Here is a 72,089-nt window from a genome sequence, read left to right on the forward strand (position 1 = left end):
TACATATTTGTGGAGTCAATTCCTTTTGTTTTATAGTTGGGCTTTAGAATTTAAAAGAAAATTCCCTTGCTTCCTTCCCTAAGAGGAGATATTTTTAAGGGTCTATCTAAAGACCATATCTAGACATTATATTTTTGGGTGGTAGGAAACTCACACCTTCAGTTTTAACTAGATGTCACCAAATGTTTTCCAAAGGGTTGCATCAACTTCCACTCCAAAGAGAAGTTCATAAGGGGTCTCCTTTGACTGCATTCTTTTTTTTTTGGCCATGCCATGTGGCACGTAGGATCTTAGTTCCCTGACCAGGGATTGAATCCGAGCCCCCTGCGTTGGAAGCCTGGCCTTAACCACTGGACCACCAGGGAAGTCCCTTGTCCGCATTCTTTCTAGGATTGGGTATGATCAGACTTATGCTCTGCCAAAGATTTCTCTTGAAAGGGGAAAATGCAGATGAAGATGTTTTCAGACTATATCACACCTTTAAATGTTTTTTTAAGTACTGTTACTAGATTTTGACATTGTTCTCACCCCAGACCTCAGCTCAAATGTCCCCCCTCTCCCCTCCCCGCAGGCTGGTCCCAAATCCCTATAGAGGCTGGTCTCCTCTTCAGTCCCATCTCTCTGTTTATCTCCTGCATGAAGCACTGGAATCAGAAATAATCTTTTGAACAGTTCTTTTTGATTGCTTTCTCCTCAGTGTGTCTACAGGGGCTCTTATCTGTCATCACCAGATTTCCGAGCCTTGTCCAGAGCCTGAGTAAGAATGTAAGAAATACTTATAAAATAAAGGAAAGAATATACGACCTTTTACAAAGCTAAAGCCATTTAGACATTTATTAGACATCAGGTTTATTTTTTAAATCTTAACAGTGTTAGGCAAGTACTGTTATCAGATAATCTTCCTCCTCTGTTTCACCCTTACCACTTCTGAACCACAGATTTCATAATTCACTCAATAAGTGATTGATAGGTCACTTCTTTGCCAGTGACTGCGCCATGGAAGTACTCACGGGATGAAGACAGAATTATACATCTGCAGTTTTGCTGGAAGTGGGGGTTGGGTGACCGAGCCAGAGTGAAATGTGGAATCTGGCTTCAAGAATTTCTCAAAAGAAGGAACTTTTTTTCAGTAGAGAAGTAATAGTGGGAATAATAATGAGAGCTAAAATATTCTGGATGTTTACCATGTACGAGGCCCTGAACTAGCTGCTTTACGTGAATTGTATTTTTAATCATCAGAAAAGCCATACAGGGTAGTTATTGTTAAAGTGCAGTCACCTCTAGGTCCATTTAACTTCTCTGAATTCTACTATATGTGTGTAGGGAGAAAAGGGAGAGAGAGAGAGAAAAAAGAAGGATTTAAATTACCTGGTCAGGGACTTCCCTGGTGGTCCAGTGGCTAAGCCTCCGAGCTCTCAATGTAGAGGGCCTGGGTTCAATCCCCGGTCAGGGAACTAGGTCCCACATGCTAAGCAGGGAATGCACAGCAGGCCTCTAAGAGTTCACCTACCACAACTAAAGACCCCGCATGCCGCAGTGAAGACTGAAGATTCTGTGTGCTGCACCTAAGATCCGGTGCAGCCAAATAAATACTAAAACAACTGAACAAATTACCCAGGCAGTTGTGTGCCCTGTTACAGGGAACAGGTGGAGTGGGCGGTCCCTGGCCCTGAGTTTTGTCTGGTCTTTGCCAGCTCTACTATTATAACAGAAAGGATGGTCAAGGGCAATTTTTGATCATACTTGATTTTTTCCCCCTCTACACATTAGCTTTTAGAATGAATGCCTGTGCCAGTGGAGGCTCAGAAGAGCTGACTGTCTTCTGTAGCGAAGTTACAGGCTTGCATAAGCAGTTTCAACAACTGCTGGGACCAGTTTCTTTGACCCTAACACATCTCCTAAGTTTAATACGTCACCATGTTTCAGTCCTTGACACAGGTCCATGCTATGAGCACTTTGCATGTGTGCTAAGTCACTTTAGGCGTGTCTGACTCTTTGTGACCCCATGGACTGTAGACCACCAGGCTCCTCCGTCCACGGGATTCTCCAGGCAAAAATCCCATGGGTTGCTGTGCCTTCCTCCAGGGGATCTTTCTGACCCAGGGATCAAACCTGCTTCTCATATGTCTCCTTCACTGGCAGGCGGATTCTTTATCACCAGCGCCATCTGGGAAGCCCAAAATAAAAGTGTTAGTCGCTCAGTCGTGTTCGACTCTTTGGCAACCTGATGGACTGTAGTTCTCTAGGTTCCTCTGTCCATGGGATTCTCCAGGCAAGAATACTAAAGTGAGTAGCAATTTCCTTCTCCAGGGCATCTTCCCGACCCAGGGATTGAACCTGGGTCTCCCATATTGCAGGCAGATTCTTTACCAGTGAGCCACCAGGGCACTTTAGTGCATCAATCATGACTGTTACAGAGATCATTTCCTCCAAGAACACAGAACTGAGCAAGCTCTGGGAGAGCTGCTAAAGACTACCATGAAGTCGCTTTCGCTGGAGGTCTTTTTAACAAGAATAGACTCTAAACTGACTTGAATTTGTTAGATGCGCTGGAGACAGGGGGAAAGAAATCTGGAAGGTTATTCTAAACCCAGGATTCTGTGACCATCTCATTGTTTCCCAGATTTCCTTGATCACGAAATCATTTACTAAAAAACAAAAACAACAACAAAAAAGAAATGCACATTGAAGCAAACAAAATAAAACACGGTGCCTGGCACACAGGAAGTGCTCAATAAACATTTGCTGAATAAATGACGGAAGGAAAAAAATCACAAATTGAAAAACAAAATGTAGGACCCGATCCTTGCCAATAACCTTTCTGAAACCATATATGTTTCTATCTTATGTTGGTACGAAACACACACACCCCTACACCTCTTACATAAGTTTGTATCATCATAGCAAAAAACATCTTGATCTTGGTGTTTAACGAACTGTTTAAAGGAGGTCCTCTCTGGGGCTTCCCTGATGGTGCAGCAGGTAAAGAACCTGCCTGCCAATGCGGGAGACACAGGAGACAAGGGTTTGACCTCTGGGTTGGGAAGATCCCCTGGAGAAGGGAGTGGCAACCCACTCCAGTATTCTTGCCTCGAAAATTCCACGGACAGAGGAGCCTCTAGGGTTGCTGTCCATGGCGTCGCAAACAGCTGGACACGACTGAGCGCACGTTGTTTGCTTGTTGTTTGGGGAGAGAGAAACTGTCTCTGGTGCTAAAATGCTTGAATCTTAAGAAGAGGAAGAGACACCAGAGATCTCTCTCTCCTTCACATCCACACACAGTGAAAAGGCCACGCGAGGAGAGAGCCCCCACCAGAAACCAGTCTTGGACTTCCAGCCTCCAAAAGGGGGTGTGGTTCTCCACGATGGAAGCCCAGGCCGACTAACGACAGCTCTACACGAGGGAGGAGACCACCCCCCACACAGACGGCAGTGTGAAGGGCTCTTCCTCTGGGTGTTATTTCCATTTCACATGTAAAGGCACAGGTATGCAGCTGAGCGGGATTTTGAACCCGGCACAGGTCCTTTTTCCAAAGACTGTGTTCTTTGCCACCATGGTGGGGGCAGGGGGCGGGTGAAGCCCATAATTTTAGGATTTCTCTACGATATGCTTTATTTAAAGTTAAAGGCAGTTCCATTTCTCACTTTGTTAAGGGAGGCAGGAGAGGGGAAACCCTGTGAATTTCCCTTTATCAGGATTTTTTCATTACAAGTACCAATAGATGGATGAAATTTGGCTCAAAGTAGAAGTCCATCTCTTACTTCACACTTATCAAGAGCCCAGAGGTTGACCCAGAGGTTCCAAGACTGGTTGAGGAGATGACCAACGCCATCACGAAAGCAGACCTCTCCAGCCCTCCAGCGCATCATGCTCGTCATTCTCACTTTGCCCCCGAGTCTCCCCACAGTCACAGGATGGCGGCTGTAGCCCTGGCACCTCCTCCTACAACCGTGTCAAAGCCGGAAAAGGGGGGAGCGTCGCTCTTTTCGGAGGAGGAAAATCTTCCTTTAAAGTCCTCTAGCAGGTTTTCCGGTTCCCCCCTCTTGTCTGTGGCCAGAACTGGCTTACATGCCCACTTCTAGAACATTCTCTGGCAAAAAGCCTCAATGGATGGGTGAAAAGCTGTTGGGAACTCACTCTCCTTGAGCACCCACCTCCAGATCACCTGAAGAAAATTCAAGATCTGGACTGCAAGGAAGAAGAGGGAGGTGGCAGTTGCGTGTGTGACTGAGACCTTTGCTTGCAATCTTGTTTCAGGCAGAGCTCACTTGTGAAGCTGGGTAAGTGCGGTTCACTCCGGAAGTGCCTAGACCCTACTGCACTGCCTTGCGTCTTCATATTTCAGGCTTTCAAATCACCTTGCTGCTGCCACGCAGATAAAGTGAGTTACTAAACTGCAAGGCGGGATCGTTCCATTATAAACATACTGCTGGTAATTAAATCCTCCAATTACAGGTAGTCAGATTAGTGAGACGAGCAGGGTATATTGTAACTAGTAACTCAATTGGGGTTACTAAAGATGGAAAGAGATAAATTTAAACAGCCTTAAGCTGGACAAAGAAAAGGGCATGAAATCAATTTGTATGTAAATTTCTCCCAGTTAGAACTTCCCAGAAGAAGAGAGTTACACAGAACACATGTTCTTCTGGATTAAAATCCTTCCGAGACAGTCCTGTAGGAACTTCCCTGGTGGTCTAGTGCTGAGACTCCACACTGCCAACTTAGGGGGCCTGGGTTCAATCCCTGGTCAGGGAACTAGATCCTGCATTCTGCAGCTAAGACCTGGCACAGCAAGATAGTTTTTTTTTTTTTTTTTCCCAAAGAGGGGAACAGAAAAATATCTTTTTTTAAAAAAAGACCATCCTGTCAGTTTAAAAGTAACCAAACAATGATGTCAGGAGTTAAGAGTCTAACTGAAGAAAAGAAATGTCATCTTTCTTGACAGTTTACAGGGAACGAGAGAGAAAAGTACGCAGTGTACCTTCCTGACGTTATGTTACTTTTCTTTCCTTTCCAAGGTGGAAGCCTGTTCTACATCCTGCAGCAATTTTCATGTGGGGAAATAATAATATAGGACAAAGAATTATTGATGTCACCGTCTAGGTCGTAGCTTGAATCCATCTTTCCCTACAGATACTCTGTTGATTTAATTGAAGGGAAGCCCAAATGATAATAAAACAGATGATAATGAACACGCTAGCAATAGCGAACCTTCCCAGAGTACTTTCTCTAAACCAGACGCTGTGCTTTCATGACTAAAACCATGATCGCAAACTGGGTTACTGTGAACCCAGCTTCCGAAGGAGGTGGATCCCTCAGTTAGGCCCATTTTACAAAGAAGGAAATTGAAACCTGGAGAGGTTAAGGAACCATCCTGAGAGTCAGAATACTTCAGGGACCTCCCTGATGGTGCAGTGGCTGAGACTCCACGCTCCCAGTGCAGGGGACTGGCCTCAACCCCTGGTCAGGGAACTAGATCCCATGTGATGCAACCAAGAGTCCAAGCTGCGACAAAGACCTGGCCCAGCTAAACTAAACATATGAATATAGGACGATATCTAGTGTGCATGGGTGACGGTGTTAGCTGCTCAGTGGTGTCAGACTCTTTGTGACTTCATGGACTGCAGCCCGCTAGACTCCTCTATCCATGGAATTCTCCAGGCAAGAATACTCTAGTGGGTTGCCATTCCCTTCTCCAGGGAATCTTCCCCATCCAGGAATCGAACCCAGGTCTCCTGCACTGCAGGCAGATTCTTTTTTTTAATTTATTTTTTTATTGAAGGATAATTGCTTTACAGAATTTTGTTGTTTTCTGTCAAACCTTAACATGAATCAGCCATAGGTATACATATATCCCCTGCCTTTTGAACCTCCCTCCTGTCCCCCTCCCCATCCTTCCCCTCTAGGTTGATACAGAGCCCCTGTTTGAGTTTCCTGAGACATGCAGCAAATTCCTGGTGGCTGTCTATTTCACATATGGTGATGTAAGCTTCCATGTTTCTCTTTCCATACATCTCCCCCTCTCCTCTCCTCCCCTCTCCCCCATCTGTAAGTCTATTCTCTATGTCTGTTTCTCCATTGCTGCCCTGTAAATAAAGTCTTCGCCTATATATGTGTACATATATTTTTAAAAAAGGATAATTCAGTCTTAGTCCTAGCCCTACCACCAACAAGCCTTATAATTATAGTCCAAAATACAAATCCAAGTCCTAATCCTTGGTACCTTGAACATGACCTTATTTGGAAAAAAGGTCTTTGCAAATAATATTAAGTTGAAGAACTCGGGATGAGATAATTCTGGATCACTTGTGTAGATCTTAAATTCAGTGACAAAAGTTCTTGTAAGAAAAGGAGAAGACAGAGATGCAGAAAGGAAGTCCGTGTGAAGACAGAGGCAGAGACTGGAGTGATGTGGCCACAAGCCAAGAAATGCAAGGAGCACCCAGGAATTGGAGGAGGCAGGAAGAATTCGGCCCTAGAAGCCTTTGAGGGAGCATGGCCCTGCTGACACTTCAATTCAGGATTTTCGTCCTCCAAAACTCTGAGAAAAGAAGTTTCTGTTGTGTTAAGCCAGAACACAGCAGGTTCTAGGTTGTTGTCATGGCAACCCTAGAAACTAATGCTGTGACTACAGGTGGCTCCCTCTCAGGTTCTAGGTTGTTGTCATGGCAACCCTAGAAACTAATGCTGTGACTACAGGTGGCTCCCTCTGGGTCTTGGGTTCCTCATCGGTTACAGGCGAGGTTGGGAATATACCAGCCTCTGAATGTGAGGTGATGAACCTGGGCCAGTCACTGTGGGGGGAATATGTAAGCCAGTGGTTCTAGGACAGGGAACATCTGGGAATGTCCAGACCCTGAGGCTGGGAAAGACTGAGGCCAGGAGAAGGGGGCGACAGGGGATGAGAGGGTTGGATGGCATCACTGACTCGATGGACGTGAGTTTGAGCAAGCTCTGGGAGATAGTGGAGGGCAGGGACGCCTCATGTGCTGCAGTCCAAGGGTCACAAAGGGTTGGGTATGACTTGGCTACTGAACAACAACAATGAGAGACTGGTTTTCACGACTGGGTGAGAAGCGGTGGTGAGACTCCTCCTGGCGTCTGGTGAGTGGAGCCCAGGGAAGCTGCTCAGCACCCTCCAACACGCGGGACGGACCCCGCCCCAGAGGACAGCCTGGCTCAAGGTGTGAGCAGCGCGCAGGCTGCAAACCCTGGCGTACACCAGGCTAAGGTGCGGCCTACAAGCAACACCTTATGTGACTGAGAAGTTCACAGTCACTTCTCAGGGCAGGTGATAGTAGGAGTATTTTTCCTATTCTACAGATGAGTACACTGAGGCTAAGAAGTGATTTATTCAAGGTCACAGAGCTAGGAAGTGGTAGAGCTGGGAGTTGAGATTTTTTTCCTTCTGTTTGTTAATAATAGACCTAAATTTATTCAATGAAAAGAACACCCCTTTTTTGGAAATTATCCTTTTTACCCCTACTTTTGGTATTACACTATCCTTAAGAAGAATCATAGTGTGGGTAGATGCCACTCTTTGACTGTGGGTCCTTTTGGCTTGTATCATAAAAAGTTGGTAATCTTATATCTTGTCACACGTTTTGATCAGAGACATTCACTTCTGGGGGAAGCACGGGAAAAGGTCACCTGTAGAGCTTCTTCTAGTTCTAATAGTGGAAACATGTTTCTGTCCCGCTTGGGTTTCTACAAAATCCTCTAAGACATTAATTCACTGGGTGTGTATTAGTGAGCTGGGCAGGGCAAGGCCTGTGCTGACCATCAACTACATCGAGGCTGCAGTGAACGCTTTATAAAGAAGATCCCTGGTCTGGGAAGATTTGACTTGCTGCAGGGTAACCAAGCCCGTGCGCCACAAATACTGAGCCACCCTCTGGAGCCCATCGTCTGAAACAAGAGAGGCCACCACAGTGAGAAGCCTGTGCTCCCCAACTGGAAAGCGGCCCCTGCTGCTTGCAACTTGAGGAAGCGCCCACACAGCCACGGAGACCCAGCACAGCCAGAAAGTAATAAATAAACAATTACAATTAATGAGCAAAGAAGAAGAGATCAAGACGGCTTTCACGGCACCAGGTTCCAAGAGTGTACCACCACCCAGAGTTTGACTTTCGTTTTTTCACTTTTTTCATTTGTCTGTTCATCTGCACATTCATTCATTGTTCACTTATCATTCATTATACCTTCATTCATTCATTCCGTAGCTGTCTATGGGGTCGCGCAGAGTCAGACACGACTGAAGTGACTTAGCAGCAGCAGCAGCAACCATTTTTGGAGGTCACAGTGATGGGCCTGATGTGCGAGGGCTGCAAAGTCAGATGCCATGTTTATGAATTTATTCATAATTTTTATGAATTACAAATTATGCATAAAGTGCAGGAAGAGAAGATAGAATGATATTAGGTCAAACTGCTGCTGCTGCTGCTGCTGCTAAGTCACTTCAGTCGTGTCCGACTCTGTGTGACCCCTGAGATGGCAGCCTACCAGGCTCCCCTGTCCCTGGGATTCTCCAGGCAAGAACACTGGAGTGGGTTGCCATTTCCTTCTCCAGTGCATGAAAGTGAAAAGTGAAAGTGAAGTCACTCAGTTGTGTCCGACTCTGAGCGACCCCATAGACTGCAGCCTACCAGGCTCTTCCGTCCATGGGATTTTCCAGGCAAGAGTACTGGAGTGGGGTGCCATTGCCTTCTCCTAACTGAGCTCAAATTGATTGTGCCAGACCCCCCAAGCTCTTCACCTGCACTTACTCATGTAATCTCTTCATGACCTGTGAGGTGGGTGCTCTAGTTAGCATCCACTTTACAGATAAGAAACCAAGGCATGAGATTTTACATACACTGCTTAAGATCTTGGTAGGGAAAAGGATCTGAACCCAAACAGTTCTGCTCCAGACTCTGTTGTCAGTCATTACCTCTCTGTATAGAAGTCATCAAAAGACAAAGTAATACTTGGGTTGGTTACTTTTTTGCCCCTCCTGTTAGTACTGCAAAGAATAAGCTTTATTACACCAAATTCTCATTGCACTGCGATGTAAAGATACTTTTTCATGATTCCCATTTTATAGATGAGAAGACTGAGGTTTACAGAGGCCGCACGATTGATTCTAACCACCTGGCCTGAAGAGGCGTGAGAGCTTTGCCATAAGCAAGCTGGATGTAAATCCTGACCGTGGGACTTCCCTGGCAGTCCAGTGGCTAAGGCTCTGAGCCTCCAATGCAGCGGCCTGGGTTCAATCCCTGGTGAGGGAATTAGATCCCACACGCTGCAAGTAAGACCTGGCGCAGCAAAAAAAAAAAAAAAAAAAAATCCTGGCCCTGTCACTTTCTGGCTGCATAACCTTGGGGAAGTTATTTAAACTTTCTGAGCGGAGTAATTTCTATTCCTAGGTTGTGGAGACGATTAGGTTAGAGCAAGACTGCACAAACTGGCCCATGGGCCAGGGATGTTCCAGCGTCCATTTGGTATAGCTGTTACCTAAGAATGCTTTTTACATTTTTAAATGACTACAAAAAAATCAAAAGGAGAATAATATTTTGTAACATGTGGAAATGACATGAAATCCAAATTTCAGTGTCCACACCATCTTCCTGGCTCATAGCCATGCCCACCGCTTCACACTGCCTTTTACGCTCAGCAGGTTGAGTAGCTGCCACAGAGACCGCATGGCTTGCAAAACCGAAAATATTGACTCTCTGTCCTTTCATAGACAAAGTTGGCTGACCTCTGGATTAGGTGACAAATAGAAAATCTATGCTAGGTACTCAATAACTATTATTATAAATAACAATGAAAGCAATGATGTATCATTTGAAATGTCCAGTAGATCTGAAGTCAGTGTTCAAAATTATACTGAATCTTGTCTTTATTTGAAGTGAAAAGAAAAATCTTTTGTCCACTGAGGGACTCAGAGGAAGATATAGGGAATTAACATGTATTTATTAAGTATTATTATTTTTTTTTGATGTGGACTGTATGTAAAGACTTTACTGGATTCGTTACAACATTGCTCATGTTTTGGGTTTTTGGCCTTGAGGCATGTGAGGCAGCCCTCTGCACCCGCTGCATTTGAGGGTCAAGTCCCAGCCACTGGACTGCCAGGTAAGTCCCAACACTTTATTAAATAGAAAGCAAACAGGAACAAATAGCTTATATCCTCAAGGTCTGTTATCTCTACTTAATCCCAGTTGTCAGCTGTTCTTGCCTGCAAATATGTACAGTTTTCTTCTTGGCATAAGCACTTCTACAGACTTTACATTTTTTGAAGGCTATATATATATTTTTATAGTCTACCCTCAAATTAAAGGAGAGCTCAGAGTCCAATAATGGAGCAATAATGAAACGAGCTTGGGCACATTTACTATTCAATAAAGTCACACCTAGCCTGTACAAATGAGAAGTAAGACTTTGCAGCAATGTCGGAAACTCATTATAATAATTGATACAATATGATAGATATTTTGTAGAAACATGGAAAAATGTATTTGTGTGTGTATACAAAACATATATATAAAACATTTTTATACATACATATATATATATATAATTACAAAGAAATATGTCCTAAAATGTTGGTATAAATTATCTCTGCGTTATGGAGTAACTTTAATTTTCTTCATTATAAGTTTATAGGTTTCTGTATTTTTTGGTTTTTCTATAATGAGTATAAGCTATTTTTACATTATGGAAAAACATTAAGAGAAAAAGTCAGAACCATAATTGCAGGATTCCATGATTCTAATTGAGAAAAACCTACACTTAAGAAAAAAGACTATAAATGAACACAAAAAAACCCAGAATTGTTTCATAGAGGGTGAAATGCAATAGACCATGTTGTTAGCTTTCTAAGTAAAAAGGATAGAAAACGTTATCATTATTGATCCCACATCTTGTCATTTATTATTGTAAAATGGTAATTCTGTATATCTTATTCATACAAAGTTTGTTGAAGACAATATAGCTTTCAACAGAAATTTAAAATTATGCTTACATTCCACCACCTTCTGTTATTTTAAGAATGCATTTTCTTCCCCTTACACAATTACAATCAACTTAAACTTACTTATTGTGTATTTTTTTTTTTTTTAATTTAACTCATGTTACTAGTTTGGCAAGTATTACTCCCTATTGAAAGCAAGAGGAATGTTTTCTAAGTGACCAGTTGTCACATTTCTAAACTAAATCAAACCTGTTTTCCCAGCTTATAAGTAAGCTTTTAATTATGCAAATAGAAGTACAACCTAAAGAAACAGTCAGGAGAGGGACATATGACTAATTAATGCAGGTGAACATAATGCTTTCTTTCCATGTGAGCATATGTTTCACTAACCAGGTGATGTTAAAGTTAAAACTAGGCAGGTTTATCAGCACATGATTAAAGACCTTCGCATCTAGCTGAACTAAACCATAAAAGGATCTGCCCTTTGTGTTTCTCCACAGGCATCTTGAGTTGAGCTTATACACTCTAGAAGCTCAAGGTAAAAAGATTCATGCTCCTCAGTGTTCACAGAGGACTCATTTTCTGATGACTCTGTTCTGCATCATCACAGATTGCAGCTTAAAGAAACACTTAAATGCATGTGTATTAAGGTATTAGTTGCTACTGCTGAGTGGCAGGATTTCAGGTGATTTTTTTCCATTTTACTTCTCTATGTTTCCTCATTTTCTTCTATGACCACGGACTATATTCATAAGTGAAATAAATAAACAGCACAAAAATAAAATACTTAATGTATCATTTCATTCACTCAGCAGCCCAGCGTGGCTCATGCTGGGCACTCCTTCCCTGAAAGCCAGGCAGCACAGCCAACATGGTTTACCTCGATCATTGGATGGAGCTGTGGATAAATGGACTCATAAATGGGAAAAGCATTCTGCAAAGCACAAAGCCGTTAAAAAAAAAAAAAAAAAGACTCTCAGGCCTTTCCTGGTGGTCCAGTGGTTAAGACTCTCTGCCCCCAGTGCAGGGGGTGTGGTTCAATCCCTGGTCGGGGAACTATGATTCCACATGGGCTCAGCATGGCCAAAAACAAAAAAAACTTTTCAAATAAGACACTCATAATCGTATACGCCCAAGCGGGTCATTTCCTTCTCCTTGGGTGAACTCCAACAGGTGTGCGAAACCCAGCTTTGCCAATAGTTGGATGTCTTATTTTTCACTGTCTGCGTCTCAATTCTGCCCTGATGTTGAGGAAGCCACTGTAATGCATGAACAACAGATGTGGCTGTGTGCCCATAAACATTCATTTATGGACTCTGAAGATTACGTTTCATATGACTTTCATGGGTCTTAAAATATTTTTTCCAGTTATTTAAAAATGGAAAAACCGCTCTTCCCTTTTTTTGTCGTTCAAGGTAGATGGCAGGATGTCACGTGTGGATGATGCAGAGTTCTCTCCTGAAGGATGTGAAAAGGGTGGGGCTTCCCTGGTGGTCCGAGGGTAAAAAATCCACCTTGGAAGGCAGGGGACGAGGGTTCAATCCCTGGTCGGGGAACCAAGGTCCCACATGCTGTGGCTGCTGAGCCTGCGTGCTCTGGACCCTGTGTTCCACAATGAGAGATCCCGCATGCCACCACAACCGAGACACACACAGCCAAATAGAAAAACAAATAAATAAAAGGATGCAGAAGACAAAGAGGGAGAAAGGCCTCCTGTCCAGCTTCCCAGCGTTCATCATCCTGGCAGCACCATCCAGTTCTTGCCAAATCTGTGTATTCACTAGTTTACTTAATACGCACAAAACAGTCTAACTCATGCTTCGTTTTTTCGCTTCTTTGTGTCTATTTTAAAAGGGGATTTTATCCATCACTGTCATGAATGGAAAACTCAGTATCAGTTATCGTAATAGAAGGTAACAGAGCAAGTGAATTTTAAAAAATGAAATTTTAGTTAGGCACGCTCATCTACTGCAACGTTATTGCCTAAGCCCTGCTGTCTCTCTGTTAAACAGGAAATCAGTGAGTGTGGAAAGCCGCCAAGGATCCATCAGCACCAAACAGAGGCTTTCTCCTTAATGTCATCTGGCAGATGGAAGGTGCGTGCTTTGGTATCGTTGAATGGCACGCACACGTCCCACCAGGCCGTGCCCTTGAGCCCACTCCTTACTCTGGGGAAGCTGACCTTGCCAGAGTTTCCCGAAGTACATCCCACTTTGGTGCATGCATGTGTACACGCTCAGTTGTTCAGTCGTGTCTGACTCCGTGACCCCATGGACTGTAGCCCACTAGGCTCCTCTGTCCATGGAATATTCCCGGCAAGAATACTGGAGTGGGTTACCATTTACTCCTCCAGGAGATCTTCCTGACTCAGGGATCGAACCTGCGTCTCCTGCATCGAGGGGCCGATTCTTTAACTCTGAGCCACCTGGGAAGCCGTATTCCATGATGATGGGCATTTAACTGGTTCTCCAATCCAAGACTTGCTTCGGTGACTATGTCCTGAGTGAAGGGCAAGTTCACCTTCCTTACTAATAACTTAACCTACAATTAAAGCGTGGTTTGTGGGCATTAGAACAAACGACCGGGCTGTAAAACCCCACTGAGTGTGTCCCAGAGAACAAAGCTAGGGATTGTCTTTAATAAAGAAATGAGAATTTCTAATTAGCTTTCTCGTTTGTGTAGGGGAGGATCATATCTATCATCAGGCTTAGAAAGTTAATTTGCAACCTCATTCTTATAAGTTTTTGGGTCCCTTCCATATGTCGTCTCCACTTTAGGGCTTTTAGTATTGAATTCATTGTGGGAGTTTTCCTCTAGTTCAATTTTAGGGCCAAAGAATGCCTGTTGTTTTTTTTTTCCCTCTCCTAGGCAAATGAGATTAAATTCATATTCAAATTTTGTGTGAAGTTTACCAACATTTCCCGCTCTTTATTTTTGCTCTGGGTTTCAGAGTAAAATTTTGTCTTGTTCTTTTAACATTATAATTGCTACTCAGGATGCTAGGTTGTAATTTTGCTCTTATGTAAATTACATCACTTCAGTAGCAAAGCCCAGCAAACAGTATTTATTTCCTTCCTCCGTCTTGGAAACCGATTCCATTTGAAAAATGAAATGCAGAAACTAATGAAAGCGAGACCCACTATCTGCCTTGATCTGGCTGATCTGATTTTAAACCAGCCTGCAGAGGAAAGAACAGACAGAAATGATGCAATCTAGCTAGCATTCTTGGCTGTTTCTGACCATCCAGAAGCAACATGACTAATATGTCAAGTGAAAAAATGTTTCCTTGATTAAAATCATAACAACATATTATGTGTAATAACAGGGAGTATACATGACTCAGATTCCAGAAATGTTAGAAACGGGAGGCTCAGTAACAGACAGCAACCAGCGGGGACTGCTCTGCTGGAGAGGGTGTTTGGGAAAAGCTTGCCAATTGCACGTTGAAGTTAAACAGGAGCCTAACTTAATTCTTATTCCGAGTGAAGAGTAGTGTATTATATCCTTGCAGCTGAGAGGGATACTGAAAGCCCTAAAGAAAATAAGTGTCTTTAACAAGATAGAAGTTTATTTTCTTTCCACTGAAAGCTAGGTAGGTGGTCTAGGGCTGCTATGAACCCGTTGGACCCAAGCTGCTTCTCTCTCTCCTCTGCTTTGCAGATTCAACTGACCTCATGGCCCAAGATGGTAGCAGCCAAGTTCCAGAGAGCAAGACTGAGGAAGGGACAGGGACAGAGGGCAGCAAAGTCACTCGCCTGCCGTTTCTTTACACATCCTGCTGGTCAGAATGTAGTCACAGGACCGCAGCTAGACTAGAAAGGGGGGCCTTGCCAGGTGGCACAGTGGTGAAGACGGCCTGCCAACGCAGCCGACATAGACTCGATCCCGGGTCCGGAAGGAGATGGCAACCCACTCCTGTGTTCTTGGCCTGGAAAACTCCACAGACAGAGGGGTCTGGCAGGCTACAGCCCACGGGGTCGTAAAGAATCGGACACAGCTGAGCAACTAAGCACACAAACTTTAGAAAGCAGGCTTGGAAATGTAGTCTCTTTTCTTTTCTTGGTGAAAATTTTCATCCCAGCTGAAAATTCTACTATGTGGAAGAAAGATAAGATCTTGAGGAACAACTTAAAAGTTTCTAGCAAAACAAAATTATCTTTCTGGATTTAGCCTAAATGTTAATAGGCATAAAGAAAACCATTCATTTATTCATTCACCTGCTTAACTCAACAAATATCGGTCGAGCACATACTATGTGCTAGGCACTGTTTTATGGAGAAGGCAATGGCCCCCACTCCAGTACTCTTGCCTGGAAAATCCCATGGATGGAGGAGCCTGGTGGGCTGCAGTCCATGGGGTCGCTAAGAGTCGGACAGGACTGAGCGACTTGACTTTCACTTTTCACTTTCATGCATTGGAGAAGGAAACGGCAACCCACTCCAGTGTTCTTGCCTGGAGAATCCCAGGGATGGGGGAGCCTGGTGGGCTGCCGTCTATGGGGTCGCACAGAGTTGGACACGACTGAAGTGACTTAGCAGCAGCAGCAGGCACTGTTTTGTGGGCCAAGTTATCCCGGTGAGTAAAGCATGATTCCCTGCCCTCAGGGAGCTTACATCCTAGCAGGGAGGGAAAGACCAAAAATAGTAAATGTAAGCGGTTACACTACATCCTATATTAAGAGATACAGATTATTATAGCCGAAAAGAGGGACATCCCTGGTGGTCCAGGGGCTAACATTCTGCGCTCCCAGTGCAGGGGGCTGGAGTTCAATCCCGGTTCTATTTATTTATAAATAGGGGATTTATTCATAAATAAATAATGGAACAGCTAACCTCCCTCCTAGCATGTAAACTCCCTGAGGGCAAGGAGTTGTGTTTTATTCACCAGGATGACTTAACCCTTGAAACTGCCAAACACATAGTCTGTGCTCAACCAGTATTTGTTAAGCAACTGAATGAATAAATTAGTGGTTTTCTTTATGCATATGAATCTTTAGGCTAAATCCAGAAAGATTTAGCCTAAAATTGTTTAAAACAAAAATTGTCTCGTTATAAACTTTGGACCCTCAAGATCCCATCTCTCTTCCAGGGACCGAACTAGACCCCACGTGCTGCAACTAGAGACCCCGAGAGCCACAATCAAAAGCCGGCACGGTCAAATAAATAAGAAAATTAAAATAAATATTTAAAAAATAATTATAGCAGAAAATAATAACGGGTGCTGGAGTCAGTGGGAGTGGCTACGATATTATGTAGGTGGTCAGGAATGGGTCTCCTTGAGAAGGCGACCCTGTGCAAAGACTTGAAGGAGGAGAGGGAGTGAGTCTTGCAGAAATTGGGGGGAAAAGGCTTCCAGGCGCCCGAAACAGCCAATGCAAACATTCAAAGTTGGGAGCATGCATGATTGAGTGCTATGCGCAAAAGGAGCAGGAGACCAGAGCTGGCTGGAGCAGAATGAATTTTAAGATGAAATCAGAGAAATAATAGGAAGCTAATTCATTTGGGGTGGGCTCTTACAACTTCTGGGCTTCCCAGGTGGCTCAGTGGGTAAAGAACCTGCCTGCAATGCAGGAGACGCAGGAGTTACGGGCTCGAGTCCCAGATCAGGGAGATCCCCTGGAGGAGGGCATGGCAACTCACTCCAGTATTCTTGTCTGGAGAAGCCCATGGACAGAGGAGCCTGAAGGGCTATAGTCTATAGGGTTGCAAAGAGTCGGAACGACCAAAGCGACTGAGCACACACTTACAGCTGTTACAAGTGCTTTGACTTTTCCTCAGAGTGAAATGAGAGCTGTTACAGTGTTTGAACTGGTAGAGTTCTACATACATAGAATTTATAAATAAATAGACGCACCCACATTCAGGGTGTCGACTAAAAATGTCATCGCTACTGGGGTGCATGAATTAAACTGGAGATCACTGGTGAAACCTATTTTCTGCACCTATGTAAGAAACGCTGAGACACAGTGGTATTCTACCAGATGAAATTTCTGATCAGAAAATTTTATTTATGAGCAATATTGGGCCATCATGGGTGGTAACAACCATTCACTAACAGGACGAGATGGTTGGATGGCCTCACCGATTCAAAGGACATCAGTTTGAGCAAGCTCCAGGAGATAGCGATGGACAGGGAGGCCTGGTGGCTGCAGTCCATGGGGTTGCCAAGAGTCGGACACGACTGAGTGACTAAACAGCAAAAGCAGTTACTCAGAACTCACTATGGCTGGACTGATCTAAGTCCTTTATCCAGGTTAACCTGTTACATCCTCACAACCAGAGTATTACTGTCCCTTATTTTATAGGTGAGGAAACAGAGAAGTCAAGTGACTTGTCCAAGGTCACACAGCTATCAAGTCATAAAGCTGAGACTGGACCCCAGGCTTGTGCAGAGCCCCTGCTCTTAACACTACACCCAACCACGCAGCTGAGATGATTCAGAGGCCTGGTGTGTCCTGTAGGATAAAGCCCTGCTTTAAGAGCAAAGTGGGCTCCCTGCCTTTCCAGGTCTGTGAATCTTGATGTGAGTATGATTTGCTGATCTAACGTCTGAGAGCCTGTGTGCAGGACGGTGCCCAGTTTGGGGCCACGACTGCAGGGTCATGACGATGGCCTGGTCGGGTGGTATTTCTGGCACGCTGTCCGCCGCGTTCAAGCCAAGCCTCCGGAAGCTACATCGTTCTTTATCTTTTGTGATGCGACTCCTCTAGTTTGCTATGTAAACGCTGCTACTGGCACCATGCTCATCTCAGATGTCACACAGAACACTGGGTAAGGCAGGATCGTGTGTCAGGGAAGACCTGGGTTTGAATCGCAGCCCTGGCCCTTGACCACTGTGTGACCTTGGGCAACCGCTTGACCTCTCTGTGTCTCAGGCTCTTCCATGTGGCCCCCACCTCGAGGGTTCGGGGAGGGTTAAATCAGATCATGCAAGTAAAAAGTGAGTAGTGGGTGCCTGCCCGCAGTTGTTATTACCGCTTTGAAAGCTTTGTAACCTGTCTGCTATTCACCTGTAAAGCCTGAGTAATCAGTCAGAAAAGTCAAGGGATAATCCACAAGTTCTTGTACTTCAGTGACTTGAAATTCTTTCCTTCCTCACACAGTCAGTTCTGCTCTAACCCCTGTTTTGAAAACACAGGGGGCTTGGGTTACATTCCTGGTCAGGGAGCTAGATCCTACATGCCTCAACTAAAAGTCTTGCATGTTGCAGCTAAAAATCCCACATGCCACGATGAAGGCTGAGGACCCCAAGTGCAGTGACCCAGGCCAGGCGCAGCCAAAAAGTCAGGTAACTCTTCTCCCTTCACATCACAGTTCCTCACAACCTTCCAACGCCACTTCTGCAAGCAGAGTTGAGGTCTTTTTCAAAGTAAAGCATTATTTATTACAGTATTTATATACTTCTTAACAATTTAATGATGATACATTTATAATTAGGTTCCTGTCCCGATGAGGTTTTTCAAGGCTGTACCCACTCCCATTTTTTTCCAGCAGCTGTATGGTTTTTATTGGGCAGTTCTGCAGAGCACAGTGATTTTTTAGGAACACAGAACTGGCTGCATTACCAAATGAATTGCATGCTTATTGCAGAAAATCTAGGAAAAGGTTAAGAAGAAGGAAAAAGAGAGAAAAGAGAGCAAAAATCGCCCGTAGTTCCTCCCTGCCAAAAGAAATCACATCTCCTAATTTGTTTTCTGTGCCTTTACACACACACACAACCATACATACATCAGCCACACACACAACTACACACATTCAGTCAACATCACTTTTCTAGTCCTCTCCCTCTTTAAATGCAACAAAATGCATCCCATTCACTAAATCTTTATCTGCAACTTTACTATTAGCAAATATTGTGCCATATTCCATTGCATAGATGGACCATATTTTCGTTTAAAAACATAAGCAATATTTTTTCTTCTCTAAAAGAAGACATTTGAAGTAAATAACTTAAAACATTACAAGGTTCTATCATGTACGAAGGAAGAGGTTCTCATAATCTCACCTCAACCAGCCATCTGGCAAATCATGGGATTTAACAGAGGGGAAAACCAGGCACTGAAGGTGCTCTCAAGAAAGTGATGCTGTAGTGAGGGAGAAAGATATCAGTCAAGGAAGCTCACAAGGCAATATAAAATTATAGGATCTAGTGACTGCTATGATGCTGGGGAGGGCTTCCCTTGTGGCTCAGCTGGTATCCACCTGCAATGCAGGAGACCTGGGTTCAATCCCTGCGTTGGGAAGATCCCCTGGAGAAGGGAGAGGCTATCCATTCCAGTATTCTGGCCTGAAGAATTCCATGGACTGTATAGTCCATGGGATTGCAAAGAGTTGGACACGACTGAGCGACTTTCACTTTCATGATGCTGGGGAAGCGTGAGGGCGGGAAGAGAAGGGGGCAATAGAGGATGAGATGGTTGGATGGCATCATTGACTCAATGGATATGAATTTGAGCAAACTCTGGGAGACAGTGAAGGACAGGGAAGTCTGGCATGCTGCAGTCTTTAAGATCACAATGAATCGGATATGAGTGACTGAACAACATGTAGGAAATGTGCAGTTTGCAACTAGGGGCTACCACAGGAGACCAAGTGTGTGTGTGTGTGTGTGTGAGAGAGAGAGAGAGAGAGAGAGAGAGAGAGAGAGAGAGAGAGAGAGAGGGAGGGAGAGGGAGAGAACACCTCCCTGGAGCCAGTACTGCCCGAGAGAACTATCAGCCAAAGTATAATGCGTTCTCTTCCAGTTTGATTTTTCTGTAATACACATAGTAATTTTTTTTTCTTTTCTAGAAATGGACCATGCTTATTAATTTGCCTTTTTGTCCAACAGTATCCTTAAGGCAGCTTTTCAAGGTCACATAACACGCTAGGTAAGACCCTGGCTCCTGGATTCAAATCTTGGCTCTGCCATTCACTGACTGTCCACTTGGGCAGGACGTGTAGTCTTGCCCCAGTGTCTTAACCTACAAGCTGGCAAGGATGGAAGGGTTGTTAAAAGGATTGAAAAAGGAGATGACGTATGTAAAACTCTCAGCACTCAGCAAATGTTAGGTATTAGTTTGATGGTTGCGTGCTTTTCATCTGTTTAAATCAGGATTTCTCAGTCTCGGGAGTATTGACATTTGGGGTCAGATACTTCTTTGTGGTGGAGGCTGTGTTGAGAATATTTAGCAGAATAATTGGTCTTTTTCCCACTAGATTCCAGTAGAAGGACCCTAGTCATCACCATCAGAAATGTCCCCAGATGTTGACAAATGTCTCTGGGGGTGGAGAGGACAAAAATTGCCCCTGGTTGAGAACCACTGGTTTATACATGCTTAACTTTAAAAATATACATATAATATATATAATATAATATAGAATATGCAATATATATGTAGTATAGAATGTATATGTTATATATTATAAATCATTATTTAATAACATTATTAACATAAGATAGTATTTACTGTAAATACATCTGTTTATAAATAACATACACATAAGTATGCATATGTAATATATAAATACAAGTGAAATCTAAAATATATATAAACGGGGGCTTCCCTGATAGCTCAATTGGTAAAGAACCCGCCTGAAATGCAGGAGACCCTGGTTCGATCCCTGGGTTGGGAAGATCTACTAGAGAAGGGATAGGCTACCCACTCCAGTATTCTGGCCTGGAGAATTTCCTCCATGGAGTCACAAAGAGTTGGACATGACATAACTTAGTTTAGTAGCTAAGATTCCGTGCTCCCAATGCAGAAGGCCTGGGTTTGATCCCTGGTCAGGGAACTAGAACCCACATGCCACAACTAAGAATTTGTATGCCGCAACTGAAAAAAAAACCCCGTGTGCAGCAACAAAGATTGAAGATTCCGTGTGCCGTAACTAAGACGTGGCCCAGCCAAATAAGTAAATAATTTAAAAATAATACATATAAACATATGTAAAAATATACTTAAATTTATTTTTAATCAAGGAAAGTATGGATGAGAACAGTTGAAAGTTTGAAAAACAAACAAAAACTCGCGGATACAGAAAAGAAAAATCTAAAGAAATAAAGGCAGTCCAAAACGTGAGCAAAGGTGGTTTCTGATTTCTACCAAAGCGAAATGTGGACCAGATGGAGGCAGGGGATGAGTCGGGCTCATAGAGGAATGCAGTTTGCTTTGGGGAAAATAAGCTATTATGTGTGTGTCTGAGTGAGTGTGTGTGTGTGTGTGTGTGTGTGTGTGTGTGTGTGTGTGTGTGTGTCCCGAGTAGGGGGAGGGGGAAGGGTGGCCAACGTGATTTCTTGGTCAACGACCTCTTGGTAAAGACAGACAGGCAGGCTTGGAAGCACTTCTGGGAAGAAAAACCACATTTGCAGCTACACAACCCACTTTCAGTTAAAATAAATCTCACTTTCCACTTTAAAGCAAAAGACGCAGGAAGCATTTAATAACGGTGATTCCCCAAACTGAACAATGAGTCTGAGCCACTCTCTTCCTGCCCTTGCTCCAGTTTGAGTTTTCTCTCCTGGGACAGTGCCAGACTCAGGATGAAACTGGCTGCTGGGCGGGGGCATGAAGAAGGCTCTGCTCTGTCTTGTTGAAGGAGTCTTGGACGGTGGGGGGCACCGGAAACATCAGTAATAACACTTACCCCGTGTTTTCATGTGTCACACCCTGTCCTAAGCTCGTCATATGAACTGGCTCCTTCCTTCCACATGCAAAGCCCAGAAGACAACCTGATTACGTCCATTTCACAGACGAGGACACTGAGGCACAGAGGGGAGACACAGCAGGTGCTGCAGCTTGCAGGTGGCAGTGCTGGGATTGGAAGCCCAGCAGACTGCCTCCAGAGCCCGACACTTCCCCAGCAGACTGCCTCCAGAGCCCGACACTTCCCCAGCAGACTGCCTCCAGAGCCCGACACTTCCCCACAACAGTAGGTCTCCAAGGTGGCGGGCGGTCCGTGGGTATTTCTACCCCCAGAGGACACCTGGCAATATTTGCAGGCGTTTTCAGTTGTCACAGCTTGAGGAGTGCTACAGGATTCTAGAAGGTAAAGCCAAGGATGCTGTTAACCTCCTACCAGGCTCCAGGCAGGTTCCTGCCTTGAATCATTCAGCCCCAAATGTCAGTGATGGGGCTTCCCAGGTGCTGCAATGGTATAAACCCGCCTGCCAGTGCAGGAGGCTCTAGAGACATGAGTTCAATCTCTGAGTTGGGAAGATCCCCTGGAGAAGGGAATGGCTACCACTCCAGTATTATTCCCTGGAAAATTCTATGGACAGAAGGAACCTGGCAGGCTAAGTCCATGGGGTCCCAAAGAGTCGGGTACGACTGAATGAGTGAGCTCACACACACAAATGTCAATGGTATGGCTATGAAACCCCATTCTATACTCTTTCAAGAAAAGATAAGACCATTATTCTTCTAGAATTCTTGAAACTTAGTTTGCACGTCTTCTACATTACAAATAACAATTGGATAATAATTGTGCTCATTGGAAAAACAAAAGACATTCATAAAGGAAAAGATGATTATAAAGAAAAGTTTATAAATGAAAGATTTTCTCCTCAGTCCCATGGCCTGGGATAAACACTGTTAACAGATTGGCATATTCTCATTTTTTCTACTCATGACATCTTTCAGTCTATCTTCTTATCTACATATCTCTGTCCCCCACCCTTGGTCAAAAATAGAAGCCATTGGTATGCATACCTCTATGCATATCTTTTCTTGCCTGTCTTTTACTCAGAACTCCAGACCACAAGCCTCTGCATCTGCTGTTTGATGGAACGTTCTTCCTCCAGGTAGGTATCTGTTGGCCTGTATCCAACAGACACTGAGATCAGAGCTCATCTCCGTAGGAGGGTGGTCCTGGACTTCCCCACGAAACTAGTGCCCTCTTCCACCTCCATTCTTCACCTCCTTGACTTCGTTGGCTTTACTTCTCACCTCTGACATCTGGCTGGACACTCACTTGTTAATTTCTTCACTGGTTGTTCCTCCCCAGAACACTGGTTAGATGGTGGCAGAGACCGTGTGTCTTTCAGAGTACTGTGTCCCAGCCCAGAGCAGAGCCTAGCACACAACAGTCACCTAATAAATACTTAGTATAATCAATAAATGGATGAAAGGACAATGAATTTATCATGTTTATCCTTCAACATCTGTACATGCAAATAAAGCTCTGTCTTGTTCTCCTCTGTGGCCGGAGAAGAGGTCATCTCGCTGTTCCCAAGGTGACGGAAACTTCGGTGTCTCCATTTTCTCATTTTGTTGTGTGTGGGGGGGTGTAGGTGAGTGAAGCATGCCATGAGCATCTTATTCATATATCAGCATGCACTTGGGTAGGCATTTCTATAGGCTAGATTCCCAGAAATGGAATTGTGTGATCAAATGTAAACTTTTGATCAGAGTTGCTATAAATTTGAACTCCAAAGGCAGAACGCCCTCTTCATCAACACTGGATAATTAGAACTCACATTAGTTTGACACTACGATCTAAGGCTTTTACATGTGCTGAGTTAATCCTTAGAAAAACCCTTCCAAATAATAGTATTTATATAGGATTTGTATGCTACCCCCAGTTTTAAGTATTTTATAAAATATCTCATTTTGATCCTGTAGCAACTCTCTTGGGTAGATACTATTGTTATAATCGTTTTACGGATGAGAAACTGAGGCCTCAGACTCAGGAAATTTCTCCAGGATCAGACAGTCAGAAAGTGGGACAGCCCAGACGGATCCAGAAAGTCCAATCCCAGGGTCCACACTCTAGGCTACTTGGCTATCCTGCTTCTCCATGGCGGAACAACGATCGTCCCATTTTACACGGAGAGAGACTGAGATGCCCAGAGGCTAAGAAACCTAACTGAAAGTATTATTACTCTTTATGGTGGTGGTGGTTTAGTCGCTAAGTCATGTCCAACTCTTGGGACCCCATGGACTGTGGCCTGCCAGGCTCCTCTGTCCGTGGGATTCTCCAGGCAAGAACTGGGGTGGGTTGCCATTTCTTTCTCCAGGGGATCTTCCCGACCCAGGAATTGAACCTGGGTCTCCTACATTGCAGGCAGGTTCTTTACCAACTGGGCGACAGGAGAAGTCTTTTAATCTTTTTAGTTGATGCAAATGTGACTGGTGAGAAATGGTACCTTGTGGTTTTAACTTTTCAGAGTATCTCTTCTGTTTTTAAAATTTGTAACAATATATTTTATTACTAGGGTAAGAGGATTTCTCAACTGAGAAAACACTATCCTGTTTAATAATAAATCTCTATGAAACATGAGTTCTTTTGCCTGATCTGATTAAAACAAATCCAGACTCTTTTTACTCCTAAAATGTCTTTTAAATTTAATTAATTTCCAAATAAATTATTTTTGAGAGGTAAACCACAAAAAATATTTGAATCTACAAGTTGATAAACACCTCAATGCAATGTGACTTTTTGATTGGGTCACCAACAAGGATCAGTGGGAAAACCGGTGAAATCCACACAGTCTAGTTACCAGTATTGTTAATTTCTTAGTTTTGACAAATGTATGTGGGTATGTAAGATGTTACCAACAGAGGAAGTGGGGTGACAGGCACTCTTTATTATCAACTTTGTAACTTCTCTGTCAATCTAACATTATTCCAGATAAAAAGTTTTTAAAAGTGTTTAATGCTATTTTTTTCAGATCTGTAAAGATACTCATGATGTGGGTTGTCAGACATGGGAAACACCTGGCTATGGCTACATTTTGGTAAAAAGGAAAAAAAAAAATCGCTGTTATCCTTCTGCTGGACAAAAGGGTATATTTAGCCTCAGATCTTCTTGTGGTGACCTTTGTATTCTGAAATGAATTAGAGGTTTATGTGTAAGAATGTAAAGCACAGGAAATCAGGAAGTGGACGGGCGACCCCTTTCCTGCCATATTTCATTCGTTTTCGTGGAGCAGCGTCATCAAGAGGAAAGCTTGCCAGGTTTTTCCTTCATGACGTATCTCTTGAGTTCTGAAGGCAAGTGCATGGGGATACACAGCCACCTCAACCAGAACCCTCGAAATTCCTGCGTGGAATTTCTTCGTGGGATAGCTGAATAACAAAAATAATGATAGCAATTTTAGTTGAATTATTATTTTAATGTGTTCTTTGTCTCTGCCTGTTTTGATTTAGAATAAATTACTTATCTTTTATTTTTTGGACAGTGAAAACCTCTTCTTTCATCTTAAATAAAATCAGAGAGGAATTCTGGAAAATAAACCAGGTTTACCAACCCATAACTTCCTATTCACTTCTTTCCGTGATAAAATTCGAAAATGTAAATGTATGTTTGCTTTTGTTTGTGCTCTAAGGAATGAAGCATTTTCAAGTCAGATAAGAAAAAGGCCAATTTTCAGAGAATTCTGACTTCTTTCTCCTCATATATCCCAAGACCTAACATGGTGTCTGGCACATAGTGGATGAAGGAAGAGAAGAAAAATGACATAATATTTTTACACTTAAGACCTTTAGCAAAGATAAAAGTACATTCTCTGCAGGAATGCTGGCATATTTGACAATGTGACTGAAGGAGAATACTTGCTGCCTTTGATATTTATTTTTAAAAAGTAGTCTTTAAACAATTTCCAAGTTAATAATGAGAGGACGGTAGGTTATTTTCCCATAATTCCTCAGATTTGGCAATGTTTGACTTCCCAGAAATATTCAGTGCTTACATTTTGCTTTCGTTCATGAAATGAACATAGAGCTTCTGGTTGGGCTTTTATTTCAATGACATTTTAAAACGGGAGCATATGTTTCAAGAAGTAATTAGTGATTGTTTAATATAACCACCCCGCAGGCTGAAAGGCTGTAGGTCAGAATTGTTAACAGGCAGAGCAATGAAAAATAGTAAAGCATTAGCAGATAGCATAAATAGTCAAATCTGACCTCCAAAGGTCAGAAGAGAACTAAATAATTTGGTCACAGCCTTGGCTGATTTAAATCAATGCAATCCCAATTTCCTTTTTTGCTGGTTTGCCTTTGGTATTCCACGGTCTGGTACTTGCCAGAAGTCAGAGGAGAGAGAGAGCAGGGCGGGTCCGCTCAGCGATATAATTTTACTACATGTGGGTGGTTTCAAAAAAACAATAGCCAGAAGTATTTCAGGAATCAAATGAAATTACTTAAACAGAAGCCACTGTGGTTCTGCTACTTGGTCTTGTTTCTCTAAGAATGATTTATGACGGTAACACCTATAGAAATACATAATTAACTATGGAAGCATTTTGTATCTTAGGTTTCCCACATTTTTCTCATTGTAGGCGTCTTAGATTGAAAATGATATCCTTATCCCATAAAATGGAAAAACAATAAAATCTGCAAATTGCTGGACCAAATGATGTTTTTAATCTTTAAAAAAAAGTAAAAAAAAAAAAAGCCTGATTTCTATCAGATTTCTATCCAAAAAAATTTTTAATTGAATTATTCCCTCCCTTCTGACTATGCCTGCCTGCTAGTTTTTCATGCAGGATCACATTTTTGTATATCTCCGACGAAGATAAAACACAGCTGTTCAAATGTATTTCTTAAAGTAATAAATTGATATCCAGTTTCGATTAGGAAAAGGACATTTAAAGGAAAAAAAAAAATTCCTTTTTGTGATTACAAAAATCACTTTAAGACCCGGGGGGACTATGCCTCAGTGACAAAACAAATTTGCCACAAATCATTGTACAAAAGAACAGCAGGACCTGAGCCTAAACTCCGGACCGCTCCTATTCATCGTTCATTTGTTTTGGAAACTCCACCCTCCTCCTGCCATGTTCAATATCTAATTGGCATTCTGACCCTTCAGATAACTCAACATCTGCTACTCAGATGCATCTTGGAAACCCTTTGTTCCCCGCAGGCGGAGTTCAAGGGGCTCTCTCTACTGATACACAAGATTCACGCATGCCATTGTGTTCGCAACTCCTGGTGCAGAGTGGAGACAAAACTTCTGCAAGCCAATGTGAAAAATTGAGCCACCTCCATATTCTAACCAAATCGCATTCAACAGATTTAAAATTACGAATGGCTGGAGCAGGGGGTAGTGAAAGAACCAACAATCCAGCTTGACTTCTTTAATAAGCAACTGGGGGCTGCAAGCCACACATCTATTTTTACTCCACTCGTTTAAATACGATTTGGCTCCTTAACCTCTGTTTTTCACGATTATGAGCCAATGTCTATACTAAAGTCTGGGATTTTGTGGATCACACACGTGTGAGTGCTCTGTTGCTTCAGTCGTGTCTGACTCTCTGCGACCCCATGGACTGTAGCCCGCCAGGCTCCTCTGTCCGTGGGATTCTCCAGGCAAGAATACTGGAGTGGGTTGCCTTGCCCTCCTCCAGGGCATCTTCCCGACCCAGGGATAGAACCCAGGTCTCCTGCGTTGCAGGCAGATTCTTTACCAGCTGAGCTCCCGGGAAGCCCCAGTGTGTGAATAGCCTAGTACAACTGGGTGGGAGAGATTATGACATTTGTTTCTGTAATTTACTAGGAAATGAATTGTCCTTTTCAGCTGTTTTTTTTCCTCCCTTGGTGTCGGTGTTCTGTTAAGGGGTGTCCAATAGGTGTCCCTTACTCAGTTTTGATACTGATCTAAGGAAAGTCTTCTCAGAAACTATCCCTAGCTGCCCCACCCCCTCGCCCCTGTGCCACTGCTAGGATGGCTTTCATTGACCACAAGTCACAGCCACCTGTCCAGGCAACTGACTTCTTCTTTTTTTTTTTTAAATTGACAGTTAGGTTTAGGGTCAGTACAATAAGGTTTAATTTTCTTCCGGGAGGAACGAACTCACAATCAGTAGAAAAAGGTTTAGTCCTTTTGAATACTGAAAGTTAAAGTTTGGACCAGGCTGAAAGATTGTACTGTTTAAAGCTCAGAATTGGCCAACACAAGGGCGTGAGCTCCAGGCAAATAATCAGGAATTTGGGACATGTTTAAAAAGTTAAATAACTGATTTTTCTTTTCCTGGCTTAAATGGTTAGGCCGGGCACTGCGATATTTTGGTTCAAATCTCTGCTCTGCCCGATTCTAACTAGGAGTCTTTTAAGCAAACATTTAAGCAAATGTTTGTATTTATGAAATGTGGGTGATTCTCACTTCACAGGATTACTTGCGTTAAGTCACATAAAGTGTTTAGCTCCCTGTCTTGTTTAGCTCAGTGTCTTATTAATCGTGCAGTAAATTATAATTATTGTTGTTAGAGTCTTTTTGATCCAAAGTGGAAAGAAATTTCAGGCCAGCTCCCCAAAAATGTAGTGTTCTCTTGCAATAGCATGGAATTTCTCTAGTTTTGACAAGGGCAAACTGTCACTCTTATAAAAATGATTATGAATGATGTGCTTTGCTTTCATGGTTTCTGCCGGTTCTTCCTTCAAAACTTTCAGCTAGCATTTTCCTACCTTCAATTACGACAGCTGACACTTGCTAGGCAAAATGTCTACACGAGGTTCCTTTCCTGTTTCTAAGACTTACTTAGGAATAGTATTTTCTAGAGCTCTGAGCGCTCACCTGCTAGTTTTCCTTTCCTAACGAGTGGACATAGCTGCACGAGCGATGGCTTTTTGTCTGTTTTTCAAGCATCATTGCCATCTTTAGACTCATTATTTGCCAGAGCTCCTGAAGAGGAGGTAACGCCCCAATGCCCAGAGACTTGCTTTAACAAGACACTTACACTGCACCTTTTCCCGGGCCGACAACTGAGGGCACAAAATGAGTGAGATGTGCTCTCTGCTCAGGAGAAACGTACAGTAGCGAGGGCCAAAGCCCCAAACTAGGTATTGAATTTCTTTCCTTATAAAGACCTTTAAAAGATGTCATTAGCTACCAAGCAAAAGGGTCTGGTACTAAGGTGAGGCAGAAAATTTAAGAAGACACCAAAAAACTCTATCTCAAGGTGAGTGATATTTTAATGCAATGCTTTTTAAAAAATGTAATGTTTTGATCTGCCTCTTTCTAGCTATGAGGCTTTAGGCAAATGCTCATCTTCTGTATCACTGTTTCTTCCTTTGTGAAGTGGGAGTAATATTTACCTTGCAGGGTTGTGGAAGATTAAACAACACATACGAAATTCGGTGCCTTTAAAAAAAAACCCACAGTGAATAAAATGTCAAAATTCTGGATAAAGACTGGATCTATGAGCAAGATTGCACTGAGGAGGTTTTGGAAAAAAAGCTAAATGGGTCATTTGAAGCTAAATAATTACTTTTTTAATAATAATTATGATTTCAAAGAAGGACAGGGCAGCAAACCTTGTGAATCTCCTCTTTCCCTTCTCCTCTTTTCTGCTCTCTCTTGTCAGAAAGTAGGTACGAGCCAGGGCACAGAATCTAAAACTTGATTGCCTCGAGTTTGACCTCTGCATCTACCCCTCATTGGCTGGATGACCTTGGGAAAGTTACTTAACCTCTCTGAGCCATGTGAGGATGAGATGAGATGCATGCAGAGCCGGAGAAGGCGATGGCACCCCACTCCAGTACTCTTGCCTGGAAAACCCCATGGACGGAGGAGCCTGGTGGGCTGCAGTCCGTGGGGTCGAGAAGAATCGGACATGACTGAAAGACTTCACTTTCACTTTTCACTTTCATGCACTGGAGAAGGAAATGGCAACCCACTCCAGTGTTCTTGCCTGGAGGATCCCAGGGACGGGGGAGCCTGGTGGGCTGCCGTCTATGGGGTCGCACAGAGTCAGACATGACTGAAGCGACTTAGCAGCAGCAGCAGCAGCAGAGCCGGCGCCCAGCAAGAGGGAGCAGGTATTCCTGATGAGAGGCAGTGCAACTCAGAGGTTATTTTCGTTTACTCCATGTTTGCCTGTCATCATCAGTTCAAGTCATCACTTTCAGAAGGTTTTCTTGACGTCACCAACCCAGTTGAGAACGTGTCCATGATTCAGACAGCTTAACAGACCAAGTGCCACATGACTTGGTAAACATTCACACGATCACGACCATCCTTAGAACATCTTAAAAAGATTATCATCATCATCACCATTATTAATTTGGATAAAATTGTTCAAACTCTACCCAATGAGTAGAATGACAAGCACAGTAAATGCTCTAGGCTACAGACTATAGGTGACAAGCCAGATTTAATAATTATTAAGATTTTGTTGCACTTGCTCAGCTAGCTTGTCTCCTTCCCCCTCCCATTCCTACCTATAGAACCTTAAAGGGCGACCTAGGGGCTTCCCTGGCGCCTCCAGTGGTTAAGACTGCGTTTGCAATGCAGTGGGTGCAGGTTTCACCCCTGGTCCAGGAACTAAGATCCCACATGGCACGCAGGCAAAAAAAATTAATTAAAAGTAAAATTTAAAAAAAAGCATGTCATAGAATTCATGACCTTTCACCCTACATATGTTAGTATTCAGATAGAAAAAACCCAGTTTATTCAGGGGAAAAACCACGCAAGGCTATTGTCACTTCTAATAACAAAAGGGACAATAATTCCTTGGCACCACCTGGTCCATTTTAGAGTGGTCCATGTCATCTCAAAAACGTCTCCCTCGTTTGGGGTCCGAAAGGAGGCCCAGCCCCTGCATTCACCGGAAACCCTTTCTTTTAGGAGATCCCAGCAGGAGACTGTTGAATCCCTGGCATCTTCTGCTTCCCTGGCCCCCTGTGCACAGAACCAAAACAAAAAAATCCCGACCTATTTTTCAAACATGTTTATCCAAGAGAAAGGGTGGCGAGCGGGCGCCCGAGGCCTGGAGGCTGGGGGAGGGGGGCGCGTGCGGGCCTGCGGGCGCAGTCCACCTCACATCCAGGTGTTGGGCCCCAGACCCGCTTCTGCCATTGTTCACCGCCCCCCTGGGGATTAATCCCCTGTCAGTCAGGCCAGAGATGCTCTCGGGGAGACAGGCCTGCGTAGCATCCCATGTGTCAAGGCTCCTTTGATACACTTTATCTCCCCTTATCCTTTCGGACGCACCATGACGCCTCCGCCCTTCTCAGCCCGGGGACTAACGCCCCTCGTTTGCAGGGGAGGCGGGGGGCTTTCTCTCTCTTTTTGACGGACATCACTGTTGATCTGATAAGACATTTCTTCAGGGGAATCAAGGGACCAACTGGGAGAGCCGCGAGTCAGGGATTCAGTAGCAGTTACAAGGCGCTAAATGGCTTTGCCTTTCACTTTGACTTCAGAGATCCTGTTGATCTCGTCAAAACTGGAGACTTCCTTTTTCAGGGGGCTGGGGGCGGGGTCGTTCAGGAGGAGTGAAGCCTGAATAGAGTTTCAAATGCATGTCAGCTAAATGTTATCGTGTGCTAAAATTTCGTTTCTAAAATATTACAACTATTTATAGAAGGAAGGACACACAGATTACATATGCTGTTCTACAATAAATATAAACGTAGTAATATTAATATTGAACCCACGTATTTGGTTGATTTTTTTTTTCTTTGTGGCTACTGCTGCTTTTATTGGGCTTCCCAGGAGGCTCACTGGTAAAGAATCTACCTGCAATGCAGGAGACTCAGGTATGATACTTGGGTCAGGAAAATACCCTGGAGAAGGAAATGGCAACCAACTTTGGTATCCTTGCGGGAAATCTCCTGGACAGAAGAGCCTGGTGGACTGCAGTCCATGGGGTCACAAAAGTTGGACACGACTGAGCGACTGAACTGACTGATTGATACTTACAGCATGATTGTCTTACAATTTAAAAATCAAATTTAAATTACATAAGCAATGCATAAATCCAATTCATACCTAAAAACATTCATGTTTCAGAGAGAAAGCTAAAAGTTCTTGGTAACTGCTTCCAAGTCCCCACCTCCACAAAAGGTAGCTGTTGTTGTCGATTTGGTGTGTACAATCGCAGTCTTTATTTCCATGCATGGACATCCACATACATGTCCTCGACTTAGTTTTTAGCTCTTTCTTGTGACTCCATTCCTGACTCCACAGCTTATGGGCACTTAATGGCTGCCCAGTGGAGACGATGGTAATGCACTGTTAGGAGCTACCAAAAAGTATTAATATACTGATTTATGGATGGTTGTTATATAGAATCTAGACAACTGCACAGATCTTCTTGGTAGAGAAACTTCTATTTCCTTTGCTAGACACAATGCCGAAATGATACTGAATAGCAGTGGGTTGTAGGACAATGTTGAAAATGATAATTCTCACCTCTGACCTCAAATCTTTCTAGAAGTGCCTACTGGATGAAAAGTTGAATGAAAATTCCTAAAACAGAGATTCCCCATCACCTCTTCTCCCTTCTCTCATGTATAACATTTTGTATCATTTTCCTGCCATTTCTCCTCATAGTAAACATTATGAAGAGAAGATGGTATTGGAATAAGATAGTTCTCAACCAACAGAACTGTCCTAGTAGAAAATAAAAAACTGTTTCATTTAACATATGACTTTTTTCTGGTACATTCCTTGAGGTTTCCCTAGTTTTTTTTTTCTGACTATATAGAGATTCTGCTGGTTTTAAGAAATGGTTACCACTGGTTAAACTCCTGATGTCATCTGTCCTGGCCATGCAAACAGGATCAGGGACTTAAAACAGTCAACACAGATATTTTTTTATCCCTTCCTAATTTAAATCAAAGCATCAAAAATCTGAGGGCTTTCCAAGTGGCATTAGTGGTAAAGAACACACTTGCCAAAGCAGGAGACAGATGTAAGGGACTCAGGTTCAATCCCTGGGTAGGGGAGACCCTTTGGAGAAGGAAATGGCAACCTGCTCCATTATTCTTGCCCGGGAAATCCCATGGACAGAGGAGCCTGGTGGGCTGTAGTCCAGGTAGGGAGTGCCGTAGGGAGTCAGACATGACTGAGCGACTGGCCGTGCATGCGTGGGACAGACACACACAGAGTTCACGGTGTGGTGGGAATGTGGGTCGCAAAGCTGAGCACAGATCAATCAAGCAGCAGATGACAGGATGGTACTGACAGCAGTGTCCGTGCTGAACTAAAACCGGTACTTGGGTAGGAAATGATTGAGGGGCGACGACTAACGTGGATCTCAGGGATGGGGGCCCTGGAGGGCTCTCCAAGGATGGGAATTCTGAGTTGAAACCTGAATGATGAGATTAAGTAAATGTGGGGGGAAGGGCATTCGGGGAGGTGGGGGGAGCATATACACAGCCCCTGCTCCGGGAGCCTGCTTGGCATGTTCGTGGGTAGCAAAGGAGGGAGGTGGGGGCAGAGCCCGTGATGGAGGCCACTCTGCATCCTATGGAGCTTGTTCTAAGCCCTTGGGAAGCCGAGGGTAGGATGTAAGCCAAGGGACAGAAATCCCACTGCAGCTCGTTGCTGTGTGTGGGCATCTGGTGAAAGACCTCGGGAGGGAGGAGCTGGGCACAAGAGCTGTTTGACTCCCAGTGTCCTGAAAAGAATCACCTTGCAGGGTCTCCTCCAAAGCCCCTTCCGCAGGGCTCCCACGCGGGTCTCCTACACACCGCATCATAGCAGAGGGCGGTGCGTTTGAAGACATCACGCAAATTTAAGTTCTGAAGGTAGGGCCGAAGCCCTGGTAATGCGTTCACTACCTTATTTAGAATTCAGCTTTCAGCTTTTCTTGGCCAAAGGATACTTACTACCTTAGGTTGAATAGGTCCTAATAAAATTAGCATTTCAAAACAGCAGAATTGAGAAGACAGAAACCTCACTTATAGGAATAAGAGCCTTTGAGGGAGCATGTCAACATGGTATTATGCCTAGGATGGCCGGCTCTTTGATAAAACCCCCCCACATAACAGGGACTCATCTGAAGACTGGCTCCTTTTTTTTCTTGTTTTTTTTTTTTTTTCCCATCTTTTGGCCTTGAGCACAGCATGTGGGAATCTTGGTTCCCTGATCAGGGATGGAACCCACGCCTCTGGGATTGGCAGAGTGGAGCCTGAACCCCTGGTCTACCGGGAACACTGGCTCATTTGGTGGCTTTTGAGGAGGGACCCTGGGAAGCTGGCGACTGAGAGGGGACTTCTTGCTGTCGACCCTTTTGTGCCTTTCCCACCAATAACATGAAATATGCGGTGGTCTTAGTCCTAAATCGGGTCCAACTCACGAGGCCCCGTGGATCGTAACCCGCCCGGTTCCTCCCTCCATGGGATTTTCTCGGCAAGAATACTGGAGTGGGTTGCCATTTCCTCCTCCAGGGGATCTTCCGACCCACAGATGGAGCCTGCGTCTCCTGTGTCTCCTGCTTGGCAGATGGATTCTTTACCACTGAGCCACCAGGAAAGTCCAAAATGAGACTATACTACCCCCATTATAAAAAAAAAAAAAAAAAAACAACTTAGGAACTTCCCCGGTGTTCCGGTGGATAAGAATCCAGTGCAGGGATTGGATCAACCCAATCCCTGGTGGGTCTGACCCCTGGTGAGGGAACTAAGACCCCACTGCTGCAGGCAACTAAGCCTTTGCGCTATCACTAAAAGATCCCGCGTGCCCAAACTAAGACCCGATGCGGGCAAACAGAAATATTTTTTAAAAGCTAGAGTTATATACGTAAATTTTCTACTCATTTTTATCAGTTAAAGGGCCAAACTTCTAATTGGGACATCGTCTCTGATAGATCTCAAGCTGGTTAATTTTTTTAAGTTGCAAGAATGCTTTTCATGATTGTAACACCACTGAATGCCTACTAAGTACAGATCCTTTGCTACATTCTTTCGTACAGCAAAAGCTTTCTTAATCAAAAGCAGGATGAATTGCAAATAACACACAAATTAAACCCTTTGTTGATTACATGCCACATTTCATCTACCAGGTTCCTTCATGGGTGCTTCTGTTGTTATTTAGAGAGAATTCTATGAAATCATCACTAAGACTTCATTGACTTGGAGTGATTTATTTTGGGGGGGAAACCAGATGTTTGGGATGGCTGATAATGCATGAAAAGCTGCTTTCTTTGCTGTTTGTTTTCTCAGGGTGAGTTAGGCGATGATGACAAATATTAAGGTACCACCTTGCTCCATCCTACTGACAGGCCTGTGACTGATCCTTTTTTATCAGTTAGTTGAAAACGCACACCAAATCCCAGGGACGGGGGAGCCTGGTGGGCTGCCGTCTATGAGGTCGCACAGAGTCGGACACGACTGAAGCGACTTAGCCGCAGCACCAGCAGACGTATGTGTAGTTCAAGAAGTTAATTGAAATTTAGATTGCTGACTTATCCTCTGTGCCTTTAAATTTTTTAAACAAAAACCCCTCATGCCCACACTACACACACCCACACCCACACTTATACAATCTGTTGGAAATTTGTTTCTGAAGGGCTAGTGGCTCAGGGAGAAAAGAAAAGGCAGTGTGCTTTGGCCGTTTGGTTTGAATAAATGGTACAATTGCTATTTGTATATTTTAAAAATTCCAAATCTTATTGAATTAGATAAGTGGACTCTGAAGAAGGTGAGTGAAACAACTGAACCACTTGTGTGGCTAATTTCAGAAATTTAAAGAAAATACAAAGTGGGGAATGTCGCATTACATGGTTCTAAGGGACGAAGCAGAAGGGGGATGGCCTTGGCCATCGGCTCGATTTCTCACCTCATCTAGGACCATCCCACGGGATTCCATGGCAGTGTGATGCTACTCCAGGAACCGAGCTAGGAGCCCCCAAACCCCAGCACTGCGGGGAGGGCGTGTTTCTTAGCCAATGAACAATGCCCCTTCAGCCTGCCCCTGTGGTTGGAGATTGGGGGACCCAGCCCTCACTGAGCCTCCCTTGACAGTTTCCTATTTTCTTTTTTTACAGTTTCAGGTTAATTTCTGCTTTGGTGGTACCCCCAGCCCCTTGTCGGAGAAGGCAATGGCACCCCATTCCAGTACTCTTGCCTGGAAAATCCCGTGGACAGAGGAGCCTGGTAGGCTCCAGTCCATGCGGTCGCTAAGAGTCAGACATGACTAGGCGACTTCACTTTCACTTTTCACTTTCATGCATTGGAGAAGGAAATGGCAACCCACTCCAGTGTTCTTGCCTGGAGAATCCCAGGGATGGGGGAGCCTGGTGGGCTGCCGTCTATGGGGTCGCACAGAGTCGGACACGACTGAAGCGACTTAGCAGCAGCAGCAGCAGCCGGCCCTTTGTGAGTTTTCAGATGACCTGCTCCTCACGTACCAACCCCAGACGCCGAATCGGTGGGGCGCACAGGTACCTCTTTGCCCTCCACTGAAAACGAAATCTGGGGATAACTTCTTTCATGTTCTAGTGAGCTAACATGTCTTTCAGCATTCAGAGAGAGGAGGCTTCCAGGCTTCTGAGCTGCACTTTACTTTTGATTTCAGAAACAGACAACGGTGGGCAGATCGTCTGGCCTGACAGAAGGTCAGCTCTCTGGCTCTACTTCTTTAGGTGGAAGACTGTAGCAAGAGAAAAGGGAGATATTTATACGCGCCGTGTGGCACCTCAGGTAGCATTATCAGTGAGAGGACTCTGTGGCAGAGCTCATCATTTTTTTTGAAACACCATGAGCCTCCATACCCGCTGAGGAACGTCCCTGGGGGTGGGAAGGCTTTTTTCCTCTTTGCGTCTTTTAATGTGAATGGACGCCTTTGATGGGTCCGGCCACATGGCTGTGGGGTGAGGCCCCACTGAGCTCCGATGCAGGCCCTGAGGCTGTGTCAACATGGCTAAAAATAGTGGAAAGTTGAAAGATTCCCTCAGTCAACACGGACGGGTTTGCAGGGGGAAGGTGGTGCAATCGATGGCACGGCTTGAACAGGTTTCTCCTGCTGGTTCATTTATTATTAACATCTGAACATCCACAACAAGGCACACAGCTTCTGCGTGGTGCCCGGTAGGGTTCCAAATTGCTTTATAAGTATGAACAGGCTTGATTTTCATCGTAACTCTTCCTTTCTTCTTTTTAAAAAATATTTTTTACTTGTTGGCCCCGGTCTTAGCTGTGGCAGGTGGGAACTACTTCCCTGATCAGGGGTCGGAGCTGGTTCCCCGCACTGTGAGTGCTGACTCCTAACCACTGGACCGCCAGAGGCGACCCAGGGGAACTTCCCTTCTTACATTCTAATGAGGAAGGAATTGCCAACTGGTGGTCTCTAGGCCCCCTCTGACCCACAGATGGATTTTTGTCTCCCAAAGAGTTTGAAAGCTTGGCAAGATGCATATAAAATTTCAGCCTCTGCCTATTCTTGAAGATGGGAAAGAGTTCGTGACTTGGGGCCTGCACTTCTGCTTGGAGAGCACTGGCGAAAGTGAGACGGGCCACCGACAGACGGGCCAAGAGACGCACGCAGACGCGCCCTGGATGTGGGCTGGCTTTCGGGGCCATCGGAGTTCCCACAGTTCGGATCTGTGCCTGGGCCCTGTGATCGTTGATTGGCGATGCTGGTGTTTCAGAGTTCTTTGAGTTCGTTGAAGGGGGCAGATCATTGATGGTGGTGGTGGGGAGGGGTTGGGGAAGTGGAGGAACAAAAAGTATGTATTAAGTGAACAAATGAATGGGGTCTCCGGGCTTGAGTGGAGTTCTCCGGATGGTGAGAGGGACAGAATGAGAACGGTTTCCCCAGGAGAAGGGATGAGCAACGTCCTAATGTGGTGTCTGAGGGGAGGGCTCTGGAGTCTGGTTGCCTGGGTCTAAGCTCCATCTGAATAAGCTTGTGGTCTCTGCGCGTCAGTGTCACCATCTGCACAATAGGGCTAAGCGAACCGGCTGGCCCACCAGGGAGCTCCACAGATGAACAAGAGGTAAAGGACCCGCACACAGCAGGTGCTCAGAATGCTAGCTACGAAGATCCCTTTTAAAACGCTCTTTTGATGAAGTTTAAATAATAGTCTGGAGTTTAGTTAATACTCATGTACCAACGTAGGTTCCTTAACGGTTACCGTGAGGTTTCTGTATAGTAGCTTATATATATATATATATGCTGTGCTGGGCTTAGTCGCTCAGCTGTGTCCAACTGTTTGTGACTCCATGGACTGTAGCCCTCCAGGCTCCACCGTCCACGGGGATTCTCCAGGCAAGAATACTGGAGGGGGTTGCCATGCCCTCCTCCAGGGGATCTTCCCAACCCAGGGATCGAACCCAGGTCTCCCTCATTGCAGGCAGATTCTTTACTGTCTGAGCTACCAGGGAAGCCCATATATATATATGTATGCGTATATATATAGATATATTTTATGATTAAATTAAGTTGATCTCTTAATTTCAAATGCATTTTTAAAATCTTGCATTTAGACACTTTCTTGGTGGTTCAATGATTAGGACTCAGGGCTTTCACTGCTGTGGTCCAGGGTTCAATCCCTGGTTGGGGAACTAAGATTCTATAAGCTGCAGGAAAAAAAAAAGCAAAAACAAAAACAAAAACCCCAAACCCTGCATTTATATTCTCCTCTACTTAAAATTACCAACGACGGTTTTTGATATCATATTTTATGCTTCACTGTCTGCTTCTCACCGGTGACAAATGCATCCCTGGTGAGGGTGAGCAGGGCGAGGGGCAAATGGGAGCCTCTGTGTGGTCCCTGCAACTTTTCTGTTAATCTATCAATAAAGTGATGAGACAATAAAAAGCATATTTAAAAATCACATTTGTCTATAGACAATACATGTCCCTTTCATCAGTGGCAATTCCAAATATTTACAGAAATTAAGAAAATCCTCAAACACACCCTCAGGTTTTCACACACCGAGGCCACAAAACCTGCATATGCCATAATTTCCCAAATGGCTTTTTAAAACATGTGGCGATTTTGGGAAACAGCGCGTTCCAGATCATTGGCTGCCGCAGCGTCATGATGTCATCAGGTGTAGTGAGCCAGGGGTTTTGTCTATTCAACAATTTATTTTGTTATGATCCCCCAAACTAAATGAGAAAGCATGATTTTAAAGAGGTCTACACGGACGGATGTGCTAGGCACGTGAGACTTAAGTTTCAAAGGCCCCTTTTGTGGCCAAGTAGATTTGGGATGGGGCCCAAGAACTTGCATTTCTATGGGACCCCGGCAGTCCAGTGGTTAAGACTCGCCCAAGAACTTGCATTTCTATGGGAACCCCGGCAGCCCAGTGGTTAAGACTCAGCGCCTTCCCTGCTGGGGCCCAGGTTTAGTCCCTGGGTGGGAACTGCGATCCTGCAAGCGGCTCTGTGCAGCCAGAAAAACAAACAGAAAAAGTAGATGAGGTTGTGCATATGGAGTGCTTATCAAGATGACTAGTGCTTGATAAATGTAAACCATCATTACTATCTTCATGCCTCAGTCTTATCAGCCTCGAAAATGGGTCTATGGAAGGATTAAATGAGATATTTTGTGTAAGTCCTTGGTTCATGCATGTCACTTGTGATGAGTATTATTCCATATTATTCCATAGGTGTACAACATACTTGTCATCAATGATAGCTGCTCTGATGGTGCTCAGGGTGAGCAAGAGCCCTGGCTTCCTTTCCCAGGAGCAGCTACAGGATTGGCAGGACCCAGTGTGAAATGCAAGTAGTGGGGCCTCTTGTTATTTCTCTGGTGGTCCAGTGGCTAAGACTCTGGGCTTCCAATGCAGGGGGCACGAGTTCAATCCCTGGCCAGGGAACTAGGAGCCCACATGCCACAGCCAATACATAAAAACAACAAAAACAAAAATTTTTAAGAATTTCAAAGAGGCCTTCCCAGTGGCTTAGTGGTAAAGAATTGGCCTGATAATGCAAGAGACATGGGTTCAATCCTTGGGTTGGGAAGATCCTCTGGAGAAGGAAATGGCAACCCACTCCAGTGTTCTTGCCTGGGAACTCCCATGGACAGAGGAGTCTGGTGGGCTACGGTCTATGGGGTCACAAAAACATTGGACACGACTTAGCGACTGAACAACAAGAATTTCAAGATGGTAACAGCAGAGCCTTAAGTCAAGCATGGGGCCCTTCTGAGCATGAGAGCAGCTGGGATGACCCTGAAGTTGGCCCTGTCCCCTCCCAAGGTCATCTGGGCAGAGAGCTGGTGTGCGGTCTTGGAGAAGGATGGTTATAAAAGCCTCGTCAGTCCCTTCACGCATTCGCGTGCTCCCTCCTCCTAACTGATTCCAGGACCTTGGAATTCCGTCTGACCCCTAAGGCTGCTCCTAATGCAATCAGGGAGACACTAGATCCCGAGTCAGCCCCCAAATCAAAGGCCAGGACGAAATCTTGGATAAATTACAGCTGTTATAAAGAAGCCACCTTTCACCTCGCTCCCCTATTCCTTCTGTTTATAGTCGTAACTCAGTGAAGCCTGCAACATTTGCCATTGATAAACCTGGCTGGGTGAGCAAGCCTGATGGGTTAAGAAGGACAAATAGAGCAGCTTCAAAAAGCGGCAAAAGAGAGGCCAAATCATACTTTTAAATATGCAAATCTGTTTTTTAAAGGAATGTGGGGTGATACAGAGAGACGCGGCTCGGAAGAACATTTGTCCATAAGAAACTGTTGAATGACTTTGCAAGATGAAGCCAGCTTGTGCGCTGCGTGTGAGCCGGCAGGCCTCTCCGAAATGCTCGTTCTTTCTCTGCTGCAAACGCCGGTCCTGTCCTGCACGAACAGGAAGCACAGCACCTCCCACGCCAGGGCCTTCACTGGCAGTCTGTGTTCCCGAGCGCTAGCGTCAGGCGGGGCCCTGGCCAGGGGCTCGACGAGGGTGACCTCCTTCCGCTCGCTCAAGTACCCTCTGGTTACCAAGTGACCCAAGTTCCCTAGAAGTGGGTAAGTAGGTTTCCAGCCTGCCTATTTGATGAACCTGTATTCTTTTTTTAAAAAATTTATTTTTTATTTTAATTGGAGAGTAATTACTTTACAATATTGTGTCGCTTTCTGCCATACATCACCATGAATCAGCCACAGGTATACATATGTCCCTGCCCTCCTGAACCTCCCTCCCACCTCCTCCTCCATCCCACCTCTCTAGGTTGTTACAGAGCACAAGATTTGAGTTCCCTGCGCCAGACAGCAAATTTCCACTGGCTATCTTAATTTAACATATGGTAATGTATACCAAACCTGTGTTCTTAGCCACCATCCAATAGAGTCATCTGGTCATATAAATGTGAGTGACAAAAAAAAAAAAAGATACAAGAATAACCAACATAAATATGCAAATTGTGCCAAGGCTTTGTGCATATTGCGTTTGTACCTCACAGGTTTTGTGAGGGAGATAATGATTATTATTATCCCCACGAGACAGGTGAGGAAACCAAGGCTTGGGGAAAGTGAGTGCTAAGGGCCACACAGCTTTGTGGATCAGCAGTTATCTTAGCTCGAGCTGCTGTCATGAGCTACTACAGGCGGGGTGGCATAGTGACCGACTTTGACTTCTCACAGTTCTGGAGGCTGTGGTGTCCAAAATCAAGGTGCCAGCAGATCTTTGACCGACTTTGAGTTCTCACAGTTCTGGAGGCTGCGGTGTCCAAAATCAAGGTGCCAGCAGATCTTTGACCGACTTTGACTTCTCACAGTTCTGGAGGCTGCGGTGTCCAAAATCAAGGTGCCAGCAGATCTTTGACCGACTTTGACTTCTCACAGTTCTGGAGGCTGCGGTGTCTAAAATCAAGGTGCCAGCAGATCTTTGACCGACTTTGACTTCTCACAGTTCTGGAGGCTGCGGTGTCCAAAATCAAGGTGCCAGCAGATCTTTCCTGGTTTGCAGATGGCAGAGAGGAGAGAGAGAGAGGAGGCAATCTTCCTAGTTTTTCTTCTTGTTAGGGCATGAATTCTGTCATGGGGGCTTCACCCTCATGACTTAATCAGTTCCCAAAGGCCCTACGACCAAATGCCATCATACTGGGGATTAGGGTTCCCGCATATCACGTTGGGAAGGGCGCAGGCATCAGTCCATAACAGAAGTCACAGCTTAATGGACTTCCCTGGTGGTCCAGTGGCTAAGAATCTGCCGGCCAATGCAGGGGACACAGGTTTGAGTCCTGGTCTGAGAAGATGCCACATGGCAGAGGGGTGCTAAACCCGTGAGCCACAACCACTGAGATCATGCACCCTAGAGGCCACGCTCTGCAACAAGAAGCCAGAGCAGTGAGAAGCCCGCACATCACAAATAGAGAGCAGCCCCTGCTCGCGACAACTAGCAAAAGTCCGTACGCAGGAATAAAGACCCATGGCAACCAAAATTAAATTAATTTTTAAAAGTTATAACTTGAGAAATCAGAAAAGAGGAATTTATTTACTTTCTTTGCAGCAAGGGAGAATCGTGCTGCCAACTGTTGAATTTCCACTTAATTGTTTTGTTCAACATGGAACACGTTTGGTCTTCAGTGCTCCAGACACAAACAGCGAGAGGCACAGGGACACGCAAGTCTTCAAAGTCCTGAAGCCACAGGGGGGCAAAAATAGGCAGCTTGATGTCAGCGATGAAAGAGTTAAAAATCCTCTTGATTGTTAGCCTCAGACATTGCAAAACCAGGCCAGCAACTTTTTTTTTTTTTCCAGAAAACGTTATAAGTAAACACAGTATGTAATAGATCTGTACTGTCTAATGCTAAGCCGTGGTCAGCGTCGGAAGGTAACAGAAAATGCAAGACAGGTAGCATATGAAGACTCAGGGTGACAAAGGCTTTCTTTTTCTTTTCTTATGATGGATTTTTCTTTTTAGTTTGGAGACTATTCAAATCAGCTGAAAAGTACAGAACACAGTGTAACAAACACTTACAGTCCCACTGCCCCCAATCAGCAAATACGATCATTCTGTTGTAATCTTGGCTATTTTTAAAACAAAAAATAAAACATTACTGATTAAGCCAAGCCCACTGAACTTTTTCTCAAGGCCTCCCCCAGAAGCGATTGCGATCATGAAATTTATGTTTCCTTTTGACCTATGCTATGTTACAATAATTTTAATATTCTACATGTATACCTCTATCTATATATCTGTATATTTAAATAAGTGAATTTATAGAAAGAGTTTCTTGTTCTTGAGATGAGTCATGTTGATACATATGATTCTTTTCAACCGCGGGATCATATTTCCTCTCAGAAACATATCACGTTCTATTTATCCTTTCTCAGACTGTTGGATATTCAGGCTGTTTGCGATATTTTGCTTTTCCAGCAGTGCTATGAGCCTTGCGATGACCTTGTGACATTTGTTGGTGTGTGTTCCTAGCTTGTCTCGGGTGAACATATGCAGTGTTCCCTCCTCTCCAAAGTGTCACAGTGAAACTTAGTCCTACTCTGAGTCCCTGCCTTCGATGCGCAGACAAGTCAGCTTACAGTACTCACAGAGCCCAGCGCTCTGCCCAGCCTGAGACCCGGCAGACCGGCTGGAGCCCACCCTTGCCTCCGCTCCCCGCTGCGGTCACCGTCCCCGCTCCTGGAAGCCGCAGGCCTCCAGCCCCGGACCCCCACTACCTGGCCCCTCTGAGCCGCCCTCCAGGGGCTCCGGGCCTCCCCCCAGAGCTGAGCTGGCCCATCATCACCATGGGTCTCGGGGACACTCATGCAATGTGGCTGCTGCATCCACCGGAAACTGGACTTCTAGCTTCCCTTCCTTTTAAATTAAAACTTCAGAACCGGTACTTCACTCAGCTATTAGATCACTCGCAAGTATCTTTAGGACAATTTGGGTATGTGAATCTACCTTTTCAATCGTAAACTTGATGAAATCGAAATTCAGATCAAATCTTTCCCATGGAAATTTAGTGTCCAAATAGATATGCTGCTGCTACAAAATCTGTACCAGACTGCAAAGACTTAGTGTGAAAAAAGAAAAAAAAAATGTAAAAAATCTCATTTGTTAGTTTTTCCAAAACATTTTTGAAAGGATCATGTTTCGGAGACACTGAGTTTAGTAAAAATAAAGTATGTTATTAAAACGAGTCTCAGTTGTTTCTGTGTCACCCTTTTTAGCTTGGCTACTAGAAAATTTAACCCTACATATGAAGTTGTTTTGGAGAAGGCAATGGCACCCCACTCCAGTACTCTTGCCTGGAAAATCCCATGCATGGACGGAGGAGCCTGGTAGGCTGCAGTCCATGGGGTTGATAGGAGTCAGACACGGCTGAGCGGCTTCACTTTCACTTTTCACTTTCATGCGTTGGAGAAGGCAATGGCAACCCACTCCAGTGTTCTTGCCTGGAGAATCCCAGGGACAGGGGGAGCCTAGTGGGCTGCCGTCTACGGGGTCGCACAGAGTCGGACACGACTGAAGCGACTTAGCAGCAGCACCAGCATGAAGTTGTTTATAACAAAAGGTATTATTCAACACGTGTAAAAACAAGTAAAATGAAAAGAAATTTAAAAACAGAGCTTTGAAAACTCAAAGAAAATAAAAATGATAATACAAGTGAAATCAAAGATATAATTAAAATAAAATATAACTTTTAAAATATTTAAGCATTAATGAGTATAATTAATATTTTAGAATATTTATTCAAATAAAAATAACTTTCAGTTATTTCCACCCATTTCTTTTTCCCTCTTTAAAGCTGGCCACTAGAAAGTTAGGCACTGCTTATATGGCTTGCAGTATATTTAGAAGGCAGAGCTCTGGAGAATATCTTCCTGAGGCTGGCTCCTCACTCAGATCTTTACTGTACCATCAACTCCTCAACGACGTTTCTCCTAACCGTGCAAACTTGAGGCCCCAGCCCACGGCCTTGTCCATTCTCATCACAGCACTTATCGCCACCTGCCCTTCTGAGGTGTTTCTGTGGTGCTTTTCTCAGCATGGGACATAAATGAACATCTCGATAGGAGTCCTCCGACTCTGGCTCAAGCAATCTGCTGGGCGCTAGAATTGTGTCTGCCTCGTGGATTATGTGCATAAATATTTGTTGAGTCAACTCACCTCCATCATTTCCGAGGAACATTTCCAAGAATTTGCAAAACAAACTATCCGTGTACACACACCACCCACCCAAGGTCTCAGGACGAGGTAACTGAAATCTAACGCCTGGAGGAGACATTTTCCATTCTGGACCCCAGGTGCCATCGGATCTAATGACTTTTCGTCACCTAGTCTTCCTGAAAGGTGGAACCACGGGATGGGGAGAGAGAGAAAGCGAGCAGTTTGGATTTATGTAGGAAGCATGCTTGCCTGCAGCTTGATAAAAGATCATGGCTGGAAGCAAAAAAAAAAAAATCAATCAATCATTCCTTTCTTGATGGCTATTTTAAATATTTAGCTGAAATTGTCCTCATCTGGGTGTCAGCTGTTTTCTCTGCAAACACCCGCAGCCCTTGTGCTCACACACAACGCAGGGGGGCTGGAGGCCCAGCTGCAGGACACCTTTTGTGTTTCCAATTTAAAGCTTCTGGGTTGATAGTTCACATTAACATGGAAAGAAATATACAACTTGTGGGTCGGGAAAGCAGTTTTCACTCATAAAATCCTTTGATAGTTTAGCCATCTGGTCAGAGTGCAGCCCCGCATAAAGGAGGCCCGAATAAGGTTAAAGGGCACACTCTCTTGGGGTCAAGGGGCCCCACCAGAGTTTGCGCTAGCGGACGCCACTAAAAGGACGCCTGACAAATTATTGCGCATTCCATAGCTTTTTGCGTGAGTATTTCATTACAGTGGACAGGAATGTTGTTGATATTTTCAAACTCGAGGCTGGGCGAAGGGGAGACGCAGCTCTGCTCAGGAAGCCTTTTTGGACCACACCTCCCACCCCTCCACTGCCTGCTCCCCGTAGACGAGCTCTAAGCGTTTTATTCAATGGTTCTTTGCGGCCGCGTCGGTGCATTCAGAAGCCTTCTGGCTTTGGCAGCGGTGTGAGGAGCTATGTCCCTCCCTCTCAAAGGAAACACACTGCCTTACCCTGAATTGCCAGGAAAGCCCCTCTGCTATTTTGGGTGGGGGGGCTGTTTGGTAATAAAACAGGCAAGGAACCGCAATACTTGGAACTCTGCGCTCTTTCCGGTGTGAATGTCAACAGGCGTAAACATATTTATGGCTTTATTTCTCAGAGGGGATCACAGACAGAAGGGAATTTGAGGCGATTAAGTGTCATTTTCTCCAGAGCCCGGGACAAAAGCGGAGGAAATCACTTGACTTTATGGGGTCTTTGATAACACAAGTACAGTAAGGAAATAGCGGGGCTTTGAACACGAGGAGTGCACATCGTGGATTTCTAAAAAGTGCCAAGAAGGCACCCCCATCCCTTGAAATGAGAAGAATGAAGATGTCTGTGAACACATGTCTTGGTACAGCTTCGGAAGGTGATGGTTAGGTGTTAGCAACAGCAACAGATCCGTCCTAGTGAGAGACACAGCTTGGAGGATCTTTCTGCATAAGACATTTTCCAGCCAGACATTAAGGCCAGGAGGAAATGAAGAGGTGGGACAGGCAGAAGGACTGATCGTCCAAGGGGAGGTGAGTCTGTGAGTCTCGGTCAGGGGGAGTCAGCAGGAAGATTCACTGTGGAGGAAGGTCAGAGCTTAGGGAGCCCTATCCCCTCTCCAAGTCTCCCTAAAAAGGACCAGAAAGCCCCCTGGACCGCTTTATGTATCAATCCTAAATATTCATCAGTAGGACTGATGCTAAAGCTGAAGCTCCAATACTTTGGCCACCTGATGCGAAGAGCTGACTCACTGGAAAAGACCCCGATGCTGGGAAAGACTGAAGGCAGGAGGAGAAGGGGGCGATACAGGATGAGATGGTTGGATGGCATCATCGACTCAATGGACATGAGTTTGAGCAAGCTCCAGGAGATGGTGAAGGACAGGGAAGCCTGGTGTGGTGCTGCAGTCCACGGGGTGGCAAAGAGTCAGACGTGACTTAGTGACTGACCAACAACAAATAATACAGATAACGTAAAATTTACCACTGTAACTTTTCAACGTGTAAGATTCGGTGGCATTTAATCCATTCACGACGTTGTGCACCTAGAAACATGATTTAGTCGCCGAACATTTTCATTAACTGAAAAGGAGACTCCCACGCCCATTAAGCAGCCATTCAGGCCTTTTTTTAAAATAGCAATTTTACTCCTGGTGGGTACAATGCAATACACACATCAAAGATGGTGGGAAATTGCTTATTGGATCTGTTTATTTATGGTTCTGTTCCTCATGATAGGCTGCAAAGTCAGGCATGAGATAAGCAAATACATATGCATACATATATACATTTAGGTATCTGCATGTGTGCACGTGAGTGAGAGACAGAAAGAATAGATCAGGAGCTGGAGAAGGGCAGGGCCATTTCTCCACTGCCTGCGCTGTGCGTGCTCAGTCGCGTTCGACTCTCTGCGACCCCATGGACTGTAGCCCGCCAACTCCTCTTTCCATAGGGATTCTCCAGGCAAGAACACTGGAGTGGGTTGCCATGCCCTCCTCCACGGAATCTTCCCAACCCAGGGATCAAACCCAGGTCTCCCACATTGCAGGCAGATTCTTTACTGTCTGAGCTGCCAGGAAGCCCAAGAATACTGGAGTGGGTAGCTTATCCCTTCTCCAGGGGCTCTTCCCAACCCAGGAGTCAAACTGGGGTCTCCTGCGTTGTGGGCAGATTATCAGCGGAGCTATCCGGGAAGCCCTCACCACTGGCTGGTCAGCTGCAATTTTATGTTCCGCAGACACTGAGGGCTGCACGTGTCATTCAGGCTGTTTCACCACAGGTCACGTTAAAACATCACCTTGAGGGACTTTCTGGTGGTCCGGCAGCTTGTGATGCAGGGGACAGAGGTCTGAGCTCTGGCTGGGGAACTGAGAGCCCACGTGCCATGGAGAGACTAAACCTGAGCGCCAAGGCAGAGGCCATGCAGCAGAGCGAGAGACCCTACCTGATGCCACGGAGACTCTGAGCGCCACACGCAAGACCCCGACACAGCCAAAGAAATAAGTTAAAACAAAACATCACTTTGGTAGGCCTCAGTTTCTCAGGGTACCAAAAGTTTATGAGAATGCTTGTGACTTAGAGCATGAATCAAAAAGCAAAGAGAGAGAGAGAATTAATGGCAGTGCTAACTACGTGTGAGGAACAGTACTGGGTGCTCAGGTGCTTTGCCTCTTTAAGCCTCCAGAAGCCTGCATTTGCAGAAATGACAAGAGTGGCCTTCACTCTAGGTTACAGATTAGGATACAGAGGCTCCTAGAAGGTAAGGCGCGGTTCAAGGTTATACGACTGATTATTGCTGGAACCACTGGGTCTAAACTCTTACGTACGAAACTCAGTGCCTCAAAGTGTAAATTGAGTGTAAACCATATACTAAAATTGCCAACATCCGCTGGATCATGGAAAAAGCAAGAGAGTTCCAGAAAAACATCTATTTCTGCTTTATTGACTATGCCAAAGCCTTTGCTGTGTGGATCACAATAAACTGTGGAAAATTCTGAAAGATATGGGAATACCAGACCACCTGATCTGCCTCTTGAGAAATTTGTATGCAGGTCGGGAAGCAACAGTTAGAACTGGACATGGAACAACAGACTGGTTCCAAATAGGAAAAGGAGTTCATCAAGGCTGTATATTATCACCCTGTTTATTTAACTTCTATGCAGAGTACATCATGAGAAACGCTGGACTTGAAGAAACACAAGCTGGAATCAAGATTTCGGGGAGAAATATCAACAACCTCAGATATACAGATGACACCACCCTTATGGCAGAAAGTGAAGAGGAACTCAAAAGCCTCTTGATGAAAGTGAAAGTGGAGAGTGAAAAAGTTGGCTTAAAGCTCAACATTCAGAAAACGAAGATCATGGCATCTGGTCCCACCACTTCATGGGAAATAGATGGGGAAACAGTGTCAGACTTTATTTTTCTGGGCTCCAAAATCACTGCAGATGGTGACTGCAGCCATGAGATTAAAAGACGCTTACTCCTTGGAAGGAAAGTTATGACCAACCTAGATAGCATATTCAAAAGCAGAGACATTACTTTGCCAACAAAGGTTCGTCTAGTCAAGGCTATGGTTTTTCCTGTGGTCATGTATGGATTTGAGAGTTGGACTATGAAGAAGGCTGAGCGCCGAAGAATTGATGCCTTTGAACTGTGGTGTTGGAGAAGACTCTTGAGGCTCCCTTGGACTGCAAGGAGATCCAACCAGTCCATCCTGAAGGAGATCAGCCCTGGGATTTCTTTGGAAGGAATGATGCTAAAGCTGAAACTCCAGTACCTTGGCCACCTCATGCGAAGAGTTGACTCATTGGAAAAGACTCTGATGCTGGGAGGGATTGGGGGCAGGAGGAGAAGGAGACGACAGAGGATGAGATGGCTGGATGGCATCACTGACTCGATGGACATGAGTCTCAGTGAACTCCGGGAGTTGGTGATGGACAGGGAGGCCTGGCGTGCTGCGATTTATGGGGTTGCAAAGAGTTGGACACGACTGAGAGACTGATCTGATCTGATCTGATATACTAAAATCCTAGACTGGAATCCACCTGCAATGCAGGAGACCCCGGTTCAATTCCTGGGTCGGGAAATTCCCCTGAAGTAGGGATAGGTTACCCACTCCAGTATTCTTGGGCTTCCCAGGTGGCTCAGATGATAAAAGAATCCACCTGCAATGTGGGAGACCTGGGTTCAATCCCTGGGTTGGGAAGATCCCTTGGAGGAGGAAATGGCAACCCACTCCAGTGTTCTTGCCTGGAGAATTCCATGGACAGAGGAGCCTGGCGGGCTACAGTCCATGGGGTTGCAAAGAGTCAGACATGACTGAGCTACTAGCACAGCATAGCATATACTAAAAGGTCCATCTAAGCAAAGCCATGGTTTTTCCAGTAGTCATGTGTGGATGTGAGAGCTAGATCATAAAAAAAAGGCTGAGCACCAAAGAACTGATGCTTTCAAACTGTGGTGTTGGAGAAGACTCTTGAGAGTCCCTTGGACAGCAAGGAGATTCAGCCAGTCAATCCTGAAGGAAATCAACCCTGAATATTCATTAGAAGGACTGATGCTAAAGCTCTAATACTTGGGCCACCTGATACGAATGGCCAACTCACTGATAAAGACCCAGATGCTGGGTTTCAAATGACAAACTATACTCAAACGACAAAGAGATGCAAATACTCAGCGCTACACAGGCCGTATGTATAATCTGAGTTCTTGGAAAGTGTCCAGACATTCTTGCTTGCCCGCTGGACAACCATTTCTTCTCATTCCTTAGAATGAGACCTTGACTTTGTGCAGACCAAATGAGGCCTATCCCTTGGATTCATCTAAATAAGTAGTTCTCAACTGCTTTGATTTGAAGATACCAACTGAGAAATGAAAACTGTGAAAATTTAAAATGTTTATTTATTATAGCCAGTATGGGTAAGTCCTGTGTCTTCAGACACTGACAGATAATCATCCCATTTTATGTAAGGGACTTGAGCACCCATAGGTTTTGGTGTTTGCAGGGGTCCTGAAGGATACTGAGCAGCCACTATAAATCATTTAAAATAACAATAATCCAATTGAAAGTGAAAGTGTTAGTTGCTCAGTTGTGTCTGACTCTTTGCGACCCCCTGGACTGCAGCCCATCAGGCTCCTCTGTCCATAGAATTCTCCAGGCAAGAATACTGGAGTGGGTAGCCATTCCCTTCTCCAGGGGATCTTTCTGACCCAGGGATCGAACCTGGGTTTCCCGCACTGTAGGCAGATTCTTTACCATCTGAGCCACCAGGGAAGCAAGCCCATATAATTCCGTTACATAACAAATAAACATTTTATGAAATAGGAATATTTTTCCAAAAAAAAAAAAATTATCGAGAAGAGTGGTATTTATTCTTTTACACTTTATGCAAATCTTCTCAAGTCTGGCTTTAATAGAAGACAGTGGGATTCTCAGATTGGCTTTTGCACCATTTGTGCAAATGTCCACACAGTGAAAACCAGAAAATAACTTTTTAGTATTATTATGAAAACTGTTTCGCCTTCATGGCCCCTCCCACTCAGAGGGTCTCAGAGACCACAGGACTTGTGGACTGTACTCTGAGGACCTGCTGGGCTGTATCAATCAGAGCAATTCTGTTGCCTTTCCACATGGATTGCTGGGGAGGAGATCATGTGACCAGTCTGGCCAAAGAGATGGACACGAGTTGGGGAGCCTCTGGAAAAGATTTCCCTCCCTGACAAAAAGAGCAAGCCACGGGAGAAGAAGGCACTGCTGCCCCCCGCCCCACTTCCTTTTCCCGTGTGAGAAGATGAAACTGGTTGTGCTGGCAGCCATCCTGCAACCATGAGGCAAGAACCTAGTAAAACGCCAAAAAAGGGGAAACTGGGCATGTCCTGCAGGACGTGACTGGATCCCCGCCAAACTGAGAGCAGGACTTGTTTCTGGAGATAATTAAATCTTTGTCTAAACCACCCTGAGTGACCCTTGTATACAGATGCATTCTGCATAATACATGTAGACTACATAATACATGTAGACTACATAATACATGTATTATGTCAGTCAGTCAGTTCAGTTCAGTCGCTCAGTCGTGTCCGACTCTTTGCGACCCCGTGAATCGCAGAACGCCAGGCCTCCCTGTCCGTCACCAACTCCTACATAATACAGAGACTATCAGTAGATTTTGGAAGGGACAAGGTTGGAAACTCAATTTAGGACTTTTGCCAAATTAAACAAAGCTTGAGAAAATGCTTTGCCAAATGCAAACCTAGGAATGTAGGTACAAAATTTCAATTTATTTAGTAAAGAAGTATTTATTGAGCCCTGAATTAGATAGGATTGGGTCTGGCTGTGCAGAATAGAAAACCTGAAGTAACAGTAGTTTAAACAGAGTTTACTTCTCTCAAGCTCACACAGGCAGAAGAGGGCCTAGTGTGTCAATTTCACAACTGCCGGGCACTGCAGCTCATTCCATCTAGCCATCCTATTCTTCTCAAATTGTGATCGTCATTGTCCAATAAGGAAGCGTGAGCTCCAGGGACCATGTCGGGCTTCCCACACGGTGCTAGTGGTAAAGAACCCACCTGCCAGTGCAGGAGGCGGAAGAGATGCGGCTTCGATCCCTGGTTCAGGAAGATCCCCTGGAGAAGGAAATGGCACCCCACTCCAGTATTCTTGCCTGGAGAATCCCATGGACGGAGGAGCCTGGCGGGCTACAGTCCACAGGGTTGCAAAGACTTGGACACAACTGAAGTGACTTAGCATACCGGCAAAGAGGAAGGGCAAAGACCACCTTCCTTCCCTAAAGCCATTACTGAGACGCTCCTTGGGATACTTTCTCATAGCTTATTGGCCTGAGTATAGTCACATGACCACCTCTACCTGGAAGGGAGACTGGGAAATGTAGTCTTTATTCTGAATACCAGTGTGTTCTGCCATCAGCCATGGTTTCTGCTTTTATAGAAGGAGAATGGATACTTGAAGATACAGTACTAACCACAAGCCACCGCTGCAACACTAATGTGTCAGCTTGTTTTAGGAAAAGTATATTTTTTATTCACTTATATATTTTTATTCAACAACAATTGCTTGAAGGCTATTTGTTCAGCCGACGAGGTATAACACAATGCTGATCCAAAAACAATCAGAAGGAATTGTTATCCAATTAGAAATAGCCTAGTTGAGGAGAACAGTTATGTTTATAAAGTTAAAAAAAAGCCACCATGAACATTTTTTCTTAAAGAGATAATTAAGGGCTTGTGCAAAGTTCTATGGCAGCCCACTCCAGTCCTCTTGCCTGGAAAATCCCATGGGCGGAGGAGCCTGGTGGGCTGCAGTCCATGGGGTTGCTAAGAGTCAGACACGACTGAGCGACTTCCCTTTCACTTTTCACTTTCATGCATTGGAGAAAGAAATGGCAACCCACTCCAGTATTCTTGCCTGGAGAATCCCAGGGGCGGAGGAGCCTGGTGGGCTGCTGTCTATGGGGTCGCACAGAGTCGGACACGACTGAAGCGACTTAGCAGCAGCAGCAGCAGCAGAGTTCTAGCTGTAAGGAATCTCACTGTATCTTTTCTGTAAGCCTATGAAAAGTGGAAAGCAACTAAATATCTAGCTATTGTTAAAATCAGTCATGGTACATAATTAACAGAAATGCTATTAAACAATACTGGTTTATGCCATTTACTTTATGCCAGACACTCTCCCAGCTCTTTACCTATATTAACTAAGGTAAACTTTAAGGTAACTAATTCCTGTGAGATAGATAAATACTATCCCCCTATCTTACAAATGAGGAAACTGTGGCCCAGGAGAGTAACTTGCTCCAGATCATACAGCTAAATGGCAGAGCTGGGATTCAAACACAGAGTCCAAACTGTACTTTAGCTTTTTTTCCCCCCTTGGTTGTGCCCCGAGGCATGTGAGATCTAACTGTTCTCCCCAACCAGGCTATTTCTTGTTGGATAACAGTTCCTTCTGATTGTTTTTCTATCAGCAGTGTGTTATATCTCGTAGGCTGAACAAATGGCCCTCAAGCAATCGCTGTTGAATAAAGATATTTAAGTGAGTGAAAAATATACTTTCCCTAATACAGGCTGACACATTAGTAAATTGCGAATTAGTGGAGCAGAAGTGGCACATAGTAGGTGCTGTGTCTTGGTTCAATCTGCAGGGATCGAACCCTCACCCTCTGCACTGGAAGCGTGACGTCTTAACCACTGGACCACCAGGGAAAGTCCCTCTAACGTTGTTATCACTATTGATTTGTGCATCAGTGCATGTTTCATTTAACTCTTACTATGTTCTAGGTGTGTTCTAGGGGCTTGGGGTACCTCCTTATGACACTTACATCCTAAATGGGGGGCAGGTTTCAGACAATGAATAAAGGTATAACAGCCAATTACATGCCTAGGAAAAGCGTAGAAGCAGAGGGAAGAGTCAGGGCAAAGGCCCTGGGGCAGGAACACAGGTGACGCGCTAGGCAAAGCGAGAGGCCAGCACGGCCACTGGAGTGAGCCACGGGGAGAGCGCTGGAGGGACCAGACGTTCAGGGGGCGGGCTGGGGACTGGCGCCGTCCTCGGGCCTCCCAGCGCACGGCAGAAACCCTGAGCGAGGTGAGCCCGGTGGGGGTTTTAGTAAAGGAGGGCTTTTTTATTGTTTAGTTACTAAGTTCTTTCGGACACTTTTGAGACCCCATGGACTGTAGCCCGCCAGGCTCCTCTGTTCATGGGATTTCCCAGGCAAGGATACTGGAGTGGGCTGTCATGCCCTCCTCCAGGGGATTGTCCAGACCCAGGGATGGAACCCGCGGCCCCTGCATGGCAGGCGGATTCTTTACCACTGAGCCCCCCGGACACAAAGGAGGGCTGCCATCCTCCTCAGACGTTAACGGAATCCCTCTGGCTGCAGAGTGAAAACGAGACCGCGGGGCGCAAGCATGGCACCTGGAAGAATGGAGGTTAACACGCAGAAGGGTGTTCACACCAGAGCATGAATTTTCTTAAAAAGTTACACAGCAGTGTGCACAGGCGTCGTATTACGGTCACACGAGCCGCGGCCGCAGCAGGAAGCTGGGTGAAAGGAATCAGGGCCTCTCTGTGCTCTGTGCAGTGTCCTGGGAGTCGAGAATTATTTCCCCCAAAAGAGTACGTATAGAAAAATCTCCCAGTTGTTTAAAAAAAAAAATGCAAAGAAATGACACAACACGGAAATCTTTGTCTTAAAAATGGAACACAATTTTTCTCGTGTGTATATTTTATGGTTTGTTTTTTTCCAGTGTTCCCTTACCACTTTTGTAATCGAAAGAAAAAAACCTTTAAAAAACCATCTAGACTCATCCAGACCCAAGGGATCACAGACAGTAAAGAGAGGAAGAATGAGCTTGGCTCAGGAAAACAATTCTTTCCAAAAAGGCTGACCCGGGGCCAAGAGTAAGTGGTTTGACAGATTTGGAGGCTGACCTGACCCGAAGATGGCACATTTGAACGTCGTCCGATTTATGGCCACGGCTTTAACACGCTGCGTCCAGCCCCCAGTCACCGCATGTCATGCTTGCCTTGGAGGAGGCTGTCACCCCCCAGAGGTTCCATTTGTCACTGGAAACGGACATGTTTGGATAACACGCCAGCCCTCACCGCGCGACCAGCGCTCCTGGGTGCTCGGCCCCCGCCCTCCCCCGCCATCGTCTCAGTCCCCGTCCAGCAGGTGAGCTGCTTGTGGGCAGGGCTGGGGGCTTGCTGGGCCAGAGCTGGCAGTGTGATGCCCCCTCTCAGAAGCAGGAGTCCAGGACTTCCCCGGCGGTCCAGTGGTGAAGACCCCACCTGCCAATGCCAGGGACAGGGGTTTGATCCTTGGTCTGGGAAGATCCCACAAGCCGCAGGGCGGCTGAGCCCGCGAGCCACAGCTGCTGAGGCCCGAGGGCCCTCGAGCCGGTGCTGTGCCGCAGAAGGAGCCGCTGCGATGAGAGGCCCACACGCCACAGCCAGAGAGAACTTTCGAGCAGCGATGAAGACCCAGCGTAGCCAAAAGTAAAATAATTTTAAAAATATAAAAGGACAGCGACTCCAACATTTGCTTACACAGAAAGTAAAGTGAAGTTCCCTTTTGTCGATTCTGCTTAGTCTTTTCAAAAAAACCCCTAGAGGGAATAAATAACAAACAAACAAGGGAGCAAAATATGAGAGCTGGTGGTTTACAGTGAGCTGAACAGGTGTCCCTCCAAACCCCAAAAGGAGCCTTGATGCATTATTAAATATCTTTTCAAAAAACAAAGCTCTGGATATAATTTTTTTCTCTCTCCCTTCCCTTGTCCCTTCTTTTTTCACAAATATATGCGGAACATCTTCTGTGTTCTAGAACACACACCAAGTAGGGCAGTATCGTGGAAACTAAGAAAGACAGGATCCTTGCTCTCAGGAAGCTTTCAGGATAGGAGGCCGACGTTAAACAAAGGTGCAGATAAAAACAATTAAACCACCGTGGTGACGAGTGCCGGAAAACAGACGTTCTCAGCACAGGGAGAGGGTTGAGAAGGATGGGGTGGGCCGTGAAGGCGTCGCAGGAGAAGCAACTTGTTTTGTTTTCTAGATAAAAATGCTATTTCTTATTTCCATATTCAAGTGCTTGGGATACTAGGCTAGGAGACATTTGAAAGAAGTCTGATAATTATTCCAACCAATAATAGCCAAGTTTGGTTTCAGGAGGCAATCAGATTAGAAAAAAAAAAAAAGCAAAGGGCGTGCTTGGACATAATTACAGCAAGAATGTACAGGCCAGATTTAACCGTATCAGACAAGAGAGAATGGAAGTCCACCTTAGTTAACATTAAGGCCAATGGTGGGCAAACAATGGGCAACATGGGCGCGAGTGATGCCCCTACAGGCGAGCATCCTGCAGACATCAATGCCCCACAAGGCACAGGAAGCCGGAGAGGGTTGGAACTGTGGTGTGGGCGTCTCACACACCGAGGACATCTGTCATCCCTGGTCGCAGGGAACAGTCTCTCGTTACCGTGACAACCACAATCACCTCATGATGTCCAGTGCACCCCCTGCTTCCTGCCGAAAGTCCTTGGATTGGCTAAAAGAAATGTCTTGGAAGTCCTTGCTTCCTCAGAGGGCTCCTTCAGTAGACTAGGGCTGGGTAGTGGCCCAAGGATGGGGTTGGGGGCAGGGGCTTAGGGGAGGGAGCAGAGCAGATGAAATGGGAGGGCAGAGCCTTGCTAAGGTGGGACGTTCTGAGCGCATCTCACAGTGGGGAGGGGCCCGCACTGACCCCACAGGACAGACTCCTCTTAGCATACGTGTGCCCACCCACCCTCTCTGGGACCCCGGGCTGTGACCCCCGAGCCTTGGGTCCTGGGTCTGCAGAGGGAGAGTCTGAAGGCGGAGCCTGATGAGTGAAGGGCACGTTGTCCAGGTGGGGCCGACGCGCTTTCCGCTTCCTGGTTTGCAGACGGCTGTCTTCTCACTGTATCCTCACATGCTTGCTTCGGACCAGAGTGGGAGGAAGCAAGCTCTCCGGGGTCTCTTCTTACCAGGGATTGAATACACGTCCTTGGCAGTGAAAGCGCCAAGTGCTAACCACCGGACTGCCAGGGAACTCCCTGTCCTACCTCCTAATCCTATCACACTGGGGGTTAGGGTTTCAATGTATGACATTGGGGGGGGAGGGCACAAACATGCAGTTCATAACAGTGACTTATTTTAGTAAATCCAAAGCCTCCGACAAACGTTAGTTTAAAATAGTTTTAAAAAAATTCTAGAGCAAAAAAAAAAAAATTCTTAAGCAGTTTTTTCATCTGGTGTGCAATGCGGTGAAAGTGAAGTCGCTCAGTCATGTCTGACTCTTTGTGACCCCATGGACGATAGCCCCCCAGTCTCCTCCATCCATGGGATTTCCCAGGCAAGAATACTGGAGTGGGTTGCCATTTCCTTCTCCAGGGGATCTTCCTGACCCAGGGATTGAACTTGGGTCTCCTGCATTGCAGGCAGAATCTTTACCATCTGAGCCACCAGGGAATCCCAGTGGTGTGCAATGCAGAGGAGTCTTAATTCAGATAGTGTGGGGGATACTCAGGTAGTTGCTACATTATGCTTTTGTATTCACAAATACTTGCTGTGGATTATTGTTATAGAAAAGAGCGGTGGGAGTGGTTTAGTCGCTGAGCCGCGCTCGACTATTTGCAGCCCCATGGTTTGTAACCTGCCAGGCTCCTCTGTCCATGAGATTTCCCAGGCAAGGATAATGGAATGGGTTGCCATTTCCTTCTCCAGGGGATCTTCCCAACCCAGGAATCGAACCTGCGTCTCCTGCTTCGCAGGTAGATTCTTTACTACTGAACCACCTGGGAAGCCCATAGAATAGATTAAAACTATGTAAATGGCATTAAGTAGGTCATGGTTTAAAACGTTAGCTTTCTCTAATGCTGTTGATATGGGTCAATGTCCAAGATGCATATACAAGTGGAAAAAGCAGACACAGATTAGCGTGTCTAATAGGCTTCATTTGTGGCAACAAATAAAAGATCAGATCAGATCAGTCGCTCAGTCGTGTCCAACTCTTTGCGACCCCATGAATCGCAGCACACCAGGCCTTCCTGTCCATCACCAACTCCCAGAGTTCACTGAGACTCATTTCCATCGAGTCAGTGATGCCATCCAGCCATCTCATCCTCTGTCGTCCCCTTCTCCTCCTGCCCCCAATCCCTCCCACTCATCCAATGAGTCAACTCTTCGCATGAGGTGGCCAAAGTACTGGAGTTTCAGCTTTAGCATCATTCCTTCCAAAGAAATTCCAGGGCTGATCTCCTTCAGAATGGACTGGTTGGATCTCCTTGCAGTCCAAGGGACTCTCAAGAGTCTTCTCCAACACCACAGTTCAAAAGCATCAATTCTTCGGCGCTCAGCCTTCTTCACAGTCCAACTCTCACATCCATACATGACCACAGGAAAAACCATAGCCTTGATTAGACGAACCTTTGTTGGCAAAGTAACGTCTCTGCTTTTGAATATGCTATCTAGGTTGGTCATAACTTTCCTTCCAAGGAGTAAGCGTCTTTTAATTTCATGGCTGCAGTCACCATCTGCAGTGATTTTGGAGCCCCCAAAAATAAAGTCTGACAGTTTCCACTGTTTCCCCATCTATTTCCCATGAAGTGATGGGACCGGATGCCATGATCTTCGTTTTCTGAATGTTGAGCTTTAAGCCAACTTTTTCACTCTCCACTTTCACTTTCATCAAGAGGCTTTTTAGTTCCTCTTCACTTTCTGCCATAAGGGTGGTGTCATCTGCATATCTGAGGTTATTGATATTTCTCCCGGCAATCTTGAGTCCAGCTTGTGTTTCTTCCAGTCCAGCGTTTCTCATGATGTACTCTGCATAGAAGTTAAATAAACAGGGTGACAGTATACAGCCTTGACGAACTCCTTTTCCTATTTGGAGCCAGTCTGTTGTTCCATGTCCAGTTCTAACTGTTGCTTCCTGATCTGCATACAAATTTCTCAAGAGGCAGATCAGGTGGTCTGGTATTCCCATCTCTTTCAGAATTTTCCACAGTTTACTGTGATCCACACAGTCAAAGGCTTTGGCATAGTCAATAAAGCGGAAATAGATGTTTTTCTGGAACTCTCTTGCTTTTTCCATGATCCAGCGGATGTTGGCAATTTGATCTCTGGTTCCTCTTCCTTTTCTAAAACCAGCTTGAACATCAGGAGGTTCACAGTTCACGTATTGCTGAAACCTGGCTTGGAGAATTTTAAGCATTACTTTAATAGTGTGTGAGATGAGTGCACTTGTGTGGTAGTTTGAGCATTCTTTGGCATTGCCTTTCTTTGGGATTGGAATGAAAACTGACCTTTTCCAGTCCTGTGGCCACTGCTGAGTTTTCCAAATTTGCTGGCATATTGAGTGCAGCACTTTCACAGCATCATCTTTCAGGATTTGGAATAGCTCAACTGGAATGCCATCACCTCCACTAGCTTTGTTCGTAGTGATGCTTTCTAAGGCCGACTTGACTTCACATTCCAGGATGTCTGGCTCTAGGTTAGTGATCACACCATCGTGATTATCTGGGTCGTGAAGATCCTTTTTGTACAGTTCTTCTGTGTATTCTTGCCATCTATTCTTAATATCTTCTGCTTCTGTTAGGTCCATACCATTTCTGTCCTTTGTCGAGCCTATCTTTGCATGAAATGCTCCTTTGGTATCTCTGATTTTCTTGAAGAGATCTCTAGTCTTTCCCATTCTGTTGTTTTCCTCTATTTCTTTGCATTGATCGCTGAGGAAGGCTTTCTTATCTCTTCTTGCTTATTCTTTGGAACTCTGCTTTCAGATGTTTGTATCTTTCCTTTTCTCCTTTGCTTTTGGCTTCTCTTCTTTTCACAGCTATTTGTAAGGCCTCCCCAGACAGCCATTTTGCTTTTTTGCATTTCTTTTCCATGGGGATGGTCTTGATCCCTGTCTCCTGTACAATGTCACAAACCTCATTCCATAGTTCATCAGGCACTCTAGCTATCAGATCTAGGCCCTTAAATCTATTTCTCACTTCCACTGTATAATCATAAGGGATTTAGGTCATACCTGAATGGTCTAGTGGTTTTCCCTACTTTCTTCAATTTAAGTCTGAATTTGGCAATAAGGAGTTCATGGTCTGAGCCACAGTCAGCTCCTGGTCTTGTTTTTGCTGACTGTATAAAGCTTCTCCATCTTTGGCTGCAAAGAATATAATCAATCTGATTTTGGTGTTGACCATCTGGTGATGTCCATGTATAGAGTCTTCTCCTGTGTTGTTGGAAGAGGGTGTTTGTTATGACCAGTGCATTTTCTTGGCAAAACTCTGTTAGCCTTTGCCCTGCTTCATTCCGTATTCCAAGGCCAAATTTACCTGTTACTCCAGGTGTTTCTTGACTTCCTACTTTTGCGTTCCAGTCCCCTATAATGAAAAGGACATCTTTTTTGGGTATTAGTTCTAAAAGGTCTTGTAGGTCTTCATAGAACCGTTCAACTTCAGCTTCTTCAGCATTACTGGTTGGGGCACAGACTTGGATTACTGTGATATTGAATGGTTTGCCTTGGAAACGAACAGAGATCATTCTGTCAGTTTTGAGATTGCATCCAAGTCCTGCATTTCGGACTCTTTTGTTGACTATGATGGCTACTCTATTTCTTCTGAGGGATTCCTGCTCGCAGTAGTAGATATAATGGTCATCTGAGTTAAATTCACCCATTCCAGTCCATTTCAGCTCGCTGATTCCTAGAATGTCGACATTCACTCTTGCCATCTCTTGTTTAAAAGTCAGTGTAAAAACCTTTGCTTGTCAACGTATAGAAATCTCCAGAAAGATAAACAAGAAACAAGGGTGGCTGCCTTGGGGATGGGAATTAGTGACGGCGTAACAAGAGAGGCAGGTGTTTTTACTGCACAGCACTTTGTACCTTTTGAATATTGAAGCTCATGAATGGATGGCCTCTTTTAAATATTTACACACACACACACGCAAACGATGAAAGAAAAAGACAAGCAAAAATCATAAACACCGAGACAACATAGGATCATCTACAGTAAAATTAAAAGATTCGCTTGAATTTGGCTCAAACCCTGCGTCATATTTAGGGAGTGAGGCCCTCCTAACAGAAGCCATTCGAGGAATGGAATGCCTTCCACGGGTCTGGTGTTGGCCCCAACATTCCGGGATCAGTGCTGAGCTCTGTGCTGAGCATCACCATCAGAGTGGCACACAAAGGGGCTTCCCAGGTGGCTCAGTGGTAAAGAACCCCCATGCCCATGTAGGAGACGCCAGAGATGCGCTTTGATCCCTGGTTGGTAAGGTCCCCTGGAGGAGGGTATGGCAACCCGCTTCAGTGTTCTTGCCTGGAGAATCCCATGGACAGAGGAGCCTGGCGGGCTACAGTCCAGAGGATCGCAGAGTCAGACAGGACTGAAGTGACTTAGCATGCACACATACACGCAGTGGTGTGAAAAGACAGACACATCCTGGCACCTCTGAGGCTTTCCCTTTTGCGGGTATTCACAACGGTTTGTTGTGCCCCTCTGTGCCTTTAAAAACATTGTGTGTGTGTGTGTGTGTGTGTGTGTGTGTGTGTATGCGCTGCCTATTTGGTAATGAGAAGTGGGAAAAATGAACGTTGCTTAGAATTAATATAATGACAACTATATTCCCATAAGAAAACTCCCAAAACGTCTTTAAACTCAATGAAAAAAATAAATAAAAAGAGACTTGTCTGGCCCTTGAGACTGTAAGGCGTCTTTTCTTTCTTAAAAATATTAAGCTCCCAACAAGTAGATTAAAAACTTTACCCTCCATTAAGTCCTAAAACAGTGAAAGTGAATGATCCATCTCCCCAGTGTCATATTTCCGGAGGGGACAGTGATTATGAATGTCTCTGGGATCTGTACGCTCCATTAAGTCCTGTTAGGAAGAATACTTTCCAGCTCTAAGACACAATTAATATCTTACCGGCAAAGGCATTCTTGAATAGATGACTGAGATTTTAATTACACTCAAGCAGAAAGTAATACTTTCTCAGGCTGGGTAAAAACACTCTTCGGAAGTAAATTTGGGGGCCATAAAGACTGGGGATTAGTTTAGCTAGTCATTTGTAACAGGTAAGTGGTTGTGCTTTAACTTCCTGGACTTAAGGCTGGAGAAGCAGAAGAGGGTATTTCAGGAGGAGGAAGGAGAGTCCAGATGAAGGAGGGGAAGGTCTTTATGAATTTTTCCATGGCTGAGAATTCATAAATAACGATACTACTGATTGTAAAAAGGACAAAACTTCAGGATCAACATTCCTGCAAATTTGTAAGTTAACCATTCGTTTTGTTTACCCAGTGCATTCATCGTTACTATAGGGAATGCACGCATCTCACCAAAGCTGGAGAGACACTGGAAGGCAGCCACCAACCTTCAGATGGCTTGCAAGTCTAGCCCAGTGGTTCTTTGTGGGGGGCAAACATACAGCCTGTGGGATCTTAGTTCCTGGACCGGGGATCAAACCAGCAACCCGCGTCCTCGGCAGTGAAAGCGTGGAGTCCTGACCAAGGTACCGCCAGGGAATTCCCTAGGCCAGTGGCTCTTAAGCAGCTGGTCTTTATCCAGGGCATATTTCATGCTGTCTGGAGATACTTTGGGTTATCACAACTGGGGGGTACCACTGGCATTTAATGGGCCAGGGATTAAACATCCCTGCTAAACAGCCCTCACACCAATGAACTCAAAAGACCAAAAGCACCAGAGTGGAGAAATCAGGTCTAGAGTTTGTTGAGTCATGTGTTGGAGGGTGTCCCTCGAAGGTGACAGAGATTTAGAGTAATCTCCTTTTAGAAGGGGGTCTCATCCACGACGTATCATTTCACCTGGGGGGAATTATTCAGATCCCAGGAGACACCGCAGTGACAAGAAAAACACTGGGATCAGTTGGGGAACAAAGAACACGTTGTCATTTGTCCCAACAACAGACAACGTAGACCCATCACCTAAGGAACAGTTAAAAGGCGTGGAAAATAGAAGTAAGATATTTGGCTTCTTCCTTTAGTAGGGAGGCTGTAGGGAAAACCAGAATACTAGTTAAGAGAGGAAGTTAGGCCTCCTGGGAGCCACTCTAATTGCAATCTAATTCTTTAAAACTTTTGGCTGGGGCTCGAGGTCTGTGGGTCCCCTTGAAATTAAATGCAGAATATAGTTTACACATGGACAGTGAGTACTTTCATCGGATCCTCTGTGGAATCTATAAGCCCCCAAAGACCAAGAACCATGACTATAAAGGGTCCTAAATACCAGTTGTGGCTAAATGCACTTCACCCCCTGTTTTTGAATAAGCCATACTGGCATGTGGTGAAAATAAAATTAAACAGTGTGAAAGAGGAGTGAGAACCAAGACTGAGGGTCCCTCACTTATCTTGGGCGCAAAATGCTAAGGGAGGGGTTTAAAGAAATTCAGTAATCAAGATAAATACTGTTTAAACGTAGTATCTTAAAAATGAAATTATAGAAACAAAAACATTAATGGAAAAAATCCATGATGAACAAAATATCAAAATTCAAATGAAAACAAGGTCAGTACTACAGACTTTTTTCCTTTTGCCTCAAGCTCCACTATGACTCGGAAGAGCACGGTTCTAGTCATGGCTTATACAGGTTTCTTGTGTATTCTTCCAGAGAGATTCTATGTAATTATAAGCAAACACGTATAGATCAGTCACCGACCCGTACGCTTTTTGTTATACTAGGTATACCGTTTCATACCTTGACTTCTTCATTTGCTGTATCTTCAAGGTTGTTGTTCCGTATCAGAATGGAACACAACATAGTATCCATTTACATTATACACACAGACAGCTTCCCAGGCGACTCAGGGGTAAAGAATCCACCTGCCAATTCAGGAGATGCAGGAAGATCCCCTGGAGAAGGAAATGGCAACCCACTCTAGTATTCTTGCCTAGAAAATTCCATGGACAGAGAAGCTTAGTGGGCTACAGTCCATGGGATCACAAAAGAGTCGGACATGACTTAGTGACTGAACAACTGCAAAACGTGTCTATTTCATATGATACAGTTATGCAAGAAAATGTACTTATTGTCTTCTCTTTTAAAGCATCAGTCTCACTAATTGCTTTATTAATTAAATATTTTTGTGCAAAGCACCATCTTTTCCTTGAAAATCCATTTCTCGAATACTGGATGCTACATTTGTTTGCCAGGTCACATCCTATAGAAAGAAACCTCCGGAGAACCATACTTAATTAGTTCTCGGCTTTAAAAAAGTGCACGCCTCCTTCCCTCCCTCACCGGGCTTGGTAACCTATCTAGAAATGGCTGGATGGACGTGGCGAGACTCCCAGGTAAACCGAGTGTCCTAGAGGGCACACTGGCCTCCTCAAGTTACTGGTCACTGCTAATTAGTTTAGAGAGTGTAAACCCTTCATATTCTCAAATTCCGTTTTCAAAGAAACAGGAGGCTTAAGTCGCCACAGATGTGAATGATGTCATTAAGAGACTTCAGGAGACACAGTTGAAACCATCTGAAGCTGGCAAGGCACTGCAAACCCACGGAGTGGCCCTGTGCTAATTCATTTAGCCAACACAGAACCATCCAGCTGAATCTGGCAGGAGCTCAGTGCCTCTAATAGAGTCTAAAAAAAAACAAAAACCTTTTGTTGTTTCAGTTTGGGCTTAAGAAAAAAGACAGTAAAGAATAAAGTTGGAAACGCATCTTTTGTTGGAAATTTGACCAGTATGTTATCAGAGGGTATTTTCCATACTCCAATAGTAGCAGTAATTTCATAAAACTTATTTTGTGCAATTCCTTTTATTGCTTTTCTGGTTTCACATTTACTATATCGTGCTAAGTTGCTTCTCTCACGTCCAGCTCTTTGCAAGTCCACGGACTGTAGCCCACCAGGCTCCTCTGTCCATGGGATTCTCCGGGCAAGAATACTGGAGTGGGTTGCCATGTCATCCTCCAGGGGACCGTCCCCGACCCAGGGATCAAACCTGCGTCTCCTATGTCTCCTGCATTGGCAGGTGGGTTCTTTACCCCTAGTGTCACTGGGGAAGCCCATTGATTTCACAAAAAAATGTGTGGAGGGTCTGCTTTGTGGTTGGCATGCTTCCAGGACTGGTGATGTATGATGAAGAAGGCAAACAAACAAAAACTCAGATGTTACAAAATGCATTCCATAGAAAGGCAAGGCGACGAGCCCACCCACTCCAGAGGCCGTGGGTTTCTCCATCTTATTTCCTTTCGAAGCCTCTGCTAACTTATAGTATTTTATAATATATAGTATATACATACAGTATTTTATAATGATGGGGGTTTCTTGTATGGATAGGCATATACTTATAGAGACATACAGAGAGTCACAATAACATCTGTGAGGGGAATTAAAACCTCCCAAATTTAAAAAATATTTTAAAAATTCCTTTTTATCTCTAATCTTCACATGGATTACAATTGCTGACACTTTGAACTATATTCTACATTTAAAAGAGTTCTCTGCCTTTGATCACGGGTCTGTGTTGCCACATTTACAGGGATAAAAATGACGGCGATAATAATAAAAATCACAGAAATGAAAATGCTCCATTACCGAGGTCTGGCTGCCTGACGTGCACACTGTAAGTCATGTACGCCACTATGGAGCTTACACAGAGCCCAAGCATGTACGATACTCGGGCTGGCTCTTGCAATCACACAGCAGCCCCGGGATGCTGGGGAGACCCACCCTCCCCTGCCTCCCCACCCACAGGGGAGATCCATACAAGAAGGGGTGGGGGGCTGGGGCTCAGGGCAAGTCCTTAGCCATCCCAGCACAGACCTGTTTGGCTTCCAAGCACCGTATTTCGCACTCTAACATCATGTGAGCAAACAAGGAGCATCCATAAAGCTTGTAAATCAACATGTGGAAACCTGGCTGACACTTGTCGGCTGCTGGATCTGATGGAGCAGGCACACTGATTTCTAAGCCTCCAGTTCTGTGTTGTTACTAGAGGGTGGCAGTGGGTGAGCTGGGCCCCCCGGCTTCAATATGAAATGAAATAAACATTCAAAATATGGAGAACAAAGGGGTCCTGGCCTATGAGGATCAAGCCAGACGCGGTGCGTTAAAAAAAAAAGAAAATCCATAAATTTTACAGTGCTCTCCAAATCTTTATTACTATATTATCTTTTGTTTTTGGTAGGATTATCTCATTTTTATTTTTGATTCACATGAAATTAACTATTTTAAAGTGTATAATTAACAGGCATTTAGCCCATTTGCGATGTTGTGCAGCCATCAAGTTATACTATTTTCATGAACATACATATACTCACATATACCACGTGGGCACCTCCTTGGTCTTTGATCCTCTAGTCATTTAGTGCCCCTCAAGGACACTAGGCTCCTGCAAGAGTCTCCCAACCCCTAGGCCTCTAGCTCACACAGGGTTTCCTGCCTCTTCTCAATCCTGTCTTTGAATTTCAAAGCCTTACAATTGCACTCAACAAATTGCTATGGGTATTTAAGCATGGTCTTTGTGATATTTGCTGTTTTACAAAGCAAGTGAATGTCAGGGGCTCTGACTGGTTACAAAGCCAAAAATAATTCCGAGATAGCAAGATGAAATTTTAATTATAACCATCCTTGGTTTTAAAGACACCCAAATACTGAATAACTGTACACAGAATGCAAACAACACCCCTACCCCCACCCCCAGTGTTGTGGGGTTGCTCGGGGTTGGGGGGAGGGAGGACAGACACAGTGCTGACTGTTGGAAAGTTCTAGAAATAAAAGTCAGGCTCAATGACATTTAAGATCTTTGTACAGAAATACAGAAGCCAGTTGAAAGCCTTTTCCATATCTCATAACTGGAGCTATCATTTCTTTTTAAATGCAAAAAAAAAAAAAGATTTGGGGCATGATTAGAAAAAAGTTGAACTGGAGTATTTGCAACAGAGTGCTAGAGGATGACTTTTAGTAGTGACGCATGTGTCCACAGGAATCAGCCTTGTTTTAATTTCTAGACTAGGAGTTGTACAGATTCACAAATAGGGAGAGGCCCTGGTAATTTCTAAAAAGTCACAAACAAGCCGTGCGTTTCTGTTCCCTCTGATGAAACACGACAGATCGGGCAGTGTGTTCATGATCGCACCAAAGTAGCAGCATCCAGTTCAAAGTGGAGGAAAAACAGTCCTAACAATGCAAGAATTTCCCAAAGTCCAAACATCCCAGGCCACGCAGCTCCCACAAATGGAAATGGTGTCAGATCTGCATCATAATCGATCCTCCAGATTTCCATCCACAAAAGAAGGATGTGGTCAAACAGAACAAACAACGCCAGGGACAACAGAGCAGGCTTTCTGCAAACGTTTCCCTCCCCTCCGCCCACCAAAGTTTAGAAACTGACATCAATTTCAGCGTAATCACTCAAGATACAATCACCGCGGAGAGCAGGGGACAAGCTCATCTGTGCTGCTTTCCTCTGAGAGATGTGAGCTGCTGATAAATATTCACAGCAGAGGCTTTTCCATAATTCTCGGAGTCTTCGAAAGCAAAGCCATTTGGGAGCCCAAGCTTTTTGCTCCTGCCCCCGCCCAAAGATAAGGGGAAGGCAGGAGAAAAAATGAGTGAAAATGAGGGAGAGTAAGAGAAAAAAGAAAAAATTATTGATACAGATAAAAGAAATTAAGCGAGCCATAAAGTCTAGGCTTTGTTTTAACTGGGTTGTAAGGTCCTGCTGCGCCGCCCATAATGCAGCTGGGAGAGGCACCCCTGCTGGGTGGCTAATTAAAACAATTATAAATACAAAGAGGGTATCAATGGCATTCCAAGATTCAGACAAAGAGATAAAGCATTGAAGATTTAAATTGTCAATGGTCAATCTCTCTTCAGGCGGTTCTGAAGAGGAGTCAGAGTCCCCAGGAACTCCAAACTCTTTTCTATTACTGACTTGTGTCTGGTATCTCAGGACTCTGCCTTCTGTTGGGTTTACAAACATCAAAATATGTCAATGATGGAATTAAGGGAAATTTTTAGGCACAAAAAGACTTCAGTGTCCAGCATGTCAGGATGGTAGCTCTGAATTTTAAAATAAAATCCTATATGGGGAAAAAGGCCCCTGACCTGCCTTTGGAATCACTATTTTCAAAACAAGAAAACAGAAAAGATCTTGAGACATTTTCCCCCAATTCAAAGCGACAAAATGAAAGTCAATGAGAAATGTGATTAAAGAACATTTTATAAAGTACTATGGGAAATTTAAGGAAAGTTGAAAAGGTAGCAAGTTTGCTCGGGTTACCACTTCAAAGTATTTTTTAAAAGTGAGTTGCACAATTAAACAACAAAAGTGAAAATCTTTCTTAATTTCTTAGAACAGACTTCTTTTTATTTTCCCCCTTTCAGGCTTTTACAGGTTGAACCCTGTGAAAGGAACACTCAGAAGTATTAATAACCTAGAGTTGTGTAAATTAGTTCGCTGATTATGGTGTGAAACTCTGAAAGCCACAGGCAAGAGCTAACCTATGCAACTCTAGGAAAACGTCTGGCAACTTTCAGTAGCTACAGCGCAGGACAAAATAAGCGTCAGACGTAAACTCGAATGTGGGAAGAGCAACGTCCCCGATTCCTTTAAAGAGCAGGATCCAGATACTGTTCGGCAGGCGCCTCGCACCTTCTCAGCCTGTAGGGACAGTCGCTCTCTGCATGTTTGGAGCGTCTCGGGACTCACCCCAGAGCAGAAGGCATCACAGATGTTTCCAGGGGCACCACGGGGAGGGTGATCTGTTTGCTGTCTCGAGCGGAGTGTGACCACTGAGAGCTTGCATTTCGGGGCTGGTCGGCTGGGCATCGGGACAGAGACCCCAGAGCTCCAACTCGCCAAGGCTCACCCTTAAAAGGAACAACATACCTCTTCCCATCCTGAAAGAAAGGAACTGGTGTAGCTGGTGAAAGCGGTTCAGGAGGCAGCGGTCAAGGCAGATGCAGCTCACAAGGACCCTGTGGGAGTCAGAGCCGGGGGCGTCCTCTCCCCGCCCCCCCCCCAGCTCCTCCCCTACTATCTCTCACTTCCTCTCTCTTCTCCCGTCTCATTTTGCCTCCAGTGGCCAGGGGATTGAAACTTTCTGTGGGATTATCAATGCTCTCCCATTCTTCTTCCATCAAGTAACTGGAAGACGTCTATCTTTCCTGGTGTTGAAATATTATCAATAAAAAGGTCTGGGAGACTGAATGGAAACACTGGCCCAAAGCACTGGCAACACACGACCCATTAGTAAAAAGAAAGGATTTGACCAAAATGACTCCCCTGCCCCAAGGATAGAATGTTGCCTCAAAAAAAAAAAAAAAAAGAAAAGTTCCCTCTCACATGGATGGACCTAGAGACTGTCATACTGAATGAAGTAAGTCAGACCTAGAAGGAGAAGTATCCTATGACACCTGGAACCTGAAAAGAAGTGATACAGATGAACTGATTTACAAAACACAGACTCTTTTAGAGAACACACTTGCTGGTGTGGGAAGGGGGAGTTTGGGGAAGAATGAGGAGAAGGGATAGTTAGGGAGTCTGGGATGGACATGTACACACTGCTACATTTAAAACGGATCACCAACGAGGACCTGCTGTTCAGCGCAGGGGACTCTGCTCAGTGTCTCGTGGCAGCCTGGACGGGAGCGGGGTTTGGGGGAGAATGGACGCGTGGATGCGTGTGGCCGAGTCCCTTCACTGGGCGCCTGACGCTATCACAGCGTTGGTAATCGGCCATGCTGCTGATCTTAGACGCTTTGGTCGTGTCTGACTCTGTGCGACCCTGTCGACTGTACCCCGCCAGGCTCCTCTGTCCATGGGACTCTCCAGGGAAGAGAACTGAAGCAGGTTGCCATGCCCTCCTCCAACCCAGGGATCCAACCCGGGTCTCCTGCATCGCAGAGTCTTTACCACTGAGCCACCAGGGAGGCCCATTAATACGCTGATACAAAATAAAAAGTTTAAAAAAACTGTTGCCTCATAAGACACCTTTGATGCGCTGGGTATTTTGAAGTTATTATATATCCAGAGTATTAGTGAAAAGTACAGAAACTTCTCTAGTTGCGCGCGTTCAACTCAGAGCTGTTCTGGATTTGAACAAAACTCCACACGGAGGCAAAAGTGTGACAAAAACCTGCTCGACAAAAACGCCAACAGACAGTGACGGGTTCTGGGCTCTGTCACTTGAGGCGGGTCAAAATTTTTAGGCTAAGGCAAGGCTGAAACTCAGATGCGTGCACTCGAGGCGCAGAGGAAAACAGATGGCAGATCTTCCAACGCTGGGCATGGCCTGCATCCCACACGTCAGGAGGCATAAAAGTCATTAAGCAAACCTTCAAGCATCTGAGCTTCCCATTCGACACACATACATTCACAATGACAAAAGCAAAGCATGAATCAAGTTATTGTGCTTTTTTTGTTTGTTTTTAAATTTGGCGACACTGAGTGGCATGCAGGGTCTTAGTTCCCCAACCAGGGCTCGAGCTCAGGCCCCAAGCAAGCCCTGAGCACTGGGAATTTACTTACTACGCATATGTCTGTGTGTTCTGAAGATGGGCCTTGATAGTCACGTGAGTAACAAATGGAATTCATCAATTATTATTTATCCTGTTTCCTTTCGCCGCTTCCATTTCAATAAAATCACAAAATGTGTAGTTTTAGTCAGGTTTTTCCATAAAGTTATATTCTATTTCCCAAAGACTATAGAATATTTTTGTAAAGAGCCAGATAATAAATGCTTTAGGCTTTGCGGTCTACATATGGTCCCTTTCATATGTTTGTCTTGGTTTGTTTTTACAAACCTTTAAAAATATAAAAACCATTCTTAGTTCATGGGATAAATATAGCCCTGAGGCTGTTTTGAGATAAACTCCAGTCATTTGTTGACCGCTGATTTTGACAATAATCATCTAAAAAGGTTTTAAAAATAAAATACAATGATCAAAGTATAAAAGATTTGAATCCTCATTAAAAAATTGAATGCTAAAAAGTAAATACTTCATAAACATTTTAAAATATTTTTCCTCCAAAACATTCACAATTATTTCAGATGGAAAGGTAAAATACAAATGATAATTGACATCAATCTTTATGTAAAGATTATTTAAACAAAGCTGAAATACATAAAGTATTTGTCAAAGCCCATTAAATATGTTATAAAAATAAAACTATTTTCAATCCAGCAGTCAGTGTTCCTCTAACTGTCAGTGTTGAGAATGTAAGCCTGTTACATCAAGACCAACGTGTATGCAAATGGAGAGTAATATGAATTAATATTATAAAACGTTCTCTGCTGCCGTGTGCAGCTGGGACCAATATCGTGCTCTTCGTAACACCTCTCGAATCACGCACTGGGACAATGAGAAATGAGAAAGGGGAAGCTCCGGCATTGCGGGGGCGATGGCCTATACAAGCATGTCACTAGTCTATGGCACGGGAGAAGGCTTGGGCAGCCAATTCAGTTGTCTTTTCTCTTTCTTAAAGCACTTCCCCTGCTCAAATCCTCTATACACTGTAGAGTGTTGTCCGATATGGGCAGCAAGATAACCACAAACCTTCAGGGCATTCAGAAGCAAGTGCCTTTTGCTTGGCAGAATAGTACCAGAGATGTGAAGACGTCAGTAAGGGTAAGGATGTTTAATGCCATGGCTTGCACGATGCCATCACTGAGAACCAGGTGCTGAGGGGCCGACTTGCCCATGATTTTTTTTTTTTATATGGACCATTTTTAAAGTCTTTATTGAATTTGTTACAATACTGTTTCTGTTCTGTTTTGGGTTTTTGGCCACAGGCATATGGAATCTTAGCTCCCTGACCAGGAATTGAACCCGCGTTTCCTGCATTGGAAAGTGAAGTCTTAACCACTGGGCCACCAGGGAAGTCCCTGCCTGTGATTTTTAATAAATATTTTGTGTGCATATTTTATATTCAGAACCACAGAAGTGAAGCGTCAGGGCAGGGGTCCTTCCTGCCCAGGTCTAAGGGGAGACTGCAAAGCAGATTAAACAAACAAGGCCAGGTGGCAGGTGAGGGGCCGCTGGCACTGGGGGGCAGACAGACGGCAGACGGGTGGAGCAGCAGCGGTCTGGGAGGCCAGGCCCTGTCTAAAGAGAACTGCCAGCGCTGTGCCCTTGCCAGTCACCGACATTAGCGAAGTGGACCTGGTGTTGCTGGGCCCTCCGGGGGTGTATATTAAAAAATGGACATTAGAGATAATCCAGATTGAAAAACTGAAAAAAAGCACATTTGGCAACATCACATCTTTAGGCTGGACTGATGACCAAAGCCACTATGAGCAGCCTTCTGGTCTACCGCATTTTCCTATTTGTGCTTATTTTTGAAGGATTTATGATCACTGATTCTTCATTTTGGATAAATACTAAAGTAATGACGGAGCCAAAAGCGGGGAAGAAGAAGTATGTGATTAG

At 44.7% G+C, this 72,089-nt stretch overlaps 1 long non-coding RNA gene across 1 annotated transcript; it reads right to left on the bottom strand.

Moving 5' to 3' along the window:
- Window positions 1-805: 805 nt before the first annotated feature.
- LOC139186620 (uncharacterized) lies at window positions 806-31,242 on the bottom strand. The gene is made up of 2 exons (XR_011570295.1): window positions 22,645-31,242; window positions 806-2,167 (listed from the first exon to the last, which is right to left on the bottom strand). It is a non-coding gene; the product is annotated as an uncharacterized lncRNA (long non-coding RNA).
- Window positions 31,243-72,089: the final 40,847 nt, after the last annotated feature.

Source organism: Bos indicus, chromosome 13, assembly GCF_029378745.1.
Source record: "Bos indicus isolate NIAB-ARS_2022 breed Sahiwal x Tharparkar chromosome 13, NIAB-ARS_B.indTharparkar_mat_pri_1.0, whole genome shotgun sequence".
Classification (NCBI taxonomy): Eukaryota; Metazoa; Chordata; class Mammalia; order Artiodactyla; family Bovidae; genus Bos; species Bos indicus.